This window comes from Schistocerca nitens, chromosome 5 (assembly GCF_023898315.1).
Source record: "Schistocerca nitens isolate TAMUIC-IGC-003100 chromosome 5, iqSchNite1.1, whole genome shotgun sequence".
Lineage (NCBI taxonomy): Eukaryota > Metazoa > Arthropoda > Insecta > Orthoptera > Acrididae > Schistocerca > Schistocerca nitens.
The window spans coordinates 153,421,704-153,493,792 of record NC_064618.1 but is presented as its reverse complement, the minus strand read 5'-3'; the positions used below and the strand labels follow the sequence as shown (position 1 = coordinate 153,493,792).

Genomic DNA, 72,089 nt, shown 5'->3' with positions numbered 1-72,089 from the left:
AGAATATAATAATTCCAATCCCAAAGAAAGCAGGTGTTGACAGATGTGAAAATTAACGAACTATCAGTTTAATAAGTCACAGCTGCAAAATACTAACGCGAATTCTTTACAGACGAATGGAAAAACTGGTAGAAGCCGACCTCGGGGATGATCAGTTTGGATTCCGTAGAAATGTTGGAACACGTGAGGCAATACTAACCTTACGACTTACCTTAGAAGAAAGATTAAGAAAAGGCAAACCTACGTGTCTAGCATTTGTAGACTTAGAGAAAGCTTTTGACAACGTTAACTGGAATACTCTCTTTCAAATTCTGAAGGTGGCACGGGTAAAATACATGGAGCGAGACGCTATTTACAATTTGTACAGAAACCAGATGGCAGTTATAAGAGTCGAGAGGCATGAAAGGGAAGCAGTGGTTGGGAAAGGAGTGAGACAGGGTTGTAGCTTCTCCCCGATGTTATTCAGTCTGTATATTGAGCAAGCAGTAAAGGAAACAAAAGAAAAATTCGGAGTAGGTATTAAAATTCATGGAGAAGAAGTAAAAACTTTGAGGTTCGCCGATGACATTGTAATTCTGTCAGAGACAGCAAAGGACTTGGAAGAGCAGTTGAACGGAATGGACAGTGTCTTGAAAGGAGGATATAAGATGAACATCAACAAAAGCAAAAAGATGATAATGGAATGTAGTCGAATTAAATCGGGTGATGCTGAGGGGATTAGATTAGGAAATGAGACACTTAAAGTAGTAAAGGAGTTTTGCTATTTAGGGAGTAAAATAACTGATGATGGTCGAAGTAGAGAGGATATAAAATGTAGACTGGCAATGGCAAGGAAATCGTTTCTGAAGAAGAGAAATTTGTTAACATCGAGTATAGATTTAAGTGTCAGGAAGTCATTTCTGAAAGTATTTGTATGGAGTGTAGCCATGTATGGAAGTGAAACGTGGACGATAAATAGTTTGGACAAGAAGAGAATAGAAGCTTTCGAAATGTGGTGCTACAGAAGAATGCTGAAGATAAGGTGGGTAGATCACGTAACTAATGAGGAGGTATTGAATAGGATTGGGGAGAAGAGAAGTTTGTGGCACAACTTGACTAGAAGAAGGGATCGGTTGGTAGGACATGTTTTGAGGCATCAAGGGATCACAAATTTAGCATTGGAGGGCAGCGTGGAGGGTAAAAATCGTAGAGGGAGACCAAGAGATGAATACACTAAGCAGATTCAGAAGGATGTAGGTTGCAGTAGGTACTGGGAGATGAAGAAGCTTGCACAGGATAGAGTAGCATGGAGAGCTGCATCAAACCAGTCTCAGGACTGAAGACCACAACAACAACAACAACATGGGACGAATGCATAATCGTTAATAAAGCTTTCTAACAGACAAAGCAAACCGAGCAAATGCTCGACAGCAAGGGGACCAAAGTTTTCCGGACAGATCTTAAGTGTAGCGCTGCTCATATAGGACAACGGAAAGGGAAACTTTGCTGGGAACGTAGGCAAGATGCAACACCTCAGAAAACGGGCAAATTATTTTCCACTGGAAACTCTTCTGGAGTCAAATGTTGCTCTGAGTGTTTCGTGACTAACGATCGACATTGCTGCTATTGCAACGCATTAAGTGATTATTTTGTCAGAATTGTCATAACTCTGAAGTTTTTTAAAAGAAATTACGCCGCACTGTTATGCGCTCGACTTGCACCGATGCCACAGATGGTTCACTGAATGGGTTTGATGATAATACTGATAATTTTTAAAATAAAGTGTATAGTGAAATATTACGTGATAACTGTGATGGTGATAGATTTGAAAATAGTGTGTACACAACGATAAAACTGTGATGGGGAATGTCGACTTCAGTGGCCGGTAATTCAGTTCCCAATTCCAGCTGACTATGATTCATGAAAAAGCACCATCAATAGTAATACCTACACTTCATTTGAGTCTCCTCAGTTGTGCAAGTTCCACAGTACAATGTACAAGGTGGCAGCCATTCACGGAATATTTTAGGGAATGGGCTTAAAAAATTGTTTCATAGCCCCAGTCAAATCTTTAAAATTGTCTTCCGGAGTAACTTCGGCTGCGTCTATATGACACAAGTTGTCTGCCTTTCAGAACACAGGCAGTTTCGTCCAATTAAAGCTGCTGACAAGGGACGCCCACAGCCCTTTGCTGAAGTCTACTACCAAATTCACGTCATCGGTTTTAGCCAATAGAGTGCTTGGCAGGTAGGTCACGTGTGTGTATTCCGGAGGATTTTTCAGGGCAGAACACCGTTGCTTCTCTCTCTCTCTCTCTCTCTCTCTCTCTCTCTCTCTCTCTCTCTCTAACTGAAACCTCGAGTAGGACAGTTGTCTTTCTTGCGCCCCTGATCGGCCACCAACAGAACTTAACATGAACCTCCTCCCCTTCCGTTGTCCACTTTATTTAGTTCATTTAATCTCCCAGATTGGCCCACATCTCGTAACTTCCTTCCTAGGAGCGCCCCTTGTACCCCGCACACCGAAATATATACTTTTCTTTGACCAAATTTCCTGTTCTATCACTTAACGTCAGCCCTGGGCACCCACCTGATAACTCCCGAACAATCGACCTCCTGTACACTGTCGTCATAAGCGTGATGCAAGAACCTCCTCCGCCTCCCCGCTCCTGTACAACGATTACAAGTTACAGACTATACACATCAAAGATCATTGTCAAGTGCATGTCAAGTACAAGAGCAAACAGGTGCAAGCGCTGCTTTTGGTGACACAGTCGCATATAGCAGACAGTATCTAGCGTCTAGACATATTTCACGCTCTGGGATTCGGTAAATCACATCCTAATCAATGTTGGTGGAACTGGCTGCACACTACTCTGCACCAAGTAAAGGCATTTTTTAGGCCCTCATGGTGTTGTCAGAAATTATGAAGCACACATCACCCTGCAGTCTGACGTGACACCAGATTTTGTAAGGTGGACCCCGCTCCTTTTGCACTGTGGGACAAGATCAAACGAGAACTGGAGAGACTGCAAGTTGCTGGGATTATAGAACTGTGTCCAACAGTCTGTGGCCCAATCTGCTGGTCATCGTCGAGAAACCCAACAAAAATATTTGGCTATGCAGGGACTTCAAATAGACTGTCGTTGCCCAAGCCGTCGGAAACACGTGTTCCATTCTAGGAGCAGAAGATATTGTGACAAAATTGGGCCATGGCCGATCCTTCTCCAGCATCGATTTGACTGATACACATCTACAGCTACGTCTGCACGAAAAGAGTCAGCAGTTGGTTGCCGTAAATCCTTCATTTCGTCTCCCTTTCGGCATTAACTCGGTCCTGTCATTATTTCAGCTCTATTTCCAACAGGTGATCTACAGGGCCCCAGGAACAGCCAATGGTCTCAATGATGTCATCTTCATTGGGAGTAGAGTCGATGAGCATCTCCACAACTTGGACCACTTGCTGCACACTTTACATTGGGTGGGGCTTATGGTGCACTTAGACAAATGCTCTTTTCCCCAGAATGCAGTCGAGAACCTGTGTCATATCCACTCTTCAGAAGGCATCTATTCCACAACCAAACACCTCTAGGCCATTGCCCGACTCCTAGCACCCACTAAGACAAGAGAGCTTCAATCTGTATTGGAACAAATCGGACATTACCAGAACTATATCCCAGGAGACCTTTACAAATTACTAAGAATAGTCGAGCCCTTGGAATGGTTCTCCAAAAGTCACCAGGCGTTCGATTAACTAAAAGAGGCACTCCTGCACGCAAAATACTTGGTCCACTGCGACACCAACAAGCCTTTGGTCATGGCTGCGGATGTTTCCGGCGTCAGGATCGGTGTGTGTTACCTCAGAGGATAGGGACGGTGGCCAAACGAATAGTGTTCATGTCCATAGCACCGAACATGGCTCAGTGCAGCTACTTACAAGTTGAAAAATAGGCCCTTGCCTTCTTCTGCGCCGTAAAAAAATACATAATTGTATCTACGAGCAAAATTCCTACTGCAGGCGAATCTCTCCTGGTAATGCTTTATCCTCGTGCAGCCAAATCCCCACTGAGACACGGTAGTGTCTGCAACGTTGGTACCTCCTCCTGTCAGCTTATCACTATGAGATCAAGTTCTGGGTATCACCCAACCTTCCTAACGCCGATGTATTATCAAAGCTGGCGATGGACAGTTATGTATATTCTGATGCACGTCCTGAAGTATGTTTCTGAGCCGACGCTCTCTCCACCCAACCTGCAACCAGCCGTCCACTTGAGACCACTATTATAGCTGATGCTATCACAACAGATGTAGTCCTAACACGAGTCAAACACTTCTAACAAACGTAGTGGCCTTCATCTAAGACAGCCTTGATTCACCAGGATCTCGCACATTTTTGGAATTTAAGAATGACTACCACTCTCGCAAGGGTCATCATCCTCTACACTACAGGGGACAAAGCACTGGTCGTTACTACAGCAGCACTACGAGCAGATCTCATCAAGCTGTTGCATCGATGCTACTGGAGTATTATAACGAACAAGTGTATAGCTCGATAACATGTCTACTGTAAGGGAATGGAGAAAGATACTGAATCCTGTCTTGGAGCGTGCTTTCTCTACCACAAGTACCAAACGGTGCCTTCGAGGTCACATATCCCCTGGACTAAGCCAACGAAGCCTTGGAACTGGCTGCATTTTGGCCCCTTTCTAGGGAAAAATTAGTTCACCCTCCACAAGCTAACCCTCTGTTGCAAGAACGCACAGTACATTGCAGCTCTGAAGCAGATTTTTGTCATGGAAGGTTCTCCCATCGCCACTGTGACTGATAATGGCGCACAGTTCACACAATCCAGCACCTTCGCAACACACTCTTCACTCCTGAATTAAAGGGGGTTACTGGCGGTTTGTGTGGGTGCACAAGGAACATATTCAGAGCTTGTTGCTTACTATGCTCTGGTGGCTGCGTTACTATTATTTCTCACCTCTTACAGTGCACTCCCCACAAGTGCGCATCACTGGCAGACTTATTGAACAGTCGACAGCTATGGACCTTCCTGTTCCTTATGGCATCCTTCCACCAAGACAACATTGGCACCATCAGTTGCGGCAATAGGAAACGACGGTTCGTCGTTGACTCCAAAGATTCGTATACAGAAAAATGGTTTGGTAAAAAGGCATGCCGGCCGGAGTGACCGTGCGGTTGTAGGCGCTACAGTCTGGAACCGCGTGACCGCTACGTTCGGATGTGGGCGTGGATGTGTGTGATGTCCTTAGGTTAGTTAGGTTTAAGTAGTTCTAAGTTCTAGGGGACTGATGACCTCAGAAGTTAAGTCCGATAGTGCTCAGAGCCATCTGCCATTTTTAAAAAGGCTTGGTTGCCAGGGACGGTAATTTGTCGAACCGGCAATGGCATGTGCATTACCTGATGTTAACCGAGGTGCAGGCAGGTCAACCAACTTCAGCCATGCAATAAAGAGACCCCTGCCTCTCAGCTCATTTTCAGTTACAGATGCATGCGTCCTCCTTTCTGGGGGTGGGGGGGAGGGGGGGGGGGGCAGTCCTCTGGCTCCATCTGGCAGATAGACATCCCTTCCCACATCTGGGTTTATGGCCATGCAGCAAAGGCTGTGAGCAGTCCAAGCTCAGTGGTCGTTCACAGATGTTGCCCGCAGTGGATGTTCTACTTTGCCACATCCACCACAGACACGAACCAGAGACTACAACGACATCATCCAGCCAGGAGAGCCAACAGGAGAGGCGCTCGTTACCTCTGACAGCTTTAGCCAATCGCGTGAATCCAATGTAGCATTCCGCATGGTGTTAGAGCCTGTTGTCTGAGGACTGCAGCCGGCCGCGGTGGCCGTGCGGTTCTAGGCGCTGCAGTCCGGAACCGCGGGACTGCTACGGTCGCAGGTTCGAATCCTGCCTCGGGCATGGATGTGTGTGATGTACTTAGGTTAGTTAGGTTTAAGTAGTTCTAAGTTCTAGGGGACTGATGACCTAAGATGTTAAGTCCCATAGTGCTCAGAGCCATTTGAACCATTTTTGAGGACTGCAGAGACAGTTGCAGCTGCAGTTCTAGTCCAGATCGAGGTGAGGTCACAGTCAATACCATCAAGTGCCGTAGTTTATTGACAGACGCCACACAGGAATGCGTCATATTAGTATACAGATTTGTTATTAGAAAAAACATAGCCATACTGCTGCGTTTGAGAAACGTGCTTAGTCTCTGGAGGATATTTACTGCTGGAAGCGATAACTAGTCACTAACTAAGTTTTCGACAGTATTGAATACTTGTGTACCAGAGTTCATCTTCAGGTATTTCTGACTTCTTGGACTAATTTATATGTGCAATATTTTCAAAACTCAACACTGGTAGTGATGTAACTCACCAGAAGTAGGGAGCACGTCCAAACAAAGCACGTTCTGTTACTGAACTTAAGCATTTATAAATTCCACTTTTGTTTATACACTCATCACACGAAGGCCTATGAAATGGCCAGTGAGCTAGGTGCTTAGGGAGTATTAGGACTAGGCCATCAGGTAAACACCATTCGCACAATAATAATTAAAATAAACCAGCACTGCACTCATTAAGTAACAAAATACATTTGTAAAAATGTAGCTAAAATGGAAGACCAGCTCGAACAATTGCAGCCAGTTAAAGAAATTGCAAAATGTCCAGATGGCAAGCTATCAAATCACTATAGAATAAATTGAGCATGTTGTTCAACCAGCCCGCATCTCGTGGTCGTGCGGTAGCGTTCTCGCTTCCCACGCACGGGTTCCCGGGTTCGATTCCCGGCGGGGTCAGGGATTTTCTCTGCCTCGTGATGGCTGGGTGTTGTGTGCTGTCCTTAGGTTAGTTAGGTTTAAGTAGTTCTAAGATCTAGGGGACTGATGACCATCGATGTTAAGTCCCATAGTGCTCAGAGCCATTTGAACCATTTGTTCAACCATTATCATCCAAATCCCGACCACTGCCGTCTGTGTCACCAAAGAAGCAGAGGAGAATTCATGTGTTATATGCGCTATGGAAGAGGACGTTATAGATTTCTAAAGTGTGCTCTCAAACTAAATGAATATTGTTTGTTTCACAATGTGAGAAAGCGTGTACAGACTACATTGAGGAAGTGTCTCATTTATCGATGAAACAAAGCAATTAATCTATGCTTTATGAGAAAATTGTATACCATAGTGCCAGCACAACTTCTGGAGTTCGGAGGCATTGATATTTGTTGGTTAGAGGGGAAGTCAAGTAAACAGAGGCACTGTTTGACATTTTTTAACTATGTACGCACTGAAGAGAGCAATGAGTGCATCGATTCAACTGGAAACTTGGATGATACTTCAAAAATATTAGTAAACTCACAGCTTCACTTTCAGACAGTGACACTTAATTCACATACAGTGAAAGAAAATAACATCCACCAGATTCTCATTTCAAGATCCCATTCAGCGACTAATCCTGAAGCATGGATATGCAGAGAATTAAATCAGTTCATGCTTGTATGTTGCACTAAATATAGAGCCAATTGTCAGAATAAATAATAGTAATTGAGGAAATTATGAACTAGCTTAAGCATTTATCCAGCTATTTCACACTGCAAGAGTTGATATTCAAACAAACCAATGGGACTGAATGGTCAAAACTTATCCCAAAACTACATGTAGAGAAAATTCAATGAGCGTTGTAAATACTCAAAAAGGCCACGTAGTGAAAAAAGTATTTCGACCAAAAATATCAAGCAACTACATGAATTTCATGTTGAAGATCACATTCTAATACAGAATCAACCAAACTCTTGTTCAGAACTAAGAAATTAGAATCACTTTATAATGGTTCTTACATTATCGCAAGAATATGAAATTCTGTAGAGTTTCTGTTGTGTTATCCCAGATCTTGCAAGATCAAACAACTGTAGTGTTATTAGGATCTAAAAAATATTGTGCCTAATGTGAGAGCTCTTTCTACATTTAATGGATATGACATAATCAAACTGAAACTAATTTTCAGCTAGACTGTCAGCACTATCAGAAAATGTAAACAGGTCGCTATATTCAGTGAAAGACTGCTATAAAGGCCAAGAACACTCTGTACAGTAAGATATAGGTATATTGTGTTATGTATTTATTGTTTTTGTTGTTGTTGTTGTTGTTGTTGTGGTCTTCAGTCAGCAGACTAGTTTGATGCAGCTCTCCATGCTACTCTATCCTGTGCAAGCCTTTTCATCTCCGAGTAACTACTGCAACATATATCCTTCCGAATCTGCTTGCTGTATTCACCTCTTGGTCTCCCGCTATGATTTTTACCCCCATGCTTCCCTCAAGTACTAAACTGGTGATCCCCTGATGTCTCAGAATGTGTCCTACAACCGATCCCTCCTCCTAATTAGGCTGTGCCACAAATTTCTTTTCTCCCCAGTTCTGCTCAGTACCTCCTCATTAGTTACATGATCTTCCCATCTAATCCTCAACATTATTCTGTAGGACCACACTTCGAAAGCTTCTATTCTCTTCTTGTCTAAACAATTTAATGTTCATGTTGCACTTCCATACATGGTTACACTCCATACAAATACTTTCAAAAAAGTCTTCCTGACACTTAAATCTATTCTCGATATTAACAAATTTTCCTTCTTCAGAAACGCTTTTCTTGCCATTGCCAGCCTATATTTTATATCTTCTCTGCCTCGACGATCATGTTATTTTGGTGCCCAAATAACAAAATTCATCTACTACTACTTTAAGAATCACGTTTCCTAATTTAATTCCCTCAGCAGCACCTGATTTAATTCGACTGCATTCTATTATTCTCGTTTTGCTTTTGTTGATGTTCGTCTTATATCCTCCTTTCAAGACACTGGTCATTCCTTTCAGCTGCTCTTCTAAGTCCTTTGTTGTCTCTGACAGAATTAAAATGTAATAGGCAAATCTCAAAGTATTTATTTCTCCTCCCTGGACTTTAATTCCTACTCCAAATTTTCCTTTCGTTTCCTTTACTGCTTGCTCAATATACAGATTGAAAAGCTTCTGGGATAGGCTGCACCCGTGTCTCATTCCGTTCTCAAACATTGCTTCCCATTCATGCCCTTAACTCTTACAATTGCCATCTGGTTTCTGTACAAATTGTAGACAGCCTTTTACTCCCTGTATTTTACCCCTGCCACCTTAATAATTTGAAAGAAAATATTTCAGTCAACGTTGTCAAAAGCTTTCTCTGCGTTTACAAATGCTACAGACGTAGGTTTGCCGTTCCTTAACCTATCCTCCATGAGAAGTCGTAGGGTCAGTATTGCCTCGAGTGTTCCTACATTTCTCCGGAATTCATACTGATCTTCCCCGTGAGCGGCTTCGACCACTTTTTCCATTGCTCTGTAGAGAATTCGTGTTAGCATTTTGCAACGGTGACTTATTACACTGATAGTTCCGTTGTTTTCACGCCTGTCAGCACTTGCTTTATTTGGAATTGGAATTATATTTTTCTTCAATTCTGCTCAGCAGATGAAAGAGTTTTGTCATGGCTGGCTCTCCCAAGGCTATCAGTAGTTATAATGGAATGGCGTCTACTCCGGGGCCTTGTTTCGACTTAGCTCTTCCAGTACTCTGTCAAATTCTTCACACGGTATATCTCCCCTCTCATCTCCATAATAGTACCCTCAAGTACATCTCCCTTGTATAGACTCTCTACATATTCCTTCACCCTTCTGCTTTCCCTTCTTTGCTTGAACTGGTTTTCCATCTGAGCGATTGATGTTCATACAGGTGTTTCTCTTTTCTACAAAGGTCTCTCTAATTTTCCGGTAGGCGGCATCTATCTTACCCCTAGTGATCTAGGTTTTTACATCGTTGCACTTGTCCTTTAGCCATTCCTGCTTAGCCATTTTACATTACCTGTCGACATCATTTTTGAAACGTTTGTATTCCTTTTCGCCTGCTTCATTTATTGGATTTTTATATTTTCTTCTTTGATCAGTTAAATCCAATATCTCTTATGTTACCCAAGGATTTCTGCTAGCCCTCGTCTTCTTACCTAAGTGATCCACTGCTGCCTTCACTATTTCGCTCTCAAAGCTGTGCATTCTCCTTCTACTGTATTTCTTTCCCCTGTTCTTGTCAAGTTCTCCCTGAAGCTCTCTACGGCCTCTGGTCCTTCGGTTTATCCTGGTCCCATCTTCTAAAATTTCCGCCTTTTTGCAGTTTCTTCAGTTTTAATCTGCAATTTATAACCAATAAATTGCGATCAGAGTCCACACCTGCACCTGAAAATGTCTTACTATTTCAAATATGATTCCAAAATCTTTATCTAAACTTTATATAATCAATCTGTAACCTTCCAGGTCTCTTCCACGTAAACAGCCTTCTTTCACGATTCTTAAACCAAGTGTTAGCTGTGATGAAATAATGTTCTATACAAAGGTCTATCAGGCTGCTTCCTCTTTCATTCCTTTCCACCAGTCCATATTCACCTACTATTTTTCCTAATGTTCCTTTTACTGCTATCGAATTACGGTCCCCCATAACTATCTGGATAATTTCTTTTATCACATGATACATTTCATCAATCACTTCACCTGCGGAACTAATTGGCATATAAACTTGTACTACTGTGTTGGGCGTGGGCTTCGTGTCTGTCTTCGCTACAATAATGGATTCACTATGTTGTTCATAGTAGTTTATCAGCGCTCCTATTTTTGTAATTCATTATTAAACCTACTTTCGCATTGACTACGAAGGCTTTCCCGGCGTAATAATTGATAATATTCTTCTCGGGTATACAGCTGGATCATGACGTCTTCAAGACACAATATTTCCGCGGTCCAACTGGCCGCCATCATCAGGTGAGTGCGCTGGTGCACAATCTCGCCGGAACTGACTTCCCAGCGCAAGCGGCAGCCCATATATAGGCCGCAGAAGACCCACAACGCGTGCGCGAGAAGGTGCCGTAGCTGCCCTCTAGTGCAGTAAACATGCCGCGCCGCCAGTGGTGGAAAGAGGCGAAATCGAGATATCGCTGTCAAAAATAAAAGCAATTTTAAAAAATTCTATTCCGACGATTGAGACGCAGACCGTTGTTTTTTAATGTCAGATAACACCGGGTCCCAAGTCTTACTTAAAAGATAACCCTTGTCTCTATTAATAAGATTGTCAGATAAACGAATCTCTATGGATTCTTTTAAAACACAGTCCCAATAGCGAGATGCAGGGGCAACCATTTGTGTCGCGTCATATTGCATTCTGTGTCCCTCGGTGAGACAGTGCTCCGCCACTGCGGATTTCTCAGGTTGAAGCAGCCGTGTGTGCCGCTGATGCTCAACACATCGGTCCTGAATGGTCCGGATCGTCTGACCAATATAAGCCTTCCCACAGTGGCAAGGGATCTTATACACACCGGGCTTCCTCAAACCCAAGTCATCCTTAACAGAGCCAAGAAACGCTCTAAGCTTGGCCGGCGGACGAAAAATACTTTTGATGTGATATCTTTTTAGAATTCTTCCTATCTTCGAGGAAATGCTCCCAGCAAAAGGCAGAAAAGCCACCGATTTGCAGGTATCTTCTGGTGGTTCAGGCGATGGTCCAAACTGGAAAGCACGACGGATCTGTTTATCTGTATAGGCATTCTGCTTGAACACAACCTTAAGGTGGTCCAATTCTTGTGTGAAGCTTTCTCCATCTGAAATGGCATAAGCTCTTCTCGCCAACGTTCACAGGACCCCCGTACGCTGGAACGATGGATGACAGCTAGAAGCATGCAGGTAACGGTCCGTGTGCGTAGGCTTTCGATAAACACTGTGTCCCAGTGTCCCATCATCCTTTCTGTACACCAGAACATCCAGAAACGGAAGCTTTCCATCACTTTCCACCTCCATGGTAAACTTGATGCTAGGATGCAGGGAATTAAAATGATCTAGGAGGCGGTCAAGAGCCTCTCTCCCATGAGGCCACACCATAAACGTGTCGTCAACGTACCTCCAGAAACAGTACCAACACAGCGAGGCCGTTTTGGTTAATGTTACAAGGCCAGATCAGTCAATCATCCAGACTGTTGCCCCTGCAACTACTGAAAAGGCTGCCGCCCCTCTTCTGGAACCACATGTTTGTCTGGTCTCTCAACAGATACCCCTCCGTTGTGGTTGCACCTACGATGCGGCTATCTATGTCGCTGTGGCACGCAAACCTCATCAACGGCAAGGTCCATGGTTCATTTGGTGGGGGAGGGGGGGGGGAATTTGTTAAATTAACGATATTTATATTGCTTTATGTATGGATTTTTAATTTTTAGAGTGAGTTGTTCAAAAGCTGAGCTGTATACAGGAAGTACCATGTATCATACTTTTTGCACACTCGTTGTCAGTTTCTGCCAATACTCTATATGGAATGATGGAATCTCTTATGATTTTGACAAGTGTGCTAATTTATGGGTGGCAGTCAGTTTGAAGTGATGGAAAACACTACTGTTACAGGTCATCTTTCCTGTATGTAAGGCGTTGAGTCACAAACGGTTTTACCTGTGTTGTATTATTGTATTTCACATGATTAGTTGACTTATGTCACTTAATTATGAACTGAGTTGATCAGTAGTTTACATACATTTATGTACCGTTTGGCATTTTAAAATAGTTTATGAGGGCTAAACTGTCTGGACATACTAATAGCTAACAGCTAAATTAGTAAACGATAATATGCAGATGCTGAACTGCAGCTAGGCAGCGGTAACTGTTTGCAACGAAAAATTACATTTGTGTAGACACTGATATGTTGTCGACATGTACATAAGACGGATGAGGTACTGCATTGCGCATAATTTGGACTGAACATTGTCAAATATGGATGCACTATGTATTTTAGCTCATTCGTGCACTACACTCGATTTGAATGGTAATGTTAAACAACACTTGGAATGTTGCATTATTGACACAGCTGGTATGTGAGACTTGTGTGAAAACATGGATTCTGTGTATCCTGGACTACCACATCGACCATACACAGTTAACAGTGGAAACGAGGCAACAAATGAAACACAATGCGTTAGCTTGTGAAATGCCCACGTATCAATATATGTACGTACATATTGACTGTTTAGCTTTCATTTATAGCTAGATAAACGTTTAATGTCAATAATATATACGAAGTTCATTTATAGTTCTATAATCATATGCTTTACTAATAAGACAAACAGATGGGCATATACTAATGGTGTGAACTGTCATGTCGTAACAGAAAGCCGTATGGTTACAGGAAGCCCATACTAAAATGTTAAATATCCAGAGGCTTTGGATTATATGTTTCATGTATGCTCGACGTACCAGCAAACAGAGACTATATGGTACAGACAGCCACAGCAACCCTACCATTTCTATCAAGACAAAGTTTACCGTAGTAATAATCGTGCCTTATGATGCAACCTCGAGTGCTGCCCCTCCGCCTTAAGTTTTAGGTATGTTTTTCTACAGCTCAAGGGGAATCCAGGGTGAAAAATATCATCTGGCCAAATACTAACGTGATGATTTCAGCTTGATGGCTTTGTAAAAAAATTGTACCCACTGAACTTCTATAACACCGCGTAAAGGTTTCTTTTTCTTCTAATGTTTTTGAAGGATTCCCCGTTGACTGTGCATTCAGTGTACGAATATTTACCACCTGAACACTGGTACCACAACTGTGGTTTTGAAAATGTGTGTGTGTGTGATTTTTGGGAACATTTAATGTTTATTGATTGTCGTATACACTTAACAGAAGCACTTAATGACTGTACACTTAGACTCCTGTAAATTGAAAAGCCAACGTGCTAAATAATTAGGGAACCGTGACAAGCAGGCACAAGCGTCATTTTAAATATAAATTAATATGTAATTAATACACACCCACTCTGGGGGCAGCGTGGCATCGCCTCTTTTTGACCATATGTTACTTTGAGTGCAGTTTTCATTTATGACGGAGCACTTGCGCATAATGATCTCATTAGCTGCGCTGTTTGCCACAGAATTTAATAAGGCAGCGTATTTCGTAATATTTCTCTCTGGAGGACGCCTACGTTCGTCTGCGACGCCAAATGAAGACGAAGGGGTTATATTATTACGAAATTTAACATCTTGCTGTGTTGGCTTGGTGGTATCTAGAGCGCTTGTGTAGTAGTATTAAGAAATGAAACGATAGTTTCTGTACATTCATTAAGATCGTTGACCTCGTCATTTATTTAAGTTCACACCCTGAGAAGTGACTGCTGTAAGACATTTCACAGCTAGCTTCCCGACCGCAGGAGGGGTTTGCAGGCAAGAAACTTTTGGATACATAAGATTTTTTTGTTACTTTCTGATCAACAGGACGGCTCGGAAGGTGATATAAGTCTCACTTCATATCTTTTGCTCGCTGTAGTTCATTCAAAGTACAGAAAGTTTCGCTCAACGAGCTGCCTGAAATGAAATAACACGTGAATGGTGACAAGAAGCCTACAGCAAGCGCCTTCTTTATCTGGAATGGCGTAAAAAACAGGATACAGAAGATCTGCATTAATTTCCAAACTTTCGCGAACATGTGACACTGGAAGTAGACGTCCCTATTCAGCGTCATCATTTGGTGTAATCCCAGCATTCCCAGCTGTCGAGTTACCGTTGAGTACTGATTAATGGAGTCCAGTACTTACCCACAAGAGCCTACAGATGTTTCTGTCACTCTTGGTAATACATAATAAATTGTTTTTAGGAAAAGGAACGTTTTCTAAAGAGGTATCTTCAAAGGTAGGGGAGAGATGATGTCACAGCACAGAATCTGTGCTTTAAAAAAGTGTGTTACATATCTACTATATATCTGACATGAGTTGAGAGGAGAAGAGTAAGGAATGTAATAATTCAGTTGACTATTGTTTTCTTATCACAGCAAGGTGAGATTTTAATTTAATTTTTCATTGACACAGATATGAACTGAGAGGTAATAAATGAAACATGAGAATGAGTTGAGAACGAGGGTTGATCCAGCTGCTGCGAACAGAGTTGAACTGTGATCAAAGCTGCAGCTCCTGTTGGAAAAGAATGACCATAGTTATGATAACAAGAAAGGGTCACTTAATAAGTTAGTCTATGTTCCTGTCACTATACATAAAAATATAGAAACTCTGAGAAGGTTATAAGTACCAGTCGTAATGCTCATGAATTCTTAACTTAATAATATTATGTTGTGAATAACACACTCCAGATCACGTTTTATTAAGTGATAACCATTACAATGTTCAGATGACACTAAAATACAGAATTGTTGCTACCACTCGTATCAACTAATGTGTATCGTACCTAAATGAAAGCAAATGCATACCTTGTGTACAATTCATGTGCTTATGACTACCGTATCAAATGCTCAAAATTTTGAGATTGTGTAACAATACACTAGTCGGCAAAACTTCAGGACGAAATTAACTTTCACATGATGTATCTCACATAACAATCAGTTTAATAAGCCACAGCTGCAAAATACTAACACGAATTCTTTACAGACGAATGGAAAAACTAGTAGAAGCCGACCTCGGGGAAGATCAGTTTGGATTCCGTAGAAATACTGGAACACGTGAGGCAATACTGACCTTACGACTTATCTTAGAAGAAAGATTAAGGAAAGGCAAACCTACGTTTCTAGCATTTGGAGACTTAGAGAAAGCTTTTGACAATGTTGACTGGAATACTCTCTTTCAAATTCTAAAGGTGGCAGGGGTAAAATACAGGGAGCGAGAGGCTATTTACAATTTGTACAGAAACCAAATGGTAGTTATAAGAGTCGAGGGACATGAAAGGGGAGCAGTGGTTTGGAAGGGAGTGAGACAGGGTTGTAGTCTCTCCCCGATGTTATTCAATCTGTATATTGAGCAAGCAGTAAAGGAAACAAAAGAAAAATTCGGAGTAGGTATTAAAATCCATGGAGAAGAAATAAAAACTTTGAGGTTCGCCGATGACATTGTAATTCTGTCAGAGACAGCAAAGGACTTGGAAGAGCAGTTGAACGGAATGGACAATGTCTTGAAGGGAGGATATAAGATGAACATCAACAAAAGCAAAACGAGGATAATGGAATGTAGTCGAATTAAGTCGGGTGATGTTGAGGGTATTAGATTAGGAAATGATACACTTAAAGTAGTAAAGGAGTTTTGCTATTTGGGGAGCAAAATAACTGATGATGGTCGAAGTAGAGAGGATATAAAATGTAGACTGGCAATGGCAAGGAAAGCGTTTCTGAAGAATACAAAATTTGTTAACATCGAGTATAGATTTAAGTGTCAGGAAGTCATTTCTGAAAGTATTTGTATGGTGTGTAGCCATGTATGGAAGTGAAACATGGACGCTAAATAGTTTGGACAAGAAGAGAATAGAAGCTTTCGAAATGTGGTGCTACAGAAGAATGCTGAAGATTAGATGGGTAGATCACATAACTAATGAGGAGGTACTGAATAGGATTGGGGAGAAGAGGAGTTTGTGGCACAACTTGACCAGAAGAAGGGATCGGTTGGTAGGACATGTTCTGAGGCATCAAGGGATCACCAATTTAGTATTGGAGGGCAGCGTGGAGGGTAAAAATCGTAGGGGGAGACCAAGAGATGAATACACTAAGCAGATTCAGAAGGATGTAGGTTGCAGTAGGTACTGGGAGATGAAGAAGCTTGCACAGGATAGAGTAGCATGGAGAGCTGCATCAAACCAGTCTCAGGACTGAAGACCACAACAACAACAACATCTCTGCCAAGTAACATTGCTCGATGAAACTTAAACCGTACACAGGAAGAACTTCTACGGTGTAGTACAGGAGGTAACTAAAATATACACGAAATGAGAGGAACAGAAATCAAACTTTGGAAGACACTGCAAAGACAACAGTCGCACTGAAGTCACCTCTTTTCATGACGAACCCGTGCACTTACCAAAGGCGGGACACGGTCTTAATGCAGTGTGTGATTACCACGGACAGCATTTCATGCTCTGTAAGTTGCTCCCATGCAGACCAGAAGAATGGAAAGGAGTTCTTGTGGTAGGGTGTTCCATTTCTCTACCAGCGCGGCTGATAACTGTTGAACGGTCGTTGGTGGGTGTGGATGTGCTGCAATACGTCACCCCAACGCCTCCCACACGTGTTGGACGGAATTTAATCCGGCGGAGCGGGCTGGACAGTCCATTCCCCGAATACTCTCTCGTTCCAAGAGAACCTCCACCTGCTCTGTTGGAAGCGGTCGCGCAGTGCCATCCACAAAAATGAAGTCGGGGCCGTATGCACACTGAGAAGGAGTGCATTGTCACAATAACGTTGACTAGTGAGGGTATCATGTTCGAAGATCCAATTACGGCAAATTCCACTTGGTGGATAGTAGATGTACTGATCATTGTTTCATTGTCGTCTGCCGACAGATAGCGTAGTGGCATAGCTACCAGAACGCCACCTTTGTCTACCCTGTAATAGGGAATGCACACAGCCAGAAGGCGCGACTTTGAAAGGGGTCGTCAAATTGTGGCCTTCCGAATGGCAGAATGGTCCTTTCGGAGAATTGGGAGAATTTCCGTACAATTTGGAGGTACTGAGTCAGTTATGCATCGATGGTCACGTGAATATTCTCGCAACCTTAGACGAGGTTCTGAACGTCCACGCAGAACAGTGCCACCCAGGATCGTCGTATTGCAATGGTAGCAGTAACAGATCGTACAGCTACCCCATCACAGATAGGAAGCCGTGTGAGCCCAGGCGTGTCAACACAACTGTCGCGAACCTCTTATTAGTGTTGAGACTAAGAACACGGAGACCTCTAGCCCATCTTCCACGCACCTCACAGCATAAATGTGAGCGGCTCCACTGGTGCCGTCAGAGGATCTCTTGGAAATTGGAGTGGTTCAAATGGTTCAAATGGCTCTGAGCACTATGGGACTCAACTGCTGAGGGCATTAGTCCCCTAGAACTTAGAACTAGTTAAACCTAACTAACCTAAGGACATCACAAACATCCATGCCCGAGGCAGGATTCGAACCTGCGACCGTAGCGGTCTCGCGGTTCCAGACTGCAGCGCCTTTAACCGCACGGCCACTTCGGCCGGCTAATTAGAGTGGTGTTCCGTGGTCTTTAGCGATGAAAGCAAACTTTGCCTGCAACGAATGATGGACGTTTGCGCGTCTCGTAGAGTGCATTCTTCCAAAACATACTTGCCCCACCCCAGACCTCGTTCACCTTTGGGGTTTCTGTAGGGGGCGTTAACCCGCGCCCAGCGCCCATTACGAGCAAACTACTGTTATCGCAACAGGAAGGTGATGTGCCGTTCCCACAGGATAATACACACCCACACACTGTCCGTGAAACTCAACGTGCCCTGCAAGACGTGCAGCAATTTCCCTGGTCACTACGGTCGCTGGGCTTGACTCCAATCAAGCACGTGTGGGATATGTTGGGACGAGAAGTGACTCGTGTGACGTGTCGACCAGCAACTTTTACTCATCTACGTAAACAGGTTGAGCAGACGTGGCATAACGTGTCCCACGACAGTATTGGCCGTCTGTACGATCGATTGGATGCTAGAGTCTGCGAGCGCACTGCCGCCTGTGGACACTACACCACGCACTGATGTGGGTGTTTCAGCATAGGTCGATACCTAATACCTCAGAACCGCTTATGTTATTGATCTGTAAATGTAATCATTTCGTGTACTCTATATGCACTGTTGCAACAATAAATCTTGAGTGAATTTGAAACCTCTGAAAGGGTGTGATTTTTCCAGCAATGTATATCTATTGGTTTACGTGTAGACTAACTTAATGATAATAAACTGCCAGTTTGTTATAGTTGTGGTTTTCAGGTCGGAGACTGCTTTCATCCAGCTCTCCACGGTAGTCTATTCTGTTCATTCCTCTTCATCTCTGCATATCTGTTGCAGCCTGCATCCATTTGAACCTGCTTACTGTGTTCAAAACTTGGTTTTCCTCTACAATTTTTACCCCTCCCCCTCCCTCCCCCTCCCCGCCCTCCCCCCCTCCCCCTCCCACCACATGCACACTTGCTTCCATTGCTAAACTGGTTATTCCTTCAGGGTCCAGGATGTGTTCTGTCGACCAATCCTTTTTTTTATTCAGGTTGTGCCGAAATTTCTTTTTGCTTAATCCTATCCAACTTATTCGCTCTAGCCAGCTAACCTTTAGCATTCTTCTATACTGTCAAAAGCTTCTGTAGTATCACAAACTCCTGTAGTATTACAAGCTTCTGTTCTCTTGTTTTCTTCGTTACTTGTCGTTCCCATTTTGTTTCCGTTACAAGGTCACATTCCGTACAAACATCTGACTACTGGTTTATCCCATGGTATTTACCTCTTGCGATTACCTTCCAAACATCAAGCAAGTATTGCTTCTGATGCGGAGGTTAAACGTCGCTAGTGTTTACTCAAAACAAATTTAATATTAGGAGGCCATCGTAAGAAAACACCTAGAAAATAATTATGTGGAGAACGGAAAATACAAAGGTGGACATATCGCATTCATCTAGCTGCTACTTACTGCTCCCAGCAGCTTCCTGATTCCCAGGAGGATGTGTGACGCCTGCTTCGCCCCCAGTTGCGAGCTCTTCACCAACTGAGAAACAAAAAACAATATTTTAACGTAATTGTACAGAGATAATTGTAGAGGTAAAAATATCTCTATTTGCTACTTGTGACAGTCAGGTGAACAACATAGTCAAAAGATACCTCTGATAGCCCTTATTGTATGAGAAAATGTTGTCGCAATAGATTAACCACGAAAAGTTGTAGCAACACAGCAGCCGTGCCATATGAAAAGTTATCAAGAGTGCATAACAATATATTTATATTCCTGCTACACGGTTGTGTGTGCTAATAATGAACTGATCTAGTACTGTATGGTGCTGGTAACTTTCCGCTTTACTGCATCGCCTGGACTGCAGTTTCACCATGAGACGATTCTAATGCCGTCTTGCAGGAAATGGTATCAAGTACGAACTAAATGACTGTGTCGAGAAATTGAGACCTAATGCACAGCTTTCACCGCTCTTGGAAGTGCTAACATTTCTACACGCAAAACCAATTTCTGCTTGATCTAGAGAGAAACACTACCATATTTGTTGAGGTACACAACTTCACATTTTACGCGGGTCTTCCAGAAATTAAAGAATTAAAGCACTAAATGTATACACCATCTGATGATGAGTTGCTAGGCAGCTCGAAACCGGTCATGGTTAAATAAAATACATCTACATAAAAGGCGACTGGTTGCAGTAATTTCTGAAAACCTGTTCATACCACAGTCGCAGTGCTCCACATCCACAATGGATAAAAGTCTTATTAAAGATACTAACTCGTCCCGAACTAACGTTACCGACTGGCCGCCGTGTCACCATCAGCCCACATGCGTCACTGGATGCGGATATGGAGTGGCATGTGGTCAGCACACCGCTCTCCCAGCCGTATGTCAGTTTCCAAGACCGGAACCGCTACTTCTCAATCAAGTAGCTCCTCAATTTTCCTCACAAGGGCTGAGTGCACCCCACTTCCAACAACGCTCAGCAGACCGGATGGTCACCCATCCAAGTACTAGCCCAACCCGACAGCGCTTAACTTCGGTGATCACTGAGTGGGTAATATGAGACTTAAAACAAATTAAAAAATTGTAAAAATTGAGCAGTAATATTTAGGAAGGTAATACAGTACACCCCACTAAACAGTAAGTAAAATGTAAAATAATCACTAGTGATGCAAGGAACTCCTTCGATAACTCTCCATACAAGTGAATTAATACATGTTAGAACTGATTAAATAAAGGTAAACAACATCCACGCATCACGCCTTAGGCCTGTACCGTATGGCCAACTGCCGCCAAGAAGACAGTACGAGGAGTAATCTGTGATCGTGGGACATGTGATCAGATTGTCGCCAGTCCCTCCAGCGATTATTTTTACACAAACACCTCTTCGTTTCGCCTTATGAGGTTGAATGATCTACGGTCCAAATTTCCGTACGTGAGAAAAAAATCTGAGGAGGTACCAGGAATCGAACCCAGGTCCTTCCACACCGAAGGCAGCGACGCTAACCTTTTTTCTTTTTTGTCGCTTCCTTCCTTTCGATCTGTTTCTTCGTTGTTGTTTCGTCATTGGTTCTATGATGACATTATCAAATTTCTTCGATGAGAATTTCACCCTCCTGGTCGAATGCACTCAGCTACCGTGCGAGCAATCTTTCGGCTACTGCGGCGTTCCACAACTTAAATTAAACTTATGAATCTTTTACAAAGCTTTTATTTATTCATCTTAACTAGCCTGCAACAAACGCTGGGATGCATACGCAAAACCAAAAGCCGACTTAATTTTCATTCACTTGCTGATTATGAATGAAATTTTGACATTTACAAACGAAAATCCCCACTACAAACTTTATTTATCTCTTTTCTGATACCTCGACATACGCCTGCAATGTTGTACCGAAACAGCATGAAACCCATATTATGATGTCCATACGAGGCTCTTACCAAAATGAGTCCAATTTCTTAGCAAAGCCCCCCCCTCCCCCCCCCCAAATGATGAGTTTTTATACAGGATGATAAACACGTCAACAAATTATTGTGAAATGCAGGAAGACTTGAAGATAGTTAGATCTTGTTCTACAGGTCATCTGATGATCTTAAATACAGACAAATGCGATTCAATACTAGAAAAAGAGATGAAAAGACCTACTTTAATTGTATGGTCAACAATCAGTGGACTCTGACACTGCTGTCAAGTGAGTGAGAACTGCTAGCAAAGTGAATTATTTTGTCTTTGTTTTCCCGAATATCACGGACTGTAGTTTCGTCCATATTGTAAATCCATTCTGCCTTCTTCGGGTATGTATGTTACTTCCAGTTTCTGCTGTATCGTTAATACAACACGTTTTCGCTTTTCAGGCATTTTTCAGCACTAACAGAAACCAACGATTGTATTCCGCAACAATTGCAGTACAGCGCTTGCAGTGTTCTAACAACATGTTGTTTACTACACTAGTATTTCGTAACATGACTTTATCGCTCGCTCGCCACCATTCCCAGAGTAAAGAAAAAATTTAAAAAGTCGAGAGTTTACTTTCTCTCAAATTTAAAAGAAACATATTGATAAGCGCGTGACTGCGTGTGAGATCGCTCTCTAAGTTTTCATATACTTTTAGGTTTCAGATACACATTTTAACGGTTTTTGTGATAATATTTACTATATAAGTGACTTATTAGTGGTTTCTTCATTCACCTCCGCCTTTCTTGTGTTATGACCTGATACTTGTGAGTGTTTCGTATCGAGCAACTTAACCTCTTACCTGTGTTTACATTCCGCGCTGACCAGTTGCAGCTGTAGCGGCGCATCGAAAGCTAAGTACTAATTAATTGTTTGTGTATAGTGGTTTATTTAGAACTTTAGTAGTCTTCAACCGGTGTTCTTGGTGTTTTCTGGTGAAATAATTTCAGAAGAAATTTTTGGGAACTGTTTTCAGTTTCGTTACTGTGTCATTAGACGTTTGATTTTCTTTCTGTGTTAGTCTTTTGTTATATTCTCATTTGCTGTTGATTAATACTGTTAATAATAGTAGTTACTTCCCTTGTAGAGTTAGTTTGTGACTATTGTAGTCAGTTTTTTAACATCTTCTTATTGTACTAGCGGAACTTAGATAAAGTAGTTTTCTTGTTTAAATAACTGTAAAATTTTACCATGAGTGAGAAGTGTGGGCTTTGCCGTAGGTTCGTGAGTAATGGATTGCGGTGTGAGACTTGTTCGAAGTATTTTCACTGGGGGGAATGCAGTGGGGAAGCCAGTGGGCATTCTGATAAGATCCTCTCCTGGAACTGCAGGTTATGTAGCAAGAGTAAGTTGATAGAGGAGCAGCAGCGTAAGATCTGTGACCTTCAGGTGCAGTTGAAAAGCGCACAGGAGAAGCTAGATAGGACGAGGAGAGAGAAGGGGGTTGGGGAATGGGAGCTGGCTATTGGCAAGAGATCTGCTAGGAGAAGGAGATTTTTCAGATAGTTTTACTATAGATGTTTGCCATAGATATGACCAACAGAGTCTAGTGGAGAGGAATCTCTAGTAGCTGTAGATGTAGTAAGTATGCAGCAGACCTCAGCAGTTACGGTTGCTAGGACAGTTGCAAAGTCTAAGAGAAAGAAGAAGGTTCTGCTGTTAGGTAGCTCTCATGGTAGAGGTGTAGGCCAGCAGTTGCAGGAAGTGTTGGGGAGTGAGTACCATGTCACCAGCATTGTGAAGCCTAATGCAGGATTGGCTCAGGTGACTGTTAACATAGGGGGGTTATGTAGGGATTTTACTAAAGAGGAGCAGGTAGTGATTTTGGGTGGGGCTGGTAATAGTATTGTTAGGGATGGGGAGTATAACATAGATGGTGACCTGGAAAAGATAGCCACTCACTCAGACTGGCAACACGAATGTGCATTTCGTGGAACTGTTTCGGCGTCACGATCGGCCTCATCTCAATACAGCCGTCAAGCGTAATAATATGAGACTTGGGGCTGCTCTGATGACAGAAGGCATGAGTGACATTTAGTGGTGTCGGTGGAGTCTATCAGCAGGACGGGTTTCACTAGACGTGGCCTGCACCTCAACAGGTATGGAAAGGGGAGGTTGGCAAAGCTTATAGATGACAGCATAGGTGGGGGTGGTGGATCACTAATGGGAAAATTCCTGTACTAGTGGGTGTTAGAGCTGCACCTTTTTTAGATTGAATTCAGCTGATAGGTATTCCTGCTTAAGGGAAGTTTCTCTAACAAAGAAACCACTTTCGACAAAGTTTAGGTATCCGAGTAATAAGGGAATTAGTATATTTCATCAAAATATACAAGGTATTAGAGATAAAGTTAGTGAACTGCTTATATATGTTGACTCTGAAATTATTGGCGTATCTGAACACTTCTTAAATAAGGAGATAATTCAGAGGCTTCCTTTACCAGGATACAGGTTGGCTGGCAGCTTTTCTAGAAGCTCTTTGCGGTGTGGGGGAGTAGCCATGTATGTGAAAAACGGTATCCCATTTGTGTCAATAGATGTTTCAAAGTACTGCACTGAAAAGGTGTTTGAATATTGTGCAGGTGTGGTTAAATTTAGTCGAGTTAAACTTCTAACTTTTGTTATTTATAGATCCACAGACTCCGATTTCACAACATTATTGCTAAAGCTAGAGGAGGTTCTTGGTTCACTTTATAGGAAATACAAAAAGTTAGTTATATGTGGTGACTTCAATATTAATTGTATAAGTCAAAATATCCACGGGTGTACTGCCGGTCTACAGTGTCCAACGGGCACAATATTTCGGCGATCATACATGTCGCCATCATCAGTTGAACTGACGGACTGAGCTCCTGTGAACGTGCCGGTGCGAAAATCCGTACGCTATGGCTGCTCATGGGGAACTGGGTTCGGTCGCGGCGGTGGCCGATTTAAATACCCTCCGCCCGCGGCGTACTCCCTCCGCCGTCCGGGCCCCGCGCCACGGTCGCGCGGTGGAACAGATTGCGACGGCGTCTGAGATGATGTCGGTGTGATGGCTCTGTCCGCTGTGGTCGTCACAACTATACGTTTGCTCGATTTACTCTTGATTAACCCAATCGCTGGTTCCCAAGCCTTGCTAAGATTATAGCCACAGTCACGGTTTATGAGGTCGTCATTGGTGCGAATTTCGATGGCCTCTCTAACAACGCTGTCCCAGTATCTCGACGTCTGTACCAGAATCCTCGTGCGTTCATACTCCATAGCGTGATTTTCCGACAAACAATGTTCAGCGAACGCCGACTTGCTCGGATACATCAGTCGAGTGTGCCTCTGGTGTTCACGGCATCGATCCTCGACGGTACGCATCGTCTGACCAATATACGACTTGCAACATTGACACGGAATCTGGTACACGCCGGCCTTCCTCAAACCGAGGTCATCTTTGGCGTTCCCCACCAGTGCACGAGTTTTATTCGGAGGACAAAACACAGTTCCGACCCGGTGTTTCTTCAAAATGCGGGCGATTTTCCCCGAGAGTGCGCCTGTATATGGAATAAACGCAGTGCCTACCTCCTCCCTCGTGATTTCATCCATCTCCACAGGTTGTGCTGCAGTGGTTTGGCGTAGAGCACGTTGAATCTGCCACTCTGAATGCCCATTTTTTTCGAAATACAGTTCTCACATGCTCCAATTCCTGGGGTAGACTCTCTGCGTCAGAGATAGTGCGCGCCCTATGTACTAGAGTTTTAAGTACCCCATTCCTTTGTGAAGGGTGGTGGCACCTGTCTGCGTGCAAATACAGATCAGTGTGCATTGTCTTCTGATACACCCCATGACCTAGAGTGCCGCCAGCCCTTCTCTTGACCAAGACGCCAAGGAAAGGTAATTTACCCTCCAGGCTTGGGAACCAGCGATTGGGTTAATCAAGAGCAAATCGAGCAAACGTATAGTTGTGACGACCACGGCTGACAGAGCCATCTCACCGACGTCATCTCAGACACCGTCGGAATCTGTTCCACCGCGCGACCGTCACGCGGGGCGCGGACGGCGGAGGGAGTGCGCCGCGGGCGGAGGGTATTTAAATCGGCCGCCGCCGCGACCGAACCCAGTTCCCTCTGAGCAGCCATAGCGTACGGATCTCCGCACCGGCACGTTCACAGGAGCTCAGTCCGTCAGTTCACCTGATGATGGCGACATGTATGATCGCCGAAATATTGTGCCCGTTGGACACTGTAGACCGGCAGTACACCCGTGGATATTTTGATTATCAAATACGCCGGGAGAAACTCAAGAATCACAATTGTATAAGTGATTGTGCAAGGAAAAGGATGCTGGTAGACGTCCTTAATTCATATAATCTTATGCAAACCGTATTCTTTCCAACGAGAGTGCGAGGGAACAGTAGAACAACCATAGACAACATTTTTGTTCATTCCTCATTACTAGAAGGGCATTCTGTTAGCAAAAAAGTGAATGGCCTTTCAGATCATGATGCACAAGTTTTAACTCTAAAAGATTTTTGTGCTGCAACACATGTTAAATATAGTTACCAACTTTTTAGGAGAGCCGATACAGTTGCTGTAGAGACCTTTGTAAACCTTATCAAGGAACAAGAGTGGCAAGATGTTTATAGTGCTGATACAGTAGACGATATATATAATGCTTTCCTCAAGACTTTTCTCGTGCTCTTTGAAAGTTGCTTTCCGTTAGAACGTTCAAAACAGGGTACTAGCACAAACAGGCAGCCTGGGTGGCTGACTAGAGGGATAAGAATATCCTGTAGAACAAAGTGGCAATTATATCAAAACGTTAGAAACAGTCAAAATCTAAATGCAGCAGCCCATTACAAACAGTATTGTAAAGTGCTTAAAAATTTATTAGGAAGGCAAAAAGTATGTGGTATGCAGATAGAATAGCTAAGTCTCAGGATAAAATTAAAACCATATGGTCAGTCGTAAAGGAAGTGGCTGGTCTGCACAGACAGGTCGAGGATATAGAATCAGTGCGTGGTGGGAATGTCCGTGTTACTGATAAGTCGCATATATGTACAGTATTTAATCATCACTTTCTGAATGTAGCAGGCGAACTAAATAGAAACCTAGTCCCAACAGGGAATCATATAGCGCTCGTAGAAAAAAGTGTTCCGAGACTGTTACCTGAAATGCTCCTCCATGATACTGACAAGAGGGAGATTGAGTTAATAATTAAATCACTAAAGACCAAGAACTCTCATGGATATGACGGGGTATCTAGCAGAATACTGAAGTATTGTTCTACGTATGTTAGCCCAGCACTTAGCCATATCTAACTTTTCCTTTAGGAGTGGTCGGTTTCCTGACCGATTAAAGTACTCGGTAGTGAAGCCACTTTATAAAAAGGGAGACATGGATAATGTTGACAATTATAGAGCTATTTCTATGCCATCTGTGTTTGCTAAAGTTATCGAGAAGATTGTATATACATGGTTACTGGAGCATTTAAATTCACGTAATTTGCTGTAAAATGTACAGTTTGGTTTTAGAAATGGTTTAACAACTGAAAATGCTATATTCTCTTTTCTCTGTGAGGTTTTGGACGGATTAAATAAAAGGTTACGAACGCTAGGTGTTTTCTTTGATTTAACGAAGGCTTTTGACTGTGTTGACCACAAAATATTACTGCAGAATTTGAACCATTATGGAGTATGGGGAGTAGCTTAAAATTGGTTCGCCTCTTACTTTAATGACAGAAAGCAGAAGGCAATTCTCCGCAATATTGAGAGTGGTAGTGATGTTCAGTCCCAATGGGGCACTGTTAAGTGGGGGTGTTCCCCAAGGGTCGGTGCTGGGGCCACTGCTGTTTCTTATTTGTATAAATGATATGCCTGCTAGTATTACAGGTGATTCAAAAATATTTCTGTTTGCTGATGACACCAGCTTCGTAGTGAAGGATCGTGTGTGTAATATTGAAACATAATCAAATAATGTAGTTCATGAAATAAGTTCGTGGGTTGTGGAAAATAATTTGATGCTAAATCACAGTAAAACTCATTTTGTACAGTTTCTAACTCACAATTCAACAAGAACCGATATTTTGATCAGACAGAATGGGCATATTATAAGCGAGATGGAACAGTTCAAGTTCCTAGGCGTTCGGATAGATAGTAAGCTGTTGTGGAAAGCTCATGTTCAGGATCTTGTTCAGAAACTAAATGCTGCTTTGTTTACCATTAGAGCAGTATCTGAAATAAGCGACAGTTCAACACTAAAAGTAGTCTACTTCGCATATTTTCATACGCTTATGTCATATGGTATTATTTTTTGGGGTAATTCTTCTGATCCAAAAAGGGTATTTTTGGATAAAAAACGGGCTGTTCGAGCTATATGTGGTGTAAGTTCGAGAACCTCTTGTCGACCCGTATTCAATAGTCTGGGAATTCTGACATTGCCCTCACAGTATATATTTTCTTTAAGGTTGTTTGTTGTTAGCAATATTAGCTTATTCCAAAGAGTAGTTTTCACTCAGTTAATACTAGGCAGAAATCAAATCTGCATGTGGAATGCACTTCCTTGACGCTTGTGCAGAAAGGAGTGCACTATTTAGCTGCATCAATTTTCAATAAGCTACCACAAGAACTCAAAAATCTTAGCAGTAGCCCAAGCGCTTTTAAGTCTAAACTGAAGAGTTTCCTCATGGCTCACTCCTTCTATTCTGTCGAGGAGCTCCCGGAAGAGCTGAAAAATTAAGCAAATTCCAGTGTTACATTGTTGATTTTCTTTATTTAAACTTACGAATTGTCGCTTGAATACGTTTCTTATATTTCATTTTATTTGTTTCTACTATCGTGTTATAATTCCATGTATTGACTCGTTCCATGACCATGGAGTCTTCTCCTAAATTTGGTCCAACGGAACAATAAAAAAATAAATAAATAAATGAAAGCTATGCACAAACATGATTGTTAGATAAATGTAAGGTAACAGGAGCAATGTGAGAATCTAACGAATTTTACTCATAGTAAATTAAAATATAATACTTTTTCGCAAGTCTCGATGACCAATCAAGTTATCTGAAAATGGTTTTCCCTAGCTACAAGAGCTCAAGAAAACTCATCTGACGACAGGAAGGAAAAAATTTTGTGGGACTTGGTTCGAATGGAATGATGAAACAAATCGACTTCCTGAGAAATCTAGGCCACTTCAAACTGCCAAAATTTTGTTAAAAATTTTGGCTGAAGTCTTAGAGATTTTTCTGACTGAAGTTTTGCAGGGTTTGAGAGGTGAGTGCTGACTTAATTCATATCAGCTGTTCACTGAAAAAAATCAGCCGAATTAGCCCTTACAAAATAATTATAACAGGTTTAAAAGTTTTATGGGGCGAGCCCCTACTGTCAAGTCGCCATAAGAAGATCCTGACAGTTACAGCAGGCTGAGCCTACCTCAACATATCACATAATACGATTTTGTAAACATCTCTAAGGCAACGCCTCAGTGTTGTCACAGCTCTATAGATTGCTATTGTTTTCGCCTGCAGTCGTTTGTGCTTTGCAAGCTGAAAACTGGCAACGGCGCTCCTAGCTGTCAGGGATCTTCTTATGCCGACTCGGCAATAGGCTGCAGCCTATAACATAGCCTGCGCACAAATGCTGCCCTGGTAACAAGGAGGGACCATCATAGTATGTACTCTTGTACACGTACAGAAATGGCGTATCCGATCGATAATATCTATCTTTTTAATAAGGAGCGCACTGGAGAAAGTCCCAAAGAGATTCTAAAAAGAAACAGAAAGTTGGTTTACATCTGATTGTACAGTTTATTTTCAGCAGACTTTAAATTATGCGGGGGAGCCACCCTGTTATCGAAAGAAAAGCAGCCGAAGTTCGACGATGCAATTAAAGTTTTATGTAGCTTTGGGGGATGCAAAAAGAAAGTAAAGAGTTCCGGGCACTCTGGTGAACAGCTGTGCTTTACCGCCAACTGTGGTGCTCAAAGAAATTTCGAATCCGAATGCGACAAGTAACTCATCCTCCCCCCCCCCCATGAACCATGGACCTTGCCGTTGGTGGGGAGGCTTGCGTGCCTCAACGATACAGATGGCCGTACCGTAGGTGCAACCACAACGGAGGGGTATCTGTTGAGAGGCCAGACAAACGTATGGTTCCTGAAGAGGGGCAGCAGCCTTTTCAGTAGTTGCAGGAGCAACAGTCTGGATGATTGACTGATCTGGCCTCGAAACATTAACCAACACGGCCTCGCTGTTGTGATACTGCGAACGGCTGAAAGCAAGGGGAAACTACAGCCGTAATTTTTCCCGAGGGCATGCAGCTTTACTGTATGGTTAAATGATGATGGCGTCCTCTTGGGTAAAATATTCCGGAGGTAAAATAGTCCCCCATTCGGATCTCCGGGCGGGGACTACTCAGGAGGACATCGTTATCAGGAGAAAGAAAACTGGCATTCTACGAATCGGAGCGTGGAAAGTCAGATCCCTTAATCGGGCAAGTAGGTTAGAAAATTTAAAAAGGGAAATGGGTAGGTTAAAGTTAGGTATAGTGGGAATTAGTGAAGTCTGGTGGCGGGAGGAACAAGACTTCTGGTCAGGTGAATACAGGGTTATAAATACAAAATCAAATAGGGGTAATGCAGGAGTATGCTTAATAATGAATAAAAAAATAGGAGTGCGGGTAAGGTACTACGAACAGCATAGTGAACGTATTATTGTGGCCAAGATAGACACGAAGCCCACGCTAACTACAGTAGTACAAGTTTATATGCCAACTAGCTCTGCAGATGACGAAGAAATTGAAGAAATGTATGATGAGATAAAAGAAATTATTCAGGTAGTGAAGGGAGACGAAAATTTAATAGTCATGGGTGACTGGAATTCGACAGTAGGAAAAGGAAGAGAAGGAAACATAGTAGGTGAATATGGATTGCGACTAAGAAATGAAAGAGGAAGCCGTCTGTTAGAATTTTGCACGGAGCATAACTTAATCATAGCTAACACTTGGTTCAAGAATCATAAAAGAAGGTTGTATACATGGAAGAATCCTGGAGATACTAAAAGGTATCAGATAGATTATATAATGGTAAGACAGAGATTTAGGAACCAGGTTTTAAATTGTAAGACATTTCCAGGGGCAGATGTGGATTCTGACCACAATCTATTGGTTATGAACTGTAGATTAAAACTGAAAAAATTGCAAAAAGGTGGGAATTTAAGGAGATGGGACCTGGATAAACTGAAAGAACCAAAGGTTGTACAGAGTTTCAGGGAGAGCATAAGGGAACAATTGACAGGAATGGGGGAAAGAAATACAGTACAAGACGAATGGGTAGCTCTGAGGGATGAAGTAGTGAAGACAGCAGAGGATCAAGTAGGTAAAAAGACGAGGGCTAGTAGAAATCCTTGGGTAACATAAGAAATATTGAATTTAATTGATGAAAGGAGAAAATATAAAAATGCAGTAAATGAAGCAAGCAAAAAGGAATACAAACGTCTCAAAAATGAGATCGACAGGAAGTGCAAAATGGCTAAGCAGGCATGGCTTGAGGACAAATGTAAGGATGTGGAGGCTTATCTCACTAGGGGTAAGATAGATACAGCCTACAGGAAAATTAAAGAGACCTTTGGAGAAAAGAGAGCCACTTGTATGAATATCAAGAGCTCAGATGGAAACCCAGTTCTAAGCAAAGAGGGGAAAGCAGAAAGGTGGAAGGAGTATATAGAGGGTCTATACAAGGCCGATGTACTTGAGAACAATATTATGGAAATGGAAGAGGTTGTAGATGAAGATGAAATGGGAGATACGATACTGCGTGAAGAGTTTGACAGAGCACTGAAAGATCTGAGTCGAAACAAGGCCCCGGGAGTAGACAACATTCCATTAGAACTACTGACGGCCTTGGGAGAGCCAGTCCTGACAAAACTCTACCATCTGGTGAGCAAGATGTACGAGACAGGCGAAATACCATCAGACTTCAAGAAGAATATAATAGTTCCAATCCCAAAGAAAGCAGGTGTTGACAGATGTGAAAATTACCGAACTATCAGTTTAATAAGTCACAGCTGCAAAATACTAACACGAATTATTTACGGACGAATGGAAAAACTGTTAGAAGCCGACCTCGGGGAAGATCAGTTTGGATTCCGTAGAAATGTTGGAACACGTGAGGCAATACTGACCTTACGACTTATCTTAGAAGAAAGATTAAGGAAAGGCAAATCTACGTTTCTAGCATTTGTAGACTTAGAGAAAGCTTTTGACAATGTTGACTGGAATACTCTCTTTCAAATTCAAAAGGTGGCATGGGTAAAATACAGAGAGCGAAAGGCTATTTACAATTTGTACAGAAACCAGATGGCAGTTATTAGAGTCGAGGCACATGAAAGGGAAGCAGTGGTTGGGAAAGGAGTGAGACAGGGTTGTAGCCTCTCCCCAATGATTTTTCAATCTGTATATTGAGCAAGCAGTAAAGGAAACAAAAGAAAAATTTGGAGTAGGTATTAAAATCCAGGGTGAAGAGTTAAAAACTTTGAGGTTCGCCGATGACATTGTAATTCTGTCAGAGACAGCAAAGGACTTGGAAGAGCAGTTGAATGGAATGGACAGTGTCTTGAAAGGAGGATATAAGATGAACATCAACAAAACAAGAACAAGGATAATGGAATGTAGTCGAATTAAGTCGGGTGATGCTAAGGGGATTAGATTAGGAAATGAGACACTTAAAGTAGTAAAGGAGTTTTGCTATTTGGGGAGTAAAATAACTGATGATGGTCGAAGTAGAGAGGATATAAAATGTAGACTGGCAATGGCAATTAAAGCGTTTATGAAGAAGAGAAATTTGTTAACATCGAGTATAGATTTAAGTGTCAGAAAGTCGTTTCTGAAAGTATTTGTATGGAGTGTAGCCATGTATAGAAGTGAAACATGGACAATAAATAGTTTGGACAAGAAGAGAATAGAAGCTTTCGAAATGTGGTGCTACAGAAGAATGTTGAATATTAGGTGGGTAGATCACGTAACTAATGAGGAGGTATTGAATAGGATTGGGGAGAAGAGAAGTTTGTGGCACAGCTTGACCAGAAGAAGGCATCGGTTGGTAGGACATGTTCTGAGGCATAAAGAGATCACCAATTTAGTATTGGAGGGCAGCGTGGAGGGTAAAAATCGTAGAGGGACACCAAGAGATGAATACACTAAGTAGATTCAGAAGGATGTAGGTTGCAGTAGGTACTGGGTGATGAAGGAGCTTGCACAGGATAGATTAGCAGGGAGTGCTGCATCAAACCAGTCTCAGGACTGAAGACCACAACAACAACAACAAATAATTCATCCGCCCCCGAGGGTTGGCAGCGATCAGCTGCCTGCTCTTCAACCTTTGCTTAAGGAAAATGAAAGTAGTATAAATATAAAACCAACAGGCTCAAGCAGTGATGATTTCATGACGTTGATGAAACGATTGGTTTCCATTCTATGGAGTTAATGATGATTGAGGATCCTGTGTAATTCCATTAGGGGGCCTCTGTACTGTAATTCTGTTCACTGTCGTATTGCAGGGTTATTCGGAGGAATGCGAAATTTTGATATTTTTGTTGGTAGCTCTGTGCGACTGTTAACGTTGAGTAACATATTGAAACAAGCTCAGGCAATCCTGCCAATTAGTTAATGCGGATACTTGGAGGTTTCCTCAACACGTGTTTGCCATCATACGGTTTTACAAAAAGGATGATAGTGTGGACGTTGCACCAAGATGATTTCGCCATCACTTCAGTTTAAGAAGAGATGATAATGTTCCATCGCCAAGTGCAGTTAAATCGAGGATACGTAATTTCGAGGAATCAGATTCACCAATGAAGAAGAAACCTCCCTGTGGGAACCGTTCGTTCGTACACCAGACAAAATCAAAGATCTTCGAGCTGGTGTCATAAGAAGCACACTTCGTTCAGTCCCTCCTAATGTCTCATCTTTATAATTGAATAGTTCCGGTGTTCGAAGTATATTGATGCAAGAGCTACATTACATCCATACTAGTTGCAGATCGTTCAGGACCAACCATCACCTAATGCGACGACAATTCCGAGAACGACAGCTTGGAAGATAAATGTTGCCAATGAGTTTGTTATCAACCTGTGAATGTCCGACGAAGCCCATTTTCGTTTTAATAGATATTTTTAAAGTACTATGGGACCAAACTGCTGAGGTCATCGGTTCCTAGGCTTACACACTACTTAAACTAACATACACTAAGGACAACACACACACCCATGCGCAAGGGAGGACTCGAACCTCCGACGGGGGGATGGATTCGTTATTAGGCCCAAGAAACCCTTACTTGGCTACACCCTCCACTGCACAGCAACAAAGGTAACATGTGGTGTGCTGCATCATCACAAGGACTAATAGGGCCTTATTTTTTTGAGAATGAGCATGGTATTGAGACTGCAGTATTCTAAGATCGGAATTCGCGATGCTCGAAACTTCTGTTCCGCAAAACTATATGCTTCCATATATTATTCACAAAGTTTGGTTTCAACGAAACGAATCATCGTCACACACACAGCACGAATAACGATGGCTGCTGTACTTTAATTGTGCGGTTATCTTGTAATATCCAGAAGCGGTTACATTAGATGTCCTCCCCCATCCCCTGATCTGTCAGCATGGGATTTCTTCTTGTGGGATCAAATTAAACTCTCTGATCAAAAGAATCCGGACGCCTAGCAGTGAACGTTGATATGAGTTGTGTCCACCCTTCGCCTTTATGGCGACTGGAACTCTGCTGGCGACACTTTCAATGAGGTGTCTCTGAATGTCTGAGGAAAAATAGCACTCCAATCTTTCTCATATCCTTGTATTCGAACATTATGAATTACCTCAAAGAACACGGTCTACTGACACAATGTCAACACGAATTTAGAAAACATCCTTCTTTCGAAACACAACTAGCTCTTTACTTACACGAAGTGTTGAGTGCTATTGATAAGAGATTTCAAATTGATTCCGTATTTCTAGATTTCCAGAAAGCTTTTGACATTGTGCAAACACAATCGGCTTGTAGTGAAATTGCGTGCTTATGTATATCTACATATACATCATACTCATCAAGCCTACATCTACGAGGCGTGTTTTTTAAGTAAGTACCGTTTCGAAATTAAAAAAAGTGGTGCTAAGATATATCAATAATTTTATTTCTACATGAAAGCCTGGACCTTAATCTACTTTTCTACATAATTTCCGTCAATATTAAGGCACTTGTCATAACGTTGTACCAGTTTTTGAATACCTTCCTCATAGAAGTCTGCCGCCTGACTTTTTAACAACTGCATCACCACTGTTTTGACTTCGTCATCGTCTTGAAGACGCTGACCGCCCAGGTGTTCCTTCAAGTGCAGGAACAGATGGTAGTCACTGGTCGCAAGATCGGGGCTGTACAGAGGATGATCTAGAGTTTCCCATCGAAAAGATGTGATGAGATCTTTGGTCTGATTCGCCACATGCGGACGGGCATTGTCTTGCAGCAAAACGATGCCCTTGCTCAACTTCCATGGACTGTTGCTTTGATTCTGGTGTGACGTAAGCCACCAATCTTTCATCGCCCTTAGCAATTTGGCTTAAGAAATCATCACCGTCGTTGTCGTAACGCCCAAGGAAAGTCAATGCGCTGTCTAAAAGTTTGGTTTTGTGCACATCCGTCAACATTTTCGGTATCCAACGTGCGCACAATTTTCGGTAATTCAAGTGCTCTGTCACAATGCCATACTAAACACTACGAGAAACATTATGAAAGTCATCCGGCAAGGAGAAAATCGTAAAGCGTCTGTTTTCTCTCACCTTATTGTCCACTTCCTACACCAAACTTTCATTAATGGCCGAAGGACACCCACTCCCTTGTTCATCATGCACAATTGTGCGGCCATCTTTAAATGCTCTTCTCGTAACGCCCAAGGAAAGTCAATGCGCTGTCTAAAAGTTTGGTTTTGTGCACATCCGTCAACATTTTCGGTATGCAACGTGCGCACAATTTTCGGTAATTCAAGTGCTCTGTCACAATGCCATACTAAACACTACGAGAAACATTATTAAAGTCATCCGGCAAGGAGAAAATCGTAAAGCGTCTGTTTTCTCTCACCTTATTGTCTCCACTTCCTGCACCAAACTTTCATTAATGACCGAAGGACACCCACTCCCTTGTTCATCACGCACAATTGTGCGGCCATCTTTAAATGCTCTCACCCACTTTCTTACCATTGCATCACTCATAATGTTTTCTCCGTAAACTGCACAGATCTCACGATGAATATCGATGGCTTTTAGGCCTTTAGCACTAATAAATCTTATAGCAGCCCGTACTTCACAGTCGGTGGGACTCACGATTATCGGAGGCATCTTAAGCACTCAGTACACAACGTAAAGAAGGAAGAATCAGACTGTAATGGCGTCAGTGCGTAGGTTAAGGTACAGGCTTTCAAGTAAAAATGAAATTGTTGAGATGTCTTAGTACGCCTTTTTTTAATTTCAAAACGGTACTTACTTAAAAATCACGGCTCGTACATCATACTCCGCAAGCCACCTATCGTCTAGGTTACGTGACTGGATTCGTGATTTACTGTCAGAGAGGTCACAGTTCGTAGTAGTTGACAGAAAGACATCGAGTAACACAGAAGTGATTTCTGGTGTTCCCCAAGGAAGTGTTATAGGCCCTTTGCTGTTCCTTATCAATATAAACGATTTAGGAGACAATTTGAGCAACCGTTTTAGATTGTTTGCAGGTGATGCTGTCGTTTATCGACTAGTAAAATCATCAGAAGGTCAAAACAAATTGCAAAAATATTTAGAAAAGATATTTTTGTGGTGCAAAAATTGCAATTGACCCTAAATAACGAAAAGTGCGAGGTAATCCACAGGATTGCTAAAAGGAATCCGTTAAACTTCGGTTATACGATAAATCAGTCTAATCTAAAAGCCGTAAATTGAACTAAAAACCTAGTTATTACAATTACGAACAACTTAAATTGGAAGGAACACATAGAAAATGTTGTTGTGAAGGCTAATGGAAGACGCATTTTATTGGCAGGACGCTTAGGAAATGTAACAGAGCTACGGAAGAGACTGCCTACACTACGCTTGTCCATCCTCTTTTAGAATACTGCTGCGCGGAGTGGGAATCTTACCAGATAGAATTAACGGAGTATATGGAGAAAATTCAAAGAAGCGCAGCACGTTTTGTATTATCGCGATATAGGGGGGAGAGTGTCACTGAAATGATACAGAATTTCGGGTGGACATCATTAAAACAAAGGCGTTTCTCGTTGCGGCGGAATCTTCTCACGAAATTTCAACCGCTAACTTTCTCTTCCGACTGCAAAAATATTTTGTTGACACCCAGTACATAGGGAGAAACGTTCATCCCAATAAAATACGGGAAATCAGAGTTCGCACGGAAAGACATAGGTGTTCGTTTTTTCTGCGCTCTGTACAAGATTGGAATAATAGAGAATTATTTTGAAAGTGGTTCGATGAACCCTCTGGCATGTATTCAAATGTGTTTTGCAGAGTATCCATGTAGATGTAGAAGAGCCGAAAGAAGACAAGGTAGTGAGGTGTGTATTGGGTTGAGGTCGGGAACCTGGGCAGTCCAGTCTGTTTCAGGAATGTTATTGTCCAAGTCACAGTCTCATAGATGCTCCTTTATGACGAGATGCATTGTCATGATGATACGGTCATCGTTTTCGTACTGTTCCTGTATTGTACACACTACACAATGCTGTAAAATGTTTCCATGTCCTTCCGCACTCAGCGTTTTCGTAAGTAGAATAAAAAGACCACACCCTAACCCCTCAGAACATCCTGATTACCGTAACACCATCTCCTCCGCACTTGACGGCACTACACGTGACGGCAGATAACGTTCTTCAGGCGTTCGACAAATCCAAATCGTTCCATTTGGTAGCCACAGCGTGATTCATTACCCCAGATCACTTTGTTCCAGTCATCCACTTTCTTTTGGCTGTTACTTATGCCACTGGAGTACGACACCAGTCTGGAGTGAGGGAGACGAAAGTGCAATAAAGAACAAAACAAAGGGGTATGGAACAAAAAGGTGGATAAATGTTCTTGAGTGCGGTAGTTAGAAGGCCATAAGTGAGAAATCAGACTGAAATAAACGACCAATCACGACAGAATACGGACTGCCATTTACGACAGAGACTGGCACTAATCGTTTCCGAGTTGACAGTGGAGAAGTGTCGGTCCGTCGCTCCTGGGAACGTGATATACACGTGCCGTTGTTTGCCCAAATAACCCCAGCTGGACGACCCGACGGTTGCTTAATAGGAGTCGTTACCGAGCCACGGACTGTACCTAATGGGATTGCTGTCGACCAGCCGATAAGCAGGGAAAACACAGCAATCATTAACTGTGCCACGCCTATCGTCGTTTCAGAAGCGGAACAAGCGATAGCTCTGAAGCGACAGCGTCCTATTCGCATCCGCGTCTTTTGCTTTTTTTCATTTTGTGAATTTGAAAATAATATGAAATCAGAGTCCAGCCCATTATGCAATCGTAAGTGAAGTAAAATAATTTAGATGGAAGACATATTTACTAAGCAGTGAAACTAAAATTAGTTCTTTGTTACTACTGGTTTGATACTGTCCTGGCCGGCCGAAATGGCCGAGCGGTTCTAGGCGCTACATTCTGGAGCCGCGCGACCGCTACGGTCGCAGGTTCGAATCCTGCCTCGGGCATGGATGTGTGTGATGTCCTTAGGTTAGTTAGGTTTAAGTAGTTCTAAGTTCTAGGGGTCTGATGACCTCAGAAGTTAAGTCCCATAGTGCTCAGAGCCATTTGAACCATTTTTTGACACTGTCCTGCCTTGTGTTAATCGTTTCATGCCGTTATCTCTACAACACTGAAGACGTCATCAATGTGTTTTACACCGTGAAATATTTATTTATTCCTAAAACTTTCCCGTCTATTGTGTCCCCCAGTAAGAAGTTGATTATTCCTGGGCGCCATAGTAAGTTATCACACGAACTATTCGACACTTCACCGAGCGAGGTGGCGCAGCTGTAAGATACTGAACACCTCATATTCGAGACGACGCCGCGCCATATACATTTGGTTTTCTGTGGTGTCCCTAAATCGCTTAAGGCAATTGCCAGGTTGGTTCCTCTCAAAACGGCGTGGCCGATTTCCTTCTCCAAACCGATATTACGCTCCGTTTCTAATGACCTTGTCGTCGACGGAGCGTTAAACTCTAATCTGTGTAGTGAGTAGATCTGCTTGTATATTATTACCGACAAGCCTGTGAACAGTGCGAGTTTTGACATGCAGGGAGACAATATGAAAAAAAAAAATGAAAAATGCGCATGAAGAAATCTTCGGAAAACAAGTGTGTCACATATAGCTAATAATGGCTGAAATACACAGCTAAGATGTATGTCACACGTACACTGCCACCAAAAACAGTGTCTTTCGGAGCGCTAATCCAAGCTGCCTGAACTATTCCGCCTGCCAACCGAAGTTAAAGAAACGTGTGATCTGTTATGTATCCATCGCGCTGTTTACTTCCTGTGACTCCACAATTCACTGTCGTGAGACAAGTGTAAAGTTCTATCTGTTACGCAGCCAACTGACGTCAGCTCGCTCGAACGGCAAAGCAGCGTAGTAACGGCTAAAAATGGTTCAAATGACTCTGAGCGCTATGGGACTCAACATCTGAGGTCATCAGTCACCTAGAACTTAGAACTACTTAAACCTAACCAACCTAAGGACATCACACACATCCATGCACGAGGCAGGATTCGAACCTGCGACCGTAGCGGTCGCGCGGTTCCAGACTGAAGCGCCTAGAACCGCTCGGCCACGCTTTCCGGCGTAGTAACGGCGTTTAACATGCACATCGTCAAGAGTTGAACCTGGTGGCCTAGATGTAACTGGAAATTTTCACACTGAAATACTGTTGAAACGTTGAGAGGAAGAGACTTCATGAACTCATTAATGACCGCACACTATCTGAGTCTTAAGTCAAGTACTGAAAATTTTTGTTACGTGAAAGGTAAGGAACAGTGTTTACTGAACAGCCGTATGACAAACAGTGGTGTATTCTATACAGATCTCTGTTGTTACTGATGTAGGTAGCTGTTTTCTTTGGAAAAAAAATAATGTAATCGATTGATATTAAACTTCAAATAAAGATCGTAAGTTTCGATTTTTTAAAAATTGTGGTAGAATTTAGAAATAGAAGTCATTTTTTACAAAATACTATACTGACATTCGGATTTTATAACATAATTCCTTATAGTCAAAACAATAGAAAAAATTTAAATGTAAACAAAAGCCGCTTACCGTCTATCCCTTCATTACTTTGCACCCTCGTTCAGCTCGATACATATCGGTGTAAGTTGCTAGTCTTCGTGAGTATGACCTCGTGTTTCAAATGCTGCAGCCGTAATGTTCAGTTTCGTTGCAGGTAGTTGGTGAGTCCGAAGTTTTGGGTGTAAACTTGTATTCATATGTTTTAAAAAGCATACCATGAAACTTCTGGAAACTTAAATTTTCTGACTGAAATATTCTTTAACTAACATTTTATTCTAATTGCACCGTACTTCGTCACATGCCACTGCCTATCGCCTGAATTGGACACTGGTTCCAGCACAGCGGCATATTATAGTTACGTTGCAATTTAACTTACGTATATGTTTTTAACCTCCGGTGCCTAATTGTACCAGAGAGTTAAAAAAATCCCTGAAGGTACCGGAACGCCGTTCCGGCGCGTTCTTGTCGAAAATAAGCCCTGTTGTACAGTCAAACGACAACTGAACTCCGTCATATACAGTATTTCCTCAAAATAACAGAACTTCCTTGAAATTTCTCTTTCTTGATGGGATCTGTGGAACATTATGAATCAATGAATGAATTACGGAATAAATCAATAACTTACGTCGAGTGGAACAGACAGTATTTTTTTTTTCAAGTTTCTTCGTGAAGTATGAAAATGGGTTGTTCCCTACTCAAATTGTGATCTAAGCGGATCGTTCTGGGCATGTAATCACTTCAGGTTGAGTATGAAGCTTTGTTTGTTCTCTCGGAAGCAAAAACGAAAGTGAATTATGACATGTGACAAGAAGCGGTCGTTTTATATAACTACCGACGCGACGTTCCATTAAGAAATAAAAGACACGGACAACCTCTCCTAAATCTGTAGCGGAATTTATGTTGGCTTCATTAGTTTCGGAAACATTCACCCATAGACTAACGAAAAAGTTAAAGCCAAAACTGGTAAAACAAAAAAGTGATAATCCCTTTATACAGGGTGTTCAAAAAGAAGTATCGAATACTTTGAGAGGTGGTAATACTCATCGAGACAAGAAATAAACATGTGTCTGGAAACGGTTGGTTTCTGCGATAAACACATGTTTACAGGAGGTCTTCAACGTGGCGTCCATTCATGGCGATGCACTCCTCTGCCCTCCTAAGGAATGACACACCCTTTGAAGTATACCTGGTTGTTGTTGCACCTGTTGGCACGTATTGAAGGGGTGACACTATGGTGTCCGCACATCGTTGATTGGTGTGGTGATGACCAATTCCTGCAAGTTTTCCCACAACCAATGTCTCGAGCATTGAGGCCTGGGTAACGAGCCCATCAAGATGTGGGGCACCCCGACCGATCCAGCGGTCCTGAACTGTCTACGTCTGATATTTGCGCGCATTTGAGACAGAAGTGTGCTGGTGCGCCATCCATGAACGACATTTGTATTCTTGAAATTTTAAACATTGTTATTGGCTGAAGTCCAGCAGCCGGCCGGAGTGGCCGTGCGGTTCTAGGCGCTACAGTCTGGAGCCGAGTGACCGCTACGGTCGCAGGTTCGAATCCTGCCTCGGGCGTGGATGTGTGTGATGTCCTTAGGTTAGTTAGGTTTAAGTAGTTCTAAGTTCTAGGGGACTGATGACCTCAGAAGTTAAGTCCCATAGTGCTCAGAGCCATTTGAACGTTTTTTTTTTTTTTTTTTTTTTTTTTTTAAGTCCAGCAACCGTGCGTTAACTTAGTTACATTACAGAATATATGTGTAGCCATCTCGGTTGCATAAGATTTGTCAACAATTTTATGCAACCGAGGTGGCTTCACATATATTCTGTAATTACACTACTGGCCATTAAAATTGCTACACCAAGAAGAAATGCAGATGATAAACGGGTATTCATTGGTCAAATATATTATACTAGAACTGACATGTGATTACATTTTCACGCAATTTGGGTGGACATATCCTGAGAAATCAGTACCCAGAACAACCACCTCTGGCCGTAATAACGGCCTTGATACGCCTGGGCATTGAGTCAAACAGAGCTTGGATGGCGTGTACATGTACAGCTGCCCATGCAGCTTCAACACGATACCACAGATCATCAAGAGTAGTGAGTGGCGTATTGTGACGAGCCAGTTGCTCGGCCACAGCATACAGGAGTGCTTCCATAATGAATCACTCTGCAGCCGTTCTGTTTTGAAACTCACCGGCAGATTAAAATAGTGTGACAAACGGGGATTCGATGTCGTGCTTGGATAGCTCTGTCGGCAAGAACGTAGCCCGAAAAAGGCAAGAGTACGAATCCAAGCACACACTTTTAATCAGCAAGGAAGTTTCAGATTAAAACGTAAGTCCACCGCCGGCTGACTTATTATATATATATAAACGTGTTCAGTTCGTTGGAGTTACAAAGCTGATTCTGAGGAACGACGCGTTCGTTCCAGCGACAATGTTAAAATTCTCATCGAAGATTAACTGACATGGCGTCTCGAATGACAGTTACACCGACGGGACTAAGCTCCAGGTCTCATTTCTCTCTTCTAAAATTCCGTCTGTCACCTCATGCGGTTACAGAAGAAGATATAAAGCAGGCCCATCGTCCTGCGTCAATGATGGCCACTGGCGCCAGTAAAACGTTTGGCAGTGTCACGGACTCACTTCGCCATGATATCTCCAAAGATTATCACGTGTGCGATAAGTCATTCGGTGGTCAACAAGTCCTGAAAAACAAAATACTGTACACGGCGAACAAAAAAATGTTCATGCACACATGTTTCTCCAATTCTATTTGTATTACAATTAACTTAAAACTGTCACTTTTTGAAAGGATGTACGAATTTACTCTTCAAACAGCAAATAAATTAATGCAGTCTGCATTCTCAGATTTAACTGTGTCTATTAACATTTCGTACGAAGTCATTTTGCTTCTGTTACGAACTGTAGCTTTCCAGACATCGAATCCATAAGACTAGGTGTGATTTAGGACGTACCATTTCTTCTCAAGAGAGTGTAAAAAGTGCTTTTACACTGCTCATTTCTCATTTCTTTATTTATTTATGTTTACCAATTAATTTTGACATTTCTTCAAGCAATCATCCAAGTTTAATCTGGGAAAAAAGCTCTCGTTACTGTGTCTATAATATCACGAAAACGATACGAAAATTCGGAGCCAGAACAGTGCTCTAAATATATGGTTCGTTTCTTTATTAGTACGCACAACGTTTGACTTAAAACTGGGCCCCGTTTGCCGGGGTTAAAGTTCAGTTACAGTTCGACCGTACAAGATTATTAGTCGTAAAAGTCAAAAACTGTGGAATACGTAATTTTATTTCAATTGGGTTGTAGCTACAGCCATTATGAGTCAACTAAAACTGTTCAATGCTAGTGTACAAAGCACGACACAGAAGTTTAGCGAGGGTTCCATCAACTACATACCTCATGCGGGACGACCGAAAGCTCTTGCACACAGATATATGCGCTATATCACAAGGAAAACTGTGTGACATTTATCCACGACGGAACATGAAGGAGGGGGTGTCGTAGCTTGGAGCTGTAGCAGACTTGTAGGCTTTGGAGATCCAGCTGATTTTGCAAGAGGACTCCAAATGCAGACAGTTTGCACACATTTTACGAGACACTTGGTGAAAAGTAGTACAGAAGCTTGGAATTGATAGCACATTGTTAACACCCCAAAAGTAAGGTATGTAAGACTTAAGAGCAGTTGCTTTACAATGCACCTCGTCATTTACCAATTGCTCATCAAACTTCAATAGAAAATCTGCGGTCTCTATTGAAAAGAAATTGTTCACCCCGAAATGAGTTAATATTGGAAAAATACTTCTTAATGGTATAGCTAATTTAATAGGTTCAGTGTCTGCATGCCTACAGGACATAAACAGAAGCGACACCTATTTTTTGGCTTTATCTCGTGTCAATGCAAGGTCGGTATGGTAATCTGGATTTAGCAGTTTCATTGGCAAAGGGTGTCCATATGCTCTTCCTGTACCTGCTGTTTACCCTCCAGGGTATCAACGTTTGTGAATCGTGTAACTGATGCGACACGTGGATACCAGCCCGGTATTCACCTAAACGTAAGTGGCAAACCACCTGAAAACCACATCCAAACTGGCTGGCACACCACTCCTCGTCGTTAATCAGCCAGGGGCGGATTCGATTCGGAGCCGGCGAGCCTCCCCGAATCCCAGAAGCAGCATGCTAAAGCGCGGGGCTATCTGGGCAAGTCCTTAATAGAAGCATCTCCACACTATAATTAATTAAGCAAATAAATTTCCGGTATGAGTCCGCAATCTTTGTAAATATTTTGCGAAAAAAAACGCCTAGATAGCTTAAAATGGTTCAAATGGCTCTGAGCACTATGGGACTCAACTGCTGAGGTCATTAGTCCCCTAGAACTTAGAACTAGTTAAACCTAACTAACCTAAGGACATCACAAACATCCATGCCCGAGGCAGGATTCGAACCTGCGACCGTAGCGGTCTTGCGGTTCCAGACTGCAGCGCCTTTAACCGCACGGCCACTTCGGCCGGCTAGATAGCTTAACATATGCATTTACAATGTCGTTTCGGCTGCTACCATAGTCAAATCAAAACTTACATTTTATAAATTATAGAGCGCAGCAATCAGCCTTTTTTTTTGCAGGTTTTATTTGGCAAATCCACTAGCCGAAATCTGGATTTTTCAAATAAAACCTGAAAAAAAAGGACGACGGATTGCTGCGCTCTGATTTATAAATAATATCACAGTCGGTGAGTGCAGCAACTTTCCTAAAGGAAGGTAAGCTGACAAAACTTAGAACTTGTAAAACAAGGTTCAGTGTCAGTATCAATAAAGTCTGTGTCTAATTGGAAACCTGTACCTAACATTGACGAAGAAGTCCTAATTGGGCACAAGTTTTATTGATATTGACAATGAATATTGATGGTCAGGTTCTAAATTTTGTTCTGTTGATGGCACTGGCGAAAGTGTGTTATAAAAAAAAAACATGTATTATGCGATCTAGATGGTTTTATTCACAAAATCTGCACAATAACTCAGGGAATGAGGAAAGTCTGACAATTCAGACTGTTTGAACATTTTTCTTCTGCCCAGTTTTTGTTTCTCCTCCGTTATTTATTCCACACAAAAAATAATTTATTGTTTTGCTATCTCAAGGTCAAAAAATTTGTTATTTTAAAGAAATACTCATAATTTTGAACTTAATGTAAAACAAGTATCAATAAGTCGAAATTTATGGGTGTATGAATACTTTTTCGAGTACCGTCTGTTGAACTATTATTTAAGTATTTGCGAACGTCGAATGAATTATCATCCACGTGCTAATGTCTCGAGTTTTCAGGTCGATGTTTTGTCACTCATACTACCAAATGTTTCATTGGCACCATGCCAGCGCTATCGGAAGATGAGCGACTGCGTAGATGTTGGGTTGCAATTGCTTCTGCTGCAGCAAACTAAAGTCGGTCTGAAGCCTACGTCATCATAACAGAGAGGCTAGAGTTTAATGTCCCGTCGGCATCGCAGTCATTAGACACGGAACGCCATTTCGGCTACTGTAGGATGAAAATATTGGCCTCTCATTCCCGTGAATAATTCCACAAATCGAACGATAAAATGAGTGAGTAAGACAATAAGTATAAGAAGCCAGCTGGTGCAATTCGTCGAAGTCATTGTTAAACGAAGGACTTATTCCATCTTTGGCAACATAAGGTGTATTTCGAAGAGAAGCAGTTCACTTTATTTAACGCATCTTAAGTGAGCATTAAAACAATTGTTTTTCACTGGCACCATGCCAGCGCTATCGCAAGATGAGCGACTGCGTAGATGTTGGGTTGCAATTGCTTCTGCTGCAATACACGTGATCATAAACAGTTTTCACGTTAAAAAATTGCTTTTATTACTGAGGATTTTTGGCTCATACATTATTTCATGCCTTCTTCTATACGCTGGCGCTCATTTTTAAATTACTTATGAGAAGTTCTGGAGTTGTGACGGTTTTAAAGATGTTACTGTATTTAATAATCAGATGTCGCATGCTTAAACTTTGATGTATGAGTGTTGGAAAACAATAAAAAAGGTGTATAAAACATTCGTATTATTATTTGACAAATTGTCTTAATCTCATTTAAAGTTGTGTCACCAGATCTCATCTCTGCTCCGTGGTCCAAATTATTGTTATATGATCTACCCCACATTGAAGTGCTTTTTCCACGGCGCACATATCGTAAATTACAAAATTCCTTAATAGGAGGGTTCGATCGTATATGATTTTGCGTCGCAGGTTCTACGTTTACCTGAGGCACAACTTTCAAATGACGAAAACCGAATAATTGTGGAAGGCATTTTTCGATGTAGTGTTTACGTATTAAGGCCTGATCAGTTTTGCTAAAGTGGTCAAATATCAGTTTTTCGATCGTCAGTTGTTTTACCCAGATAGCCTCTGGAAATCAGCTGTTCCGTTTCCCGATCCAGTCAGCACAATTGCTGTCTCTTCAGTTAAATATCGGAGATAGACAACTTCACGCGAAGACTAATATTTCTACTCGTCGTTTACGGTGCAGAAAAGTCACACCGTCCAGATTAGTGAAAGTTTCTAAAAACAAGACGTAACCCGACAACCCAAGTAAGTATCAAAAAACAGTTGTGCGTTTACATGGGAATGAAAGTCTATTGTGGAGAAAATCCGACAGCTAGAACCGCGTTCCCAGAATCGATATTATTGTTTTGATGGAAGACATTTTTAATTTTGAAATCAAGTGTTTATTTTATGCTTTCGTTATGAACTAGTTTCGCTCCCCTGGGCACTTTCAAAGTATGTTTGTCACAGCGAAAAACTGTAATCACCTAATATCTTCCACACATTTGTGTGAAGGACGCTCTGTCTAATGTATTCTTGTAACTATGGCGGGCACAACCACCGCAGATGTGAATTCCGTACACAAAATGCGAAAAATGCAGACATTATGTGGGTTTTGTCACTGTAGCATGTCGCTGACATGTCTGCAATTTCATTTTAAGATGTTGAGCACTTCATATGTAATGTTTAAAGCTTTCCCGGCGTACTGATTGTTCCATAAAAACACGGGAGAACTGCCGGATATCAGTAACTTCCTGCCACGATATTTCGGCGCAGAGTCTTCTCGCCATCTTCAGGTGAATGCCACTGTAGTAGTACTGGCGAGTACGCGCTGCGCTCCGCTATTTAAAGCCTTCTGAGGTGACATTGCGCATGCGCTGCTCAGCGTGCGCGTTCATAACGGCTCCGTGCGCTGCGCCTCGCGCCCTCCACTGTGAAAGCCTGGCGTATCGGTATCAGATCGATTTCCATCTTTATGCAGATAACTACGTCGACTACGAAGTTTCTCTATAACAGGATTCCAAGCAGAGTTCAGATGAAAACCGCTATCTCGATTGATGAGAGTCTCGTTGTCAGACAATCTTATTTCCACAGATTCATTGATAATCGAGCTCCAATAGTTTGATGTATGGGCCAAAATTTTTGTGTCGTTGTAATTCATGGAATGGTCTGTGGAAATACAATGTTCGGCGATTGCGGACTTGGTGGGTTGGAGAAGGCGAGTATGCCGTTGGTGTTCCACAATGCGTTCCTGCACAGTTCGTGTTGTTTGCCCTATGTATGATTTGCCGCATTCACACGGAATTTTGTAAACACCTGGTTTACGCAGGCCCAGGTCGTCTTTAACGGAGCCCACCAGTGATGAAATTTTGGAAGGAGGGCGAAAGATTACTCTCACTTGATACTTTCTCAATATTCTGCCTATCTGTGAAGAAATATTCCCAATAAATGGTAGATAAACAGTCGACCTGAAGGCCTCTTCCTCTTCCTTGTTCCGTCGTTTGTAGGTCACTCTGTTCACTTGCCTAGGTGAAAAGCCATTCTTCAAAAATACTTTTTGCAGGTGTTCCAGTTCCGCTTGAAGACTGTCGGCGTCAGAGATAGTATGGGCACGGTGGACCAAGGTTTTGAGAACGCCCATTGTTTGTGCTGGATGGTGGCAACTAGTAGCTTGTAGATACAGGTCTGTATGAGTGGGCTTTCTGTACACCGAGTGACCAAGTGTGCCGTCACTCTTCCGTCGCACCAAGACGTCTAAAAATGGCAGACAACCATCTCTCTCTATCTCCATGGTAAACTTTATGTTTTCATGTATGGAGTTCATGTGACGTAAAAATTCTTGGAGACGGTCCAGACCATGAGGCCACACTATAAAAGTGTCGTCAACGTACCGCCAAAATACTGTCGGTTTAAAAGTGGCAGAGTCGAGTGCTCTCTCCTCAAAATCCTCCATAAAAAGATTGGCCACCAGGGGAGACATGGGACTCCCCATGGCGACACCATCAGATTGTTCGTAAAATTCGTTGTTAAATATAGAATATGTAGAGGAGAGAGTGTGCTCAAACAACACTGTAATGTCTGCACGAAACATATTGCCAATGAGGTGTAGTGAGTCCACCAGAGGCACCTTTGTGAACAGTGAAACCACATCAAGACTGACCAATAAGTCACTACTTTGCAGTTGTAGTGACTGAAGTCGACTGATAAAATCACCAGAATTCTTTATGTGATGTGCACACTTGCCTATCATTGGTTTGAGCAAAGATGCCAGGAATTTTGCTAGGTCGTAGGTGGCTGCTCCAATGTTACTCACAACTGGACGTAATGGCACATTTTCCTTGTGGATCTTAGGCAGTCCATATAGCCTAGGTGGAACTGAACTGTTTGGTTTCAGTCTCTTGATGACCTCCTTCGGTAGAGAACTATTTGATAAAAGTTCTGCTGTTTTCCGCACTACTCGGCTCGTGGGATCCTTATACCAAGGGATGACTATATTAATAAGATCAATGTTTTATTATGTGATTCAACGTATCGCAAAATCGATAAGAAGAATTTTTCGAGATTTTTGGTAATATTTCCCCTTTATATGTCAGACTCATTTTTTTTGTGAAAACATATGACATCAGAAATGTCAAACTGAACGCAATTTTTGCATTTTTTTCATACCATAAATACATTTACCATCCACAATTATGAGCACCACAAAAAAAAGAAGAAATCAATCAAATCGGCCCAGCCGTTCTTAAGTGATGATCTTCCACAATTGATTTTAATTCCCGACTTTTCCGGAGGATTTTTCAAAAATTTTCTTTACGTCAACCTCTTCCTGAAAATTATGAACACAACAAAGATAAAAATCAACCAAATCTACCGAGTCGTTCTTAAGTGACGATATTTCGTACATGCGGCAATTGATAGTAATTTCCGACTTTTCGGTTGGATTTTTCCAAGAGATTTTTTTCCATCCAAACCTTGTCCTGACAATAACGAATACCGCAAAAAAAGAAAATCTACCAAATCTGTCAAGCCGCTCTCAAAAATTCAAATGGCTCTGAGCCCTATGGGACTTAAGGGGGGTAGGACGTCAAACGGGCCAACATGGAGCAGGAGAAGCACCACAGGACATTTTAACTTCCACATGCTGGCAATAGTAAGCGAAAAAATGATGAAATTTGACATGTAAAAAAATTTATTTTGTTATGTTTTTGAACTCCCACTGGTACAAGTGTGAATCCTTTCTGGTCATGCTGACAAAGTTTTATGAATTTATTTGTAAAAGTATAAACAGTATGAATTAAAATGTCCTGTGGTGCCTCTCCTGCTCCAAGTCGTCCTACCCCAATTAACTTCTGAGGTCATCAGTCCCCTAGAACTTAGAACTACTTAAACCTAACTAACCTAAGGACATCACACACATCCACGCCCAAGCAGGATGTCGAACCTGCGACCGTAGCGGTCGCGCGGTTCCCGACTGTAGCGCCTAGAACCGCTCGGCTACTCCGGCCGACAAGCCACTCTAAGATGATGATCTTACACACAACTGATTTTTATTTATACAGATATCGTATAATGTTGTGCGAATAGGTTAGCACCCGGGAAGGTAAACATTGTCGATTGGGGAAAACGTGGTGGACGATTCAGCCTATGGTATAGGAGCTATAATCGGAGCGTACCTCCTCAATGGCGTGCCGAGTCTCGCGCATGATGAGCGCAGCGCCCTCTGCGGTGAGCGGGTCGTCGATGAGCGGCCCCAGCACGGGCCACGCGTCGATCTCGTTTCCGCTGGCCGCCGCCGCAACCAGCAGCAGCAGCACCAGCGCGCCAGCTAGCAGCGTCTTCATCTCTGGCCGGCTGTGCCGCGACTCGCGAGTTCACTCGTCCCGCGCCTCGTTATAAAGCCGTTTGCGTCAGCGCGCGGGAAGCATCCGCTGCGGCTGTTTGCCCTTTAAAGGGACGTTAACCTATTTCTGACCCCACTCTAACGGGATATGAGAATCGAACCACTGTCAAAGGTATTATGACCTTCGACCATAAACATAATAGAATGGCCCTGACGTGGCTCCAACATCTCTGGGCTGAAGTCACATGAATGTTGGCAAAACATGGTTGTTTCGTGTTGCGCTTACGGCTGCACTCAGCGTTTTGTCAGGGGAAATGGCAATACATTTCACGTGTAAGTGTTTCTATGATAGTGCAGATGCGTTTATTGAAATCTGCTGAAGTGACTCATATATGTTTTTTACACTTGAAGTAGGATATTACGTAAATTAAAGTGTTTAAAGTGATGCCTGTAAAGTCAGACTCATATTACATTTTGGAAAGGATCTATGATAATTCGGTTACAGAAGTAAGTATAACTGTTCCTCGTTCCTACTCATAGGTTCCCTAAGAATGAAAACCGAAGGCAGCTTTGGATACAGGCCCTGAAACGGAAAAACTTTAAGCCATCTGCACATACGCGCCGTTGCTCGAAGCACTTCGAGGAGAAGTGTTTTGATAGGTTAGTTATTATTTACAATGTATATTCTAACATTCTGCGTGGTGTCTGTTGTTCTACATCGTGTCTCCCTACCACTTTCGCGCAACGACGCTCTGAGCGTGTTTTTTAGGGAATTGACTAGTTTGAACCTGGGACCTGTTGCTGGTAAGGAGACGTCAGACCACACATGACATGTAGAGTTCAGAAGAGTTCAGTGAGACTAGCGATGATATAACCAAATACTTAATGATTTCAGCGTCAGCTTCACTGCACTCCCTCTAAAAGAATCTTAATACTAACTAAATTTAGTGGAAGGGGTTCAAGGTTTTCCTATTTTTAGTTAGCTGGTAAAATAACGTCGAAAAAGCAGTTAAGTTTACCATTGGAAATTTTATTCTACTCACAAAACATTGTTTATAAATTGCACTATTGATAAAAGGAGATGTTTTAATACAGGATGGTAAAAACCAACTGCGTTCAACAAAAATGTGAACGAATATTCCCTGAATGGGTTTCCAAGTTCCACAATGGATCGAAGGATGACCTATGCCACATCACATCTATAATCTAGGTTTAAATTAAGTTTCACAAAGGAGAAAACTATCAAAATGGTCTACAGTGACCCTCAATTATCTTTAATTACTTATCTAACTTGTCGTAAATTACAGTGGCTGATGTGGCTTCTCAATAACTATATAACAGAAAAATCATCGCGTTTCAGATTTTTACTTCAAGTGGCAAATGTGAACACCATGAGCTTTAATTGACGATCTACACTAGTATTACGCAAAAAGGGGTGTAACAGATGAGACTTCTGCAGTTCTGAGTGAAGCCTTATGCGCTCAAAAATGCGGCATCGCGTGCTTTCATTACCTTGTCGGTGTTCGTCAGGGGGCGACGGGCAGCACAGCTCCGCTCACCTCGCCGTCTCGGAAGCAACTCTCTCCTAACTTCTCCTTACTACAATCTACCGAATTGGTTTAAAAAAACTATCTGGCTGTGTTTTCATCTGACCAATCAGGGTCTCAATGTTAACCTTAAGCTCCACCTACAAAAATTCTGTCCATCCAATGAGAAACGTTATACTTTTTGTGGTGGAGCAATGTTTTTAAAGTTTGCAACGTAACAGAGACGCGAAAAAGTCTCACGCTAAAACTGCAGCTGGTGTGGTCCTTTTTGTGTTATCGTAAGAATTATACTGTTCTTCTGGAGGGCTCTAGCTTTTAACATGGGGTGGGGGGTGGTCCTGACGTAACAGAGACGCGAAAAAGTCTCACGCTAAAACTTGCGGCTGGGGTGGTCCTAATGGTTAGCTGGCGACGTGGGTGTCCAGTCCGTCCCTTATCGTAGGGCCTTCTAGCTTAACACGGTTCTGCTCTCGGCTTCTGTTCTCGTTTCTCCCCTCGGAACTGCGTCTGTCTCACGGTGGGAAGGTATGACATGCACTTAGGCATTCTTGTGTTAGTCTGTGGTATTCCATTTGCTCACTTGTTACTCGTATTACTTTGGTTAATTTAATGTCACGATGTATTCGGAGCTATGTGACATACTACTGGATTTGCTTATCATGTCAGGGTTTTCATGGAAGATGTTGGATTTGCCTGACACCTTACAATATTTATGATTTATATTTACAGTGTCTATCATTTTTAAAACTGATGTGTTTATAGGGCTAAGACTGGAGGGAATTGGCTAAGTAGTGATGCTGTCTCGACATTTTTTCATTTTCCGGAGCATATGAAATCGAAGAGGCCTAAGCTCCGTAAATCGCACACTAAAAGGCGTTCGTTAGACGATGCCTCGTCTTCTGAAATCTGAGCCTCCAATGCCTGTAAGTCTGAATGTTGTTAGAATAATTCCCATATCCCATTTTCTTTTATAAGTGACTAGAGCTCAAAACGCGGCAATTCCAATGTTTAAAGTTTTGACACGAGCCCACTCTTACTGTTTCAAAGGATTTTAACGACATTTTACTTTAATTGATAGTTTATAGTAATTTCGTCCCGCTGCCCACCAAACTGGCCTTCGATGTATTTGTTAGATTTTATAAATGATACTGTGAACAAATCCAGGTCAAATGTAGTTCTGGCATAATATTTCACAAATAAAAAAGTAGTTTTTGTTGGGAGCGTTTGGCAGTCAATTGAGAAATGTGGGGAAAATACGATACAAACATAGGATGGCAGACCGCTGATTTGAAATCCAGCCACGTTTTGCCAACAGTCACGTGGTTTATGTTGGAGCCACACGAGCCCTATAGCTTCTGCACAGCAAGGCCAGTCTATTAGTATCTATGGCCGAAGATTATGAGTGAATTCTTTCAGTGTTACCACATTCTGAAAACCCAAACTGAGAACACCTTCAACGAACAAGACGGTAGAATACGGTAAACACTGCTAACGTTATATCATATCCAGGATGTTCGGAAATTCCCGTTACAAACTTCTAGGACTTCTAGACGGGAGTAAGTACATAATATTTTGAGTAGGAACACAAGTCGGAAACGTACCGTTTCCGTTCTACGACGGCTTCAGTTCAGATACGTAACGCGTCCACATCTGCTGAAGGAGAGGGAGAAGTCTCAGAATTGCTTGTCCTGGAGTCCAGTCGGGTAGACAGGATTCCGTGGAGTTCTTCTTGTGGGATCGTATGCGAAGTTTAATTTACGAGACTCCTGTAGAGACAGAGGAAGATCTGCTGGCAAGCTGGCCGCTACACTAGTAATTGAAGAGACACCAGGTGGTTTGCAGGTACAATGTCTGTAACAACTTTGGTGGTCGCCACATCGAACCGCTGTTGTAATTCATCAGTACTGTCCTTTACGTATAGTATGCTGGGTTCTTTTTTGTTTTAGAGTAATTTAAACACGTAATGCTTAAGTGTTAACACAAACAAATGTGTTTAAGTGATAAATTGATGTTTCCTTACGTTTGCTATCGAATTGCTACCTAATAATTGTACTGTGTCACACCTAATTCAATTCCTCAAGCAGAAGTGGATGAGTTAAACACCTAAAATGAAACCCTTGTAGAACGAAAACCGTACGTTTCCGGAGATGAATTCATATTCTAAATATTACGTACTCATTTTCTCTACAAGACCTATATGTTGGTAACGAAAATTTCCGAACATCCTGTATAGGATGTCCCAGATAATATTCAGCGATGTGACAGAAACGATCATTCGAAGCTAAAAAGTCCAGTAAACATTAGCATACCTTAAGAGCTAAGAGCACCTCTTCACCTCAGATTTTGTGAAACAAATCTTTTCTACTGAAAGTTCTTGGAAACTACACCGTCGAACGAATATATCCAGGATGAACTAAATACACGCACTAAAAGCTCCTGTACAGTAAGAATTAATGTTTTGCAGGATTTGCCAACGTGCCAGTAAACCAAATACACCATGTTTTAATGAACTGTGTTGGTATGAGTGTGAAGGAAAGGGGGTAGATAAGCATGAACCTGCTTGGTTTTGCTGTAAGTTTGTAGGAATGGTTCGAATGGCTCTGAGCACTATGGGACTTAACTTCTGAGGTCATCAGTCCCCTAGAACTTAGAACTACTTAAACCTAACTAACCTAAGAACATCACAAACATCCATGCCCGAGGCAGGATTCGAACTTGCGACCGTAGCGGACGCACGGTTCCAGACTGTAGCGCCTAGAACCGCTCGGCCACACCGGCCGGCAAGTTTGTAGGAGGGGTGGACAGGAGGCAGACGGCTAACAATCGAAAGCCACACAACAAACACTTTCAACCCAGTTTTGATATAACAATAAAGTTATAGTCAGTACATGTGTCAAAAGTTAATTGCTACGAAGAGAGTTCACGGGAATTTACTGACAGCGCATTTTTTATTTTTTTATTTTTAATGCGAAGAAGTGATGGTAAGTAAACATTCACTGCAAAAATTTACTCAGTTTTACTGCTACAATGTAGTCGAATACCTAGTTTATAGAAATTTATCAACTGTTTTTTTTTTTTTAAATGACCTAAATATATCATATAGCCTATTATGTTCTATACATACTACTTTTCTTTATTTCTCCCTACAAAAAATTTTACAATAAACTAGCAATTTATCCGCCATGGCTTCACCCGCGTTACTCGGTAAAAGAAAACTATGCAATGTGAATTTTGGTGCGTATTCTTGAAAAGTAATTACTTTCTAGCGTTTCCTATATCTTAGCAGCATTCGTATGCGCTTTAAACTACGTAGTACATTGTGTCTTCTGGCGGATTATTTTCAGTTTCTTTAACTGGTTTTAGTAATCAACCAATACAGTATTTAAAAATATAGAGGTCTTCGGCTGTTACTGTCACTCGACCGAGCCGAAATTTCGTGTGAAAGAACTTAGGACTATTGCCATTTCGTTTACAACACAATACATAACAACCATACAAACTGTCGGTAATCGCGAAAAAATGTTTTAGTCCAGGATTGAAATGGCTCACTTAAGCAATTATAAATGCCATTGAAGTATGAGGTCTGAGGCATTCACAAAACTTAGAAAAGTGGATTTAGGTCATAATTTTTTCAACTTTTCTCAAGGGGATTTCCCATTTCGACCCACTTATTATCTACTGAGTCGTCACCCTCAATAATTTGATGTTGGTGACGCTGTATTGCGAATACAGTCAGTTATAAAGAAATAATAAACTAAAACGTCAGGCCTGATTCTGACGTTTTACTACATTAACAGTGAAAATGTACTAAGCGGTAATTTTTACTCCTCTCGTCACTTTCTGGCAGGTGTCAGCAAGAAAAAGTGTCATAAATTTTTGAAATTATGTGTAGAGTTTGTTGGAAGTTGCTTAGTGGTCTCATTCACAAATAATGGTTGACTGAGATGGGGTATTTGATGCCTCAAGACAAACACACAGTTTCTAATCGTAATACCACAGTCTAACATAAACAGTCGCGACACTCCGTTCTTTTTTTGTTGCCTACTGCGACAGCAGCGCGCCAAGCGGCCAGTTCTGTTGAGTTCGCCGAGTTCTAATGTTTATATTGGTCTGTAAAAAGGGTTTTACTAACGGGAGCGTCTGTAGAGCAATAAATTGCACCAAAAACAAGAAGTAGACACCACATTCATCTTTTTTTAGGACCCTAACGATTCTAGGAGGTGTGAACCGCTACATGGCGGACCAGTCTATTTACGATTTTCTTGTAACCTACAAAAATTTAGTAGAATATCGTGTTCTTTAAGAACAAAAGAAACTGCTAGTAAACCGCAGAACACTTAACCTATTGCAGAAAGGTTTCGTATATCTACTCAAAACGTGAGGTTTTCTTCACTACACTTTCAGTCAAATCAGTGGAAGTGGACTATATTATTTAACGTAGTAGATAAGCTACCACAATAGCACTGAAGGAAAAGGCACCTAGACGTGATAATAAAAGAACGAAAGCAATAAAACTGTTTCTCAACACAGAAGAAACCAATTCCACAACTGTCGTCGCATCTGAGCTACAAACGGCAAGAATATTAAACACATTCGCTTTTGAAACAAACGTAATTACATTTACGAAAAAATATTTAAGTACCGTACTAGAAAGCCGAGAGAACTGTAAGACAGTGCGAAACATTAGGCTCCTTACACAGTAGTTAGTCCGCAGCTCGTGGTCATGCGGTAGCGTTCTCGCTTCCCACGCCCGGGTTCCCGGGTTCGATTCCCGGCGGGGTTAGGGATTTTCTCTGCCTCGTGATGACTGGGTGTTGTGTGATGTCCTTAGGTTTGTTAGGTTTAAGTAGTTCTAAGTTCTAGGGGACTGATGACCATAGATGTTAAGTCCCATAGTGCTCAGAGCCATTTGAACCATTTTGAACCACAGTAGTTACATTTCAAGGAAAGTGCCAGTCGTAAGAAGAACAGACAACAAAAGAAATATATTCCTCTCATGCATGAAATATGTGTGTATATTCTCCTGTTTTTAGCAGACAAGCTGCAATTTTACACATGTTCGAAAGTATTTTTTATCGTTATGTTGCAGCTTGTGTCACTGAATCAGGGATATTTGGCAATTTTTATATATACGTCATGATCATTCATGTCTCTTGATAATTGTCTAATGCTTGGAACCCCAAAACATAATAACTATTTCGCAAATTAACAAAAAAAAAGCAAACTTTTTCGCTGCTTGGGGCGCCAGTGCGAATGCGGGCTGTTTCCCCTTATTCCACCTCAGTTACACTATGTCGGGGATTGCTGCGGAAACACTTTCTCCAGTACGCGTACACCATAATTACTCTACCACGCAAACATAGGGGTTACACTCGTCTGGTGTGAGACGTTCCCGGGGAGGTCCACTGGGGGCTGAACCGCACAATAACCCTGGGTTCGGTGTGGGGCGGCGGTGGGGTGAGTGCTGAACCGCACAATAACCCTGGGTTCGGTGTGGGGCGGCGGTGGGGTGAGTGGACCACTGAGGGCTACAGCGGGGACGAAGCCTCTCCCCTGTTCCATACAATACAACAGAAGTTAACATCTCTTTTCCAAGTGAAATTCATACGAAGAACTGTGGCTGTGGCAAACTGTCTTCGCACGATGCTCGTGGTTTTCGGATTTTCTTTATTACAAACGTTTCTTTGCCATCCAAGGGAATGCGCCATATCTTGCTGGAGAATGAACATAACAATAAAATACAAGAATTATGAATTAATATAAGACGGAAATATAAGATTATGAGAATTTATAAACATTGTAACCATACACACATATATAGGACAGTTTTTTATGTAACATTCGTGTAACAACCTTCTGCGGACATGGGTAGAAAAAAAATAAAAATGAAATGATAATTAAATGGACACCCTAGCTGCAAACATGCGTTGATGCACTTCATTGGGGACATATTGAAAATGTGTGCCCCAACCGGGACTCAAACCCGGTGTCTCCTGCTTATATGGCAGACGCTCTATCCATCTGAGCCACCGCGGGCACAGAGGATGGTGTGTCTGCAGGGACTTATCCCTTGCACGCCTCCCGTGAGATCCACATTCCCAACATGTCCACACCACATGATGGGCAAACATCTATTAGGCGCACTACGAATGTAGTGGTGTGGACATGTTGGGAATGTGGATCTCACGGGAGGCGTGCAAGGGATAAGTCCCTGCAGACGCACTATCCTCTGTGCCCGCGGTGGCTCAGATGGATAGAGCGTCTGCCATGTAAGCAGGAGATCCCGGGTTCGAGTCCCGGTCGGGGCACACGTTTTCAACATGTCCCCAATGAAGTACATCAACGCCTGTTTGCAGCTAGGGTGTCCATTTAATTATCATTTCATGTCTAGCAAAGCTGCGTGGTCATCCACGGTAACTGTTCTTTCGGGAACAGATACTACCGTCATATATAGTTAAAAATAAAAATAAAAGAAAATAAATAAAAACAGTAATCGGGTTTCGAACATGGGAAGCAAAAGCGACTCTCGCTCACTGAAAGATATCTGACGTCGAAATCTTTGATGGCTGTTTTCTCAGAAACGACAGGGCATCTGAGGATAGGCCAAGACACGTGTTCGCTTGTTTTGACTCCTCCTCCACCCAGCGAAGTTTCTGGGAAATCAGGTTATGGCACTTGCCGTGTTCTCTTCGTTAGTAATAATGATGTGGTACAGTGCGCTCGGTCACTACAGTTGCAATCTACACAACTCGCTTACGTTCCAATATAATTTTTGCTGCTACGCTTTTTCACGGTCTCGAACATCGGTTCGGCAGCTCGTGGTCTTGTGGCTAGCGTAGCTACCTCTGGATCACGGGGTCCCGGGTTCGATTCCTGGCCAGGATGAGGTTTGTGGATGATCCCATCATCATTCATGAAAGGGCCAAACTGCTGAGGTCATCGGTCCCTGACTGTATGGAATTTGGATACTGATAGCAGTATGTTCTTAAAAAGCTGGCCGTGCAAACAAAGAGCTTCCAATCTCACGTTAAACACACGGTGAAACACGACTGCAAAATGTATTACAGACAGAAATTTAATACACCCAAACCTGAGAAACCACGTAATGTACAATCATGTAAACGCGGCGCAAATGTCCAAATCAGTCTCACCAAAATTCAGAACTAAGTGCGACGAATGTGCCAATGCAGTGGTTATGATATGAGCTCATGTCAAATCGATACGTAATCATCACCTAGCAGAAAGAGGAAAATCTCTCTATGCGCCGACGAATACGCCTAGTGAAAAAAGAATTCTGCTACCAACACTGAAACGCCTAAGAAACTAGTATAGGCATGCGTATTCAAATACAGAGATATGTAAACGGGCAGAACACGGCGCTGCAATCGGCAACGTCTATATGTGACAACAAGTGTCTGGCGCAGTTGTTAAAGCGGTTACTGCTACTACAATGGCAGGTCATCAAGAGTTAAGTGAGTCTAAACGTGTTGTTACAGTCGGCGCACGAGCGATGAGACACAGCATCTCCGCGGTATCGATGAAGTCGGGATTTTCCCTTACGACCATTTCACGAGTGTCCAGTGAATATCAGGAATCCGGTAAAACATCAAATCTCCAACATCGCTGCAGCCGCAAAGAGATCCTGCAAGAACATGACCAACGGAGACTGAAGAGAATCGTTCCAGAAGTGGAACCCTTCCGCAAATTGCTGCAGATTTCAGTGCTGGACCTTCAACAAGTGTCAGCGTGCGAACCATTCAAGGAAACAACATCGATATGGGCTTTCGGAGTCGAAGGCCCACTCGTGTACCCTTGATGACTGCGCGACATAAAGATTTACGCCTCGCCTGGGCTAGTCAACAACAACATTGGACTGTTGCCTGGTGGGGGTGGGACAAGTCGCGTTTCAAATTGTATCGAGCGGATGGACGTGTACGAATATGGAGACAACCTCATGAATCCATGGACCCTGAATGTCAGCAGAGGACTGTCCAAGATGGTAGTGGCTCTGTAATGGTCTAGGGCGTGTGCAGTTGGAATGGTATTGGACACCTGATACGTCTAGATACGACTCCGACAGGTGACACGTACTTAAGTATCCTGTCTGATCACCTGCGTCCATTCAAGTCCATTGTGCATTCCGAAAGAGTTGGGAAATTCCAGCAGGACAATGCCACACCCCACAGGACCAGAACTGCTACAGAATGGCTCCAGGAACACTCTTCTGAGGTTGAACACTTCCGCTGGCCACCAAACTCCAAAGACATGGACATTATTGAGCATATCTGGGATGCCTTGCATCCATCCCCTCGTACTCTTACGGATTTATGGACAGCCCTGTAGGATTCGTCAGTTCCCTCCAGCACTACTTCAGACATTAGTCGAGTCCATACCATGTCGCGTTGCGGCACTTCTGTTTGCTCATGGGGACCCTAAACGATATTAGGCATGTGGACCAGTTTCTTTGGCTCTTCGGTGTTGCTTCCCTATTAGCAGCTCGCAAACTCGTTAAGACAAAACTTGCTGTTTCGACCCAGAACTGTACTACCCTAGCACACAGATGGGTTACAACAAATCTCAGAGGCAGACAAGTGCCTATCATCATGCACATGAACACGCACCATGAATGGAGTTTCGAATAACAGCAGACGCATTTCGAAGGCAAGATGGTGATGAATTCCCCCTTTAAATCTAGAGTGTGTCTCCGTCCGAAGAAATGAAACATGCGAATTTCTTAGCTCATATTAAGGATATTAGGGAATTACAGAAGTTACGCAGAATATCGTGACTATATAAACGATAAACTAACAACAGTATCTTACTTTCACCACGCTGATATTTTGACAGCAATGGTCAGCTGAACCTCAAATGTATGGGGCTCGAAATTGCGAAGCAAACATGTTTCAGTCAAAGTTAGATATATCCAGAGAACAATATTGCTCTGGCTGAAGGGCGTTTTTAGTACAACAAAGTCCTGGCCTTCTTAGGAATTTTACTCATATACAAGTACGTAGGTAGTTTATATACACTACTGGCCATTAAAATTGCTACACCAAGAAGAAATGCAGATGATAATCGGGTATTCATTGGACAAATATATTATACTAGAACTGACATGTGATTACTTTTTCACGTAATTTGGGTGCATAGATCCTGAGAAATCAGTACCCAGAACAATCACCTCTAGCCGTAATAACGGCCTTGACACGCCTGGGCATTGAGTCAAACAGAGCTTGGATGGTGTGTACAGGTACAGCTGCCCATGCAGCTTCAACACGATACCACAGTTCATCAAGAGTAGTGACTGGCGTATTGTGACGAGCCAGTTGCTCGGCCACCATTGACCAGACATTTTCAATTGCTGAGAGATCTGGAGAATGTGCTGGCCAGGGCAGCAGTCGAACATTTTCTGTATCCAGAAAGGCCCGTACAGGACCTGCAACAGGCGGTAGTGCATTATCCTGCTGAAATGTAGGGTTTCGCAGGGATCGAATGAAGGGTAGAGCCACACATCTGAAATGTAACGTCCACTGTTCAAAGTGCCGTCAACGCGAACAAGAGGTGACCGAGACCTGTAATCAATGGCACCCCATACCATCACGCCGGGTGATACGCCAGTATGGCGATGACGAATATACGCTTCCAATGTGAGTTCACCGCGGTGTCGCCAAACACGGATGCGACCACCATGATGCTGTAAACAGAACCTGGATTCATCCGAAAAAATGACGTTTTGCCATTCGTGTACCCAGGTTCGTCGTTGAGTGCACCATCGCAAGCGCTCCTTCTGTGATGCAGCGTCAAGGGTAACCACAGCCACAGTCTCCGAGCTGATGCTCCATGCTGCTGCAAACGTCGTCTAACTGTTCGTGCAGATGGTTGTTGTCTTGCAAACGTCCCCATCTGTTGACTCAGGGATCGAGACGTGGCTGCACGATCCGTTACAGCCCTGCGGATAAAATGCCTGTCATCTCGACTGCTAGTGATACGAGGCCGTTGGAATCCAGCACGGCGTTCCGTATTACCCTCCTGAACCCACCGATTCCGTATTCTGCTAAAAGTCATTGGATGTCGACCAACACGAGCAGTAATGTCGCGATACGATAAACCGCAATCGCGATAGGCTACAACCCGACCTTCTTCAAAGTCGGAAACGTGATGGTACTCATTTCTCCTCCTTACATGAGGCATCACAACAGCGTTTCACCAGGCAACGCCGGTCAACTGCTGTTTGTGTATGAGAAATCGGTTGGAAGCTTTCCTCATGTCAGCACATTGTAGGTGTCGCCACCGACGCCAACCTTGTGTGAATGCTCTGAAAAGCTAATCATTTGCATATCACAGTATCTTCTTCCGGTCGGTTAAATTTCGCGTCGGTAGCACGTCATCTTCGTGGTGTAGCAATTTGAATGGCCAATAGTGTACATGTCTAGGAGCTTGTAAATGGACATGCAGAGGTAATTTAGCAACAGCTCAAGACTCTGCTGGCCAGAACATCGCTGTCAAAAAACTAAAGAATGAATGCCTGCCAAGCCGCAACCGGACTGGGACACAGGAAGTACAGCAGAATGGAGTCACAGGTTTATCCCAAGCATCCGTGAAAGACATCACCTAAATTACCTGAGCTTCTCGAAAGAGATGTTACAATTTTGACAGTACATGGCCAACATCCCGTGTATTTTTGTAGAATTAACAAGATTAGGACTCAGACTTGCAACAGTGGGTCGGAAGGTACATGTGAACCTTCTTGATTTGAATGGGATCAATATATTCAGTTAGATGGAGATAAGATCACATAGTCTACATGGCATAGTCCGCAACGAAGGAAAGTGGCATCTTCTTGATCTAGCTGAAAGTATCTGGACACCTACTAGTGGACATTATAGTGTGTGTCCACCCTGCACCTTTGGATCTCTGCTCGGAACGTTTTCAGTGATGTGTCTGAATGTCAGTGGAGGAACGGCAATCCCTTCTTCCTCAAAAACCGAAACCAGAGAAGGTAGTGACGTTGGACACTGGGGTCTAGGGTGAAGTCGACGTTCTAACTCATTCCAAAGATGTCCTGCTGGATTCAAATCGCGACTCTGGACAGACCAGTCCATTCCAGGAAGGTCACTGTCCACAGATCATTGCCTGACAGTTGGTGCTTTTTATGACAGGGTGCATTGTCATGCTGATACAAACTGTCATCGTCTCCAAACTGTTCCTCTACTGTACGCAGTACATAATGCTGTAAAATGTATTCCTGTCTTTCTGACTGCATTTCCTTAAGTGAAATAAGGAGAACATATACTAATCACGAAAAACAGCCCCATACCATAACACCACCTTAGCCCTACCTCATCATTGCCACTACACATGGTGGCAGGTAATGTTCTCCACGCATTTTCTCTCTCTCTCTCTCTGTCTCTCTCTCTCTCTCTCTCACCTTCTGAACAGGCCTTGAACGCCCAACATTACTGACAGATCGCAGTGTAATCCTCAACCCTTAGCCGTCACCAGATGCAGATACGGAGTGGCATGTGGTCAGCACACCCATCTACCGGCCGTTGTCAAAAAAATGGTTCAAATGGCTCTGAGCACTATGGGACTTAACGTCTGAGGTCATCAGTCCTCTAGAACATAGAACTACTTAAACCTAACTAACCTAAGGACATCACACGCATCCATGCCCGAGGCAGGATCCGAACCTGCGACCTTAGCGGTGGCGCGGTTCCAGACTACAGCGCCTAGAACCGCTCGGCCACCCAGGCCGGCGGCCGTTGTCAGTTTTCGTGACCAGTGCCTCTGCTTTTCTATCAAGTGACTCCTCAATTGGTCTCACAAGGGCTGAATGCACCCCGCTTTCCAACAGCACTCGGCAGACCCGTTCGGTGGCCCATCCAAATGCTAATCAAGCCCGACAGTGCTTAACTTCGGTGATCTGACGGGAACTAGTGTCACCACTCAAACCCTTCTATCGGATTTCTACGTCAAATGGAGTGATTTATCGCTCCAGATCACTCGTTAGTATCATGTAATGTCCAGTGGCGTGGCTCTTTTACACCCTTTCGAGCGTCACTTAGCACACACTACAAGAATGTGCAGCATATGAGGAGCCGCTCCAGCATTATACCCCATTGCACAGTCATTGCGCTAAATGGATTGTCGATAGCACTCTGGAATTAATGACTGATTCCCTTCCCTGATTCCATCAGATTTTTGACAGTCACCGTGCGCAGTGCTCGACAGATGCTGTCCGTCAGTGCTTGAGATCTGTCTGGTCTTGGTAGTTGTGGTTGTTCCTTTGCCTTTCCACTTCATAATCACGTCACCAATAGCCGAACTGGGCAGCTGTACAATGTTTGAAATGCCGCTGATAAATTAATTCCTCGTGTGACATCCAATACCTAGTCCACCTTCGAAGTCACTGAGTTCTCTTAACTAAGCCATTCTGCTGCCGCTGCTTCTCTGCTGGCAACACAATAGTCCCCCCTCCCCCCCTTTTTATAATGGCGTGTCCGCCTCTCGTGACATCTAGTGGTGGGTTGTGCATTACATCGGGGTGTCGGTAGACTTTTGATCAGAATTTTGAGGTTCGCCGATGACATTGTAATTATGTCAGAGACAGCAAAGGACTTGGAAGAGCAATTGAACGGAATGGACAGTGTCTTGAAAGGAGGATATAAGATGAGCATCAACAGAACCAAAACTAGTATAATGGAATGTAGTCGAATTAAGTCGGGTGATGCTGAGGGAATTAGATTAGGAAATGAGACACTTAAAGTAGTAAAGGAGTTTTGCTATTTAGGGAAAAAAACAACTGATGATGGTCGAAGTAGAGAGGATATAAAATGTAGACTGGCAATGACAAGGAAAGCGTTTCTGAAGAAAAGAAATTTGTTAATATCGAGTATAGATTTAAGTGTCAGGAAGTCGTTTCTGAGAGTATTTGTATGGAGTGTAGTCATGTATGGAAGTGAAACATGGACGATAAATAGTTCGGACAAGAAGAGAATAGAAGTTTTCGAAGTGTGGTGCTACAGAAGAATGCTGAAGATTATATGGGTAGATCAGATAACTAATGAGGAGATATTGAATAGAATTGGGGAGGAGTTTGTGGCACAACTTGGTAGGACATGTTCTGAGGCATCAAGGAATTACCAATTTAGTATTGGAGGGCAGCATGGAGGGTGAAAATCGTAGAGGGAGGCCTAGAGATGAATACACTAAGCAGATTCAGAAGGATGTAGGTTGCAATAGGTACTGGGAGATGTAGAAGCTTGCACAGGATAGAGTAGCATGGGGAGCTGCATCAAACCAGTCTCAGGACTGAAGACCACAACAACAACAACAGTGTACATCCAACATAAAACAGATAATTACAAGATGACTCAAGCAAGAAAGTGAAGTCAACAGAATCAAAGCAGTTCATTAGTCCTGATCGTGACCGCTGCAACTGTGGAAACATCTCCACGAGATGTGCCCTTTCCGACGACATGAGTAATCAAGAGTGCATGGAAGGTCAATGCCAAAAGAACAACTAATAGAATTTTTGTGAGCACAAATGAGAAGGCGTGGTCGTGCTTCCGATACCGTGTTCTGTCGGGAAATGGCTCCAAACGACTGCGGTGATGGTGCTGTGTTGGATGCTGGCAAAGCGCCACTCTGAAACTCCACAAAAAATGGTTCAAATGGCTCTGAGCACTATGGGACTTAACATCTATGGTCATCAGTCCCCTAGAACTTAGAACTACTTAAACCTAACTAACCTAAGGACGTCACACAACACCCAGTCATCACGAGGCAGAGAAAATCCCTGACCCCGCCGGGAATCGAACCCGGGAACCCGGGCGTGGGAAGCGAGAACGCTACCGCACGACCACGAGCTGCGGAAGAAACTCCACAGCCACTGATTTGCTACCAGGACAACTTTCCTGACGAAACTGCGGTTATCTCACGCTTAAAAAGAAAATCACGTCGGGAAGACTTTATTTAGTTTACTCGTTAACGTAACACCGGACAGAATATTTCATTCGCATACTGTCTGTACTAAAATAGTTTATAGTTATGATTAGCTATAATTTGTTTTTCTCGAATAGTTAAATGTAGATTCTGAGTGCTGACGTATCAGTTATTCCAAGAATAACAGGTCATAATTCCCATATGAAACGGCACATCTACTCAGACTGACGTAACACTTAACTGTAGAAAATTTATTCCACAATGAATAATGATTGTATGACTGCATGCTTTGACATCTGTACAAGTACAATCTGTGCTATACAGCCTTTATTAGGTAATGAGGCTGCAGGTTTAGTTTATTAGCAACAATGAATAAATTCTGAACGCTATTGTCCTAAAAGATTTAAAATACACTTCGTCGAAAGCTCTCTTCACGTTTTCTCTAGAAATTTTCTCAAATCGTATACACATAACAACATTATTAACAATAATAACTGAGTCCGAATGACTGCAGTGTCACTAAGACAAAATGTAAGAAAATGAAACTGTTATACTGTAGCACTTCAGACACATTTAATTTTATGAACTTAGAAACAGTTCATTTAAATTTATAATTTTCACCTTTAAACATTTTTGTCTTTTAACTGACGTAAAATATTGCAAAACTGGTTCACTGTGTGACATTTGGGACCAACGAGAAGCTAATCTCAAAACTACATTCAGTTGTGATAAGGTTTTGTTGAAAGGTACTTTACACAAGCAAAAATGTAAGTTACGGAAAAAAATCATTTAAAGAAAATGTACAAGCTACAACCTTAGTCCTTTTGAGCCAGTTCCTTTTCTTGTTCTTCCTGCTTCATTTTCTGCTTCCGCTGTCTGCTTCTTTTCTTTCTGCAGCTTCAGTTCAGTTATAGTCATAACTTACGATTTGCATAACATCAAGATTTTATAGAGTTGCTGTGCACCAAAACCGTGCTTTCACTTCAATACTCCCCATGATTACTTTGGAAGATATAGAGGGCGGTGATGTTACAAACTTGAATAAGGGTAAATGTATCAATTTGCGGTAAGGGACGCAAGTGCGGAAACGACTGAATCGGAAGGTATAAGCGAAAATCTACGGACGTTCCGACTTAGCCTCACGCAGCGCTCAATCTAAGCGCTCCAGCTTCCGAGCCGTGATCATTACGTACAGAATTACAACTGAATACTCTCAGACAGTTTTCCCTGTTGATAGACCAGCTATGGTGCACGTAACGTGATGCCAGAGACGGAAAATCCGAAGTCTACGGTACAGTAATAATAAATTCCATTTACCTGCAGCTACATTTACAATAGTTGTTCAAAACGGGCGTCCCCCAATGTCAATGCAGGCGTAGCACCGTAGCACAAAGTTCTGTTGCCCCCGTTCTAATACCTCCGGTCTCTTATTAACAGCATCGCAGGCAGCGAGAACTCTTGCCAGGAGATTTTCGTCTGTCTCGACTGGCGTCTCGTACACAAGATTTTCACATGGTGAAACTTCCCCTTTGAACATTTTTACAGGACTGTGCTTAAACTGACACACAATATTTTGTTAGCGCAACGCAATCTGACTTTCAATACTCTCTACACGAGAATGGCCCTGACTAACATTAACCTGTACTTTTCACAAATCACTTACCTCACAAAAATCTTGGTTACTCCCACTACTGCAATACAGTGAGCGCCACTACTGCCAGCTAAATAAAAGATTCAAACTATGGAAGGCACTAACTACTGATAGGGATAGTTAGCAAATGAAAGATATTAATAGAGAACAAACGTTGTATTTACCTTAATAGTCATATATAGCAGTTCATGACAAATTTCAAAACTCCGCCATCTCTCTCCCCACATCCACCACTGCTGGCGGCTCACCTCCAACTGCGCAACGCTACGCGCTGTTCACAGCCAGCTGTTGTGCACCGAATTTTGAAATGGAACCGCCGAAACGACGTAACAATGACCGATATGCGACTCGCCGACATGATGATTTTGACTATAAGCTGTTCATTACTACACGTAAATTCAAAATGTTTAAGAATTTTGCCAACGACATTCATCCACAAGCGTGGCTCCATCAATTCTCTCATTGTTTTCCTCCCAACTGGTCATTAGAACACAGATTAGAATTTATGTGTGGCTACTTAGAGAATGAACCAGCTGTAAGAATGTGATCGGTCATTCACGATTGCCACAGTGAAGGAGAATTTTACCATGCCTTCCTCTCAGCATATTGGTCTCAAGCCACACAAGACCGAGTAAAACATAGCATCATAATGATGAAACGTTTCGAACAATCTGAATTTTCCAGTCTTATAAAATATTTTGAAGACATGTTGCACAAGAATCAGTACCTGTCAAACCCATACAGCCCCTCAGAACTTATCCGCATTTGCTTAATCAAATTGCCTGAACAATTACGACATATTATATTAGCAGGACGTTGCAAAGACGACATTGAAGCTTTTCAGGGACTCCTACAAGAATTAGAAATTGACACAGACAGTCGCCGGATGCGAAAACAGGAAAACAATCACTACAGGTCACATACGTCACAGTTTCGTGACGACAGAAACAATAACTGGACACGACAAGGCTATTCTTACAACACAAATCGTGACCAAAACAGACACCACCCATATGACAACCGTTGGCAGAGTAAAAACACTTACAGAGAAAGATCGCATTTCCGTAGTAATGAATATGACAGAGATAACCATAGAAACAGACAATATGTGAACCAAAACAATTATTATCAAGGCAGTCAGAATAACTTCAGACGTAACAGTTCGGCGCACAGTTACGATTCAGGGAGAAATTCTCCACCACGTGACGGACAAGGAAGAAACTACGGAAACTACCGACAAAACGACAGACCTGAATTCCATCAGAACTGGCGAGCTTCAGACAGGGCAGTGCCTTCTCGTCAGAGTGAATTTGTAGAAGTTAGGTCTCCTAATCCCAAGAACGGCGCGCGCCAACAAAGAGACAGACAATGACTCGCACAGCAGGCAGCCGCGTGCGCCCGCTGGCTCCGACAAAAATAACATAAGACGCTAGCCTTGAGAAAAATTTTAGCATTCTTTACCGATGTATAAAACATGACAATTGCTTTTCAGTTGAAAGTCTGCGTACTAGGAAGAGTAAAGGTTTACACCACATTTCACATGTAAAACCGTTTATTGAGAGATGATCTGCTTTTTAACTTAGTCTTTGCCATAAAATTTTTCACTTTACATTACTAGTATGCTTTGTTAGACTTAGAAACTGTTAATATGCAACAGTGTTTGAAGTTAACTATCCAATCGAGAACCTAGGATACATATTTAGACAGTAGTTACGAGTGCATTGTTATAGTGAACAGACGTCACAGTGTTATTGTGTGTGTACATTCTTGCTTGTTAGTTCCACTATCACGTAACGACTATAAGGATCACATACTTAGAACATATACCGGCAACGCTAATGAGATTTTCATGCAACATTTTGGTTTACTTTAAAAAAAAAAAACCATTCTGGATTTAAAGTACTTTCTGTGAGATACCAGAGGACACAGTGCTTAGTTTATGTGACAGCTACACGATGTTATCACGACGCTACTAATGAGTGACAATTTACAATGTTGCTTTTGCAGTGTATCTGTTTTATATCTGCACAGTTTTCTGAATTCTTCTGGAAAGAAAAACATGTTTTAGTAGTAACTCTTGTGGTATAGCAACAATGAGACAGCCTTTTTCGTGGCACAACAATACGTTACAATACAGTACTTTCTTCATCACAACAATAAGCGTAATAACTACGATATCTATACGCAAAGCATTTCGCTTTTGTTTATCATGAGGTAAGTACATTGACTTCTGCAGAACTTAGCTTTTGGAGGACGATAACTATGACACTTCCACAGAGATTATGTTGCGACAAGACGCACAGTTTAGCGCTACAGTACACGCATTTGAGTGATTAATCTTATACTTAAAACACTTATTTTTAAAGATTTTTTTATTACAAAGAGAGTTTTCCGTGATACATTTCATTCCATTGCTGTAATTTGTAACACCTGAGGGTATAATTACATTTATCCTCAGGGGGGTACACGCCTACTTTGTGTACCATGTGTTTGGCAAGCACAAGGAACCCTAGCTAATATGGTATTTGCTTATACAACTTTACACATCGGTACCATATTTCTCTAACACAGAATTACACAGCTATCTGATCATTTAATTGAGAGAGACAAACTTTTTTACTACATCAGTGACACATGTTTACGTAATTACACCGTTGGATAACTTCACACTTATGAAATTGTATTTTGTCTGTACTTTGTGAAATGCTCATATTTTTTCGGAACCATTGTGATACTATGAGAGCTTTGAATGATGTATTTGGTATGGGATCATGATTTTAAAGTACGTTTGAGGCAGATGACACTTTTGACATGAGCAGAGAATTTTTTTAGGTTTTGAAATTACTGGAGGAAGCTACGACGATTTTGAGATTTGACTGAGGTGTTATGATGTTATTTTTACGACGACGATGTGTATTATGCTGTTGCAGTATGTTTATGATCAATAAGATGATGCTATATAAGGAATGTGATTACGTGTTTATATGTATATGAATAATGAATAGAAGGTAGGGACTCTGACCGGTGAAAAAGGATGTTGTAAACCGAGAATCGTACTTTAAGAGTTATGAAATGTGTGTAAATGCGTGAATGTATCACAATGCCGGCGAAAATTTTTTGGACACTGTTATATTCATACGATTTTGTTTCTACAGATTTGTAACGCAAATTCTTGACCTGTGAAATTTTTATATGAGACTGTCGCTGTAGCGAAAACTGCTGTCGTAAATATTTCGTTAAGAAAGGTAAGTGACCGTGAAGTAATTCGTTGTGAGCGGCCAGGTGTGTTAGACGCCTGGAAAAAAAGCCATTATTGCGAGCCCTTTTCAGCGGCACAGGTAGGAAAAAAAAAAAGGGAGGCCATTATCCTCGCTATTGACGTTCCTTTGTAGAGAGCTTCGCAAAAACGACACGGTCGAACTTGAAAACATATGTTGACACTGTAGAGCTCTTAATTTATGATATTTACAGAAATGCCTAATGAAATGACGAGAAATATTTTTACATCTGCACACCTAATTATGTTAAGCGTCTTTCTACGAGAGTTGAGAGATTTTCTGTACTACCTTATGAAATGCCCTATGGCTAATGAATGATGTTTCATGCCTTCCTTTGTACATATTTACTCATTTTGTTTAATATCTAGTTTCTAGCTGCACTGCAGCATTGGTTAAAATAAAATTTTATAGATGTACTAATATAAATATTTTCTGTCTACAGATCGAGTAAATAATAATTTTTTCAAAAACAAATGAGGGAGCACAAAACGACATTTACCTTCACAGGAACTGCAATCATAGTTTTCTTTTCAAGTACTTGTTAATTTCTTTTGTAGAATAAATTGTGATGCATCATTCTAGTGTTAAGATGTGACATAGGTATTAGACATGGCCATTTTTAGTGTAATACTTTTTCTGCTTGAACTTTGTCATGTTTAGGTATAAGTTATGCTGTTTGCCAGGCATAGTGCTACTGAATTTTAATTTGTGTTACTCTGCTAAGCCACATTTATTTTTCTTGTTTGCTGCACATTGCCTTATATTAGTCGTAATATTGCAATTGCTTCGCTAATTTCTAAAATGCTGCTTCCTTTGCAAATCTGAACTTTTTTGTCATTGCTGTTTGCGTTAATTGTTTTATGTGCTGCTGCATTGCCTCGTCCCTTAGTTTAGCGTCTGAGCTCAGTAGATTTAAGTTAGCTTAAGAGGGGGTAGACTATATAAGTAACTAGTTGTGATGAATGGAAAGAAATGCATTGAAGGTATATGAAAACGTTTTGGGCCAAAATGAGTATTGTACAATGATCCGTAATTATTTTGAAAGAAATATGAACAGAGTAGAGAAAGCAGGTATTGATAGGACTTTTTGGAAATAATGAGGAACGAAGGGAGATCTCCGAGAAGTAAAGAAAGTTTTGTTTGCCACATACTGCAGTAAAAGAAACCCTGTCCTTTCCTTGTGTTTTCCCACTATGTGTTTGTGTACCTATGTGTATTTGTTTTCTTCCTGTCTCTGTGTACTGTTTCATAGAATTTTTTTTCTCTTCTAATACTAAGCTACATTCACTATGATGAGGAATACTGTTATCCTCAAATATAATTGGCATTAATAATATGTTATTTTCTTTGTCAAGATGTTTAGACATTATTTATTCTGTTTTGTTTTAATGCTCATGTGTAAAGTTGATGTTTCAAAAGTTATTCTGATCTTTTATGTATGAACTTATGTCATAATTCCTTTAACACTGATGTATATGTTTATTTCTATTCTTTTGTAAAGCCCCTATTACCGCAAATGTTATTTGTATTGTTATGTTCTTTACTGATGTATTTTGTACCTTTGTAATTGTATTTTTATGTTATCAAATTGTAATTGTTACCAGGTCATCAAATTAAGTAACTTGTAAGTTACATTTCACTGTACACATTTCTGTTGGTCATAGTATATGGACAATATGTGAGAAGTAGGGACTGTTAGTGTTTGCACGTGTGTT

At 42.1% G+C, this 72,089-nt stretch overlaps 1 long non-coding RNA gene and 1 other non-coding gene across 2 annotated transcripts; one reads left to right on the top strand and one right to left on the bottom strand.

The window, feature by feature from the left end:
• Positions 1-14,860: 14,860 nt before the first annotated feature.
• LOC126259162 (uncharacterized) lies at positions 14,861-49,906 on the bottom strand. The gene is made up of 3 exons (XR_007546475.1): positions 49,788-49,906; positions 19,481-19,555; positions 14,861-14,994 (listed from the first exon to the last, which is right to left on the bottom strand). It is a non-coding gene; the product is annotated as an uncharacterized LOC126259162 (long non-coding RNA).
• A 7,828-nt stretch (positions 49,907-57,734) lies between these two features.
• On the top strand, positions 57,735-57,809 carry Trnat-ugu (transfer RNA threonine (anticodon UGU)). Its single transcript has one exon. It is a non-coding gene; the product is annotated as a tRNA-Thr (tRNA).
• The last annotated feature ends 14,280 nt before the right edge of the window (positions 57,810-72,089 follow it).